This window comes from Mus caroli, unplaced genomic scaffold (genome assembly GCF_978045245.1).
Source record: "Mus caroli unplaced genomic scaffold, Mus_caroli_1 scaffold_15, whole genome shotgun sequence".
Classification (NCBI taxonomy): domain Eukaryota; kingdom Metazoa; phylum Chordata; class Mammalia; order Rodentia; family Muridae; genus Mus; species Mus caroli.
The window spans coordinates 98056373-98128461 of NW_028227270.1; the positions used below are offsets into that span (position 1 = coordinate 98056373).

The 72089-nt window shown below is 40.0% G+C and overlaps 2 protein-coding genes and 1 pseudogene across 3 annotated transcripts; 1 reads left to right on the top strand and 2 right to left on the bottom strand.

The window, feature by feature from the left end:
* Positions 1 to 8835: 8835 nt before the first annotated feature.
* Positions 8836 to 16736, top strand: LOC110308281 (putative vomeronasal receptor-like protein 4; annotated as a pseudogene).
* A 1502-nt stretch (positions 16737 to 18238) lies between these two features.
* On the bottom strand, positions 18239 to 24593 carry LOC110308557 (putative vomeronasal receptor-like protein 4). 2 transcript variants are annotated; one of them, XM_085831237.1, is made up of 4 exons: positions 24518 to 24542; positions 23061 to 23245; positions 22896 to 22959; positions 18239 to 22818 (listed from the first exon to the last, which is right to left on the bottom strand). In XM_085831237.1, exon 4 carries the CDS (start codon positions 22434 to 22436, stop codon positions 21540 to 21542), a length of 897 nt encoding a protein of 298 aa, XP_085687363.1. In that variant the 5' UTR covers positions 22437 to 22818; positions 22896 to 22959; positions 23061 to 23245; positions 24518 to 24542; the 3' UTR covers positions 18239 to 21539. The 2 variants fall into 2 exon arrangements, with proteins under 2 accessions (XP_085687363.1, XP_085687362.1); XM_085831236.1 differs by lacking the exon at positions 23061 to 23245 and having other exon boundaries at positions 24518 to 24593.
* Positions 24594 to 51875: 27282 nt separating this feature from the next.
* LOC110288065 (putative vomeronasal receptor-like protein 4) lies at positions 51876 to 52795 on the bottom strand. The gene has a single exon (XM_021154519.2). It carries the CDS (start codon positions 52776 to 52778, stop codon positions 51876 to 51878), a length of 903 nt encoding a protein of 300 aa, XP_021010178.1. The 5' UTR covers positions 52779 to 52795.
* Between the last annotated feature and the right edge of the window lie 19294 nt (positions 52796 to 72089).

The following is a 72089-nucleotide window of genomic DNA, read 5'->3' on the forward strand; positions in this document are numbered from 1 at the left end:
TTCTGTGCAGCCTTTTGAACAGCATTTGTGATACTTGACTCTGAACCTGCTTTTCCTCTAATCTGTTTGTCAGGCTGGCTGCTTTGTTCTCCATCTGTCCCAGGTGCATCCAGAACTTAGACCTCTGCAGGATGTTATCCTTCATGTTCAGGAGCTCCACTCTCATTTCTTAGGGATTTATTGTAATCTTTGGACACCTTTTCTAAAATAAGAGGAGTCCAGATGCTTCAGTGGTTCCATGGTTTTGTGTGTTCTCAATATTTAGAGTGCATCTGTACCCTGCTCTCCTTACTGCTAAGCTCACAGGATTATTTAAATGTGTATGTCCTATATGACCTTGGTTTTATTTACAGCTTTGGGTCCAGGTGGCCTCCTCACTCTGGAAATGTGAGTCATTGCTTTTCAACTGCTCCTCTGACAAAAAAGTTTCAGTGCTTCCTAGGAATCATAATACCATCTTAAATATCTGCACATAATGAAATATGCTACAAATATTAATACCAAGCCTATCAGCATTCATTAACATATTTAGCATAAAAATTAAGTGTTCACTCAGTGATTGGACTCTGTAAAAATGTCTGCTAGCAATTCACTCCAGATTCTGATGGAAATTATTAACATTGTTCTGTTTGTTTAACGCTTGCTTTCCTGGGGATTCCTACTTTTTTAGTCCTCTCTTCTCCTTTCCAAACTTCAAATCATATTTGAGAGAAGATTCTGAAATTTGAATATGTTAACTGAAGTCAACTGACATAGGAGGGAGAGGTGACTCATCTTCCACATTATCTTGGGAACTGCTATAGGAAATTAATTTAAAAGACAGGATGGACTTCTGTTGATGGACTTCTGTTTAAATGGGTGGATGATCCTTATTTGGGTCTAACCTTTAGGAAGCTGAGGTAGGATACAATCATCCACCCTGGCTTTCTAAAAATGAAGCAAGCAAGCTAACAAAACTAAATGCTTACTGCCTTTTACTACTTAGTGCTGGCATAAAGTTAGGATAAACTGCTTCAGGATGTAATAATTCACAGCCTGGATCCTCACAGCAGGAATTCTCAAGACTGTAATGGCAACTGCAACTCTTAGTGGTTTACAGTTCTTCATTCCAGCCATACATACAATGTGTATAGTTGAGATGAGTGTGTAGGACGTCATGTGATAGAATGGATAGATTTCAAGGATGGATACAGAAGAAAAACCTTCACATTGGGAGTTATAAAGTTATTGTAAAAGAAAACATGCACCAATATTTGAAGACTGGAAATGTGCAAAAGTGAAAAGTATAAACTTTGTAAATACATGTGACACTGTTGAAGTCACAGTGCTGTCAATTCTGGAACTAAACAGTGATTTTGGTTTGTTTTTGTTTTGGCATGTTATTTTTGAGACAGAGACTCCCTATGTAAACCCTTGTAAAACAGTTATGGCCTCAGTCTTTCCACTGCTGATGTTGCAGGAGTGTTTCATTAATGTCTCAAGTTGTTGATAGACATCTGAAAATCTCAGCTATGCCGTGGAGAGTTTTATTAAAGTTGAAGTCTTTCTCTGACAAAATCATGGAGGAATTGAGAGGCTCTGGAGCCTCTATCTCACTGATTCCTTAAAAGCATAAGAAGGTAACCTCAGATAAAAATCCCTCCCCCTCCCAAGTTCTGTTCTGACTCCAGCTAGAGAATGGATAGCAATGACTCAGCATTTCTGTCTTGTTTCTGTATCTCTAGGAACTCATCTCTAATCTTTCTGGAGCTAAGGACCAGCCTTGTCAGGGTCAGAAGGAAAGTGGAGGACACAAGGCTCACAGAGCCTCTCAATTCCTCCTTGATTTTATCAGAGAGAAACTTCAACTTTAATAAAACTCTCCATGGCACAGCTGAGGGGGTGACTATTTACCTCCATGTGCTCACCTGGACCTCTGTGGTGCACTCAGGCTCTGGGGCACCTATGGGAAGGTGACACTTGCCAGGTCATGTTTGTAGTGCCTGGATCTGTGGGGCTCTTGGCTGCCATCAAACTTCAGGTTTCATGTTTTTACAGTGTCAGGAGGAAGGCAGGCCACTGCAGAGCTTCAGTCCCTGAAGCACAGCTTCCCACTTTTGCACAGTCACGACATCTGTTTTGCTCAGAAGTTATTTCCAGTTTAATTATGGTTTATTTTGAGAGGAAGGATATGAGGTGAGAAAATGGACAATTTACCAAGTGTCTGTGTACTGAGTTTCCCACATTTCCTGACTTGTTTTCACTGTCTCAGAGTTCCAAGCTGTGTCCTGCTGGGGACCAGCTACTGACACACAGGCCTTGCTTTCTTCCCTCATAACCCTCATTAAAGAGCAACAAAATAACTGATGCTCAGCACTCAGGGATTCTGCTTCCTGAGCAAACCCCAGATATGCATAAGGACAAGTTTAGCATCCCTTGTCTACTGGTGTCTGTAGGTATTGAAAGTCTTTGCTATAACTGACTGCTTATTTTTAACACTGAATACATTAAATCTCATATGGGACTTGAAATACCATGCCTTTCCAACTTTGGTCTTATTCTACAAACAATCCTTACTTATTATAAAATTTCAACAACACTTCTAAAACTTATGTCTCCTTCCATATATTTTTCATTCATGTGCCGAGGAAGCCCTGTGTATCTTGGATGCAAACTAATGTAAATAAAAGTAGGAGTAGAGCTGAGGTTAGAAATGAAAAGCCAGGGTCTTCTGCAAGAGTTAAAAGTGGATTTTACTCCTGACTCACTTCTCCAGTCCTTCCAGCAGTAGCTTAAAGAAGGTCACATGATAATGTCATTGACTGGAAGGTGACATTATCCATGGCAGGAAGTTAGAGGTAATTACTAACAATGTTCATATTACTCTTATGACAATGTACCCATGAAACTTAGCCCAGAGACAGAAGGAGAGATACTGCGAGGGATTTCCAGTAGGGTTCAAGTTTGCCAGGTACCCTTCTAGATGAACTTCTACTTTCTCTTGAGCTTTGTTGTACTCAGGAGAACATACCTGTTGTGTGTAGTTTTAAAAACATGCTATCGCCTTAACCCAGGAGCTGTGTTCACCTTCCCAACCCTCCCAGCTCAGCTTTGTTCCTTTGGGCTTAGCTCTGAGCACTGACCTGACTTTTCTTTCCTATTTGCCTTTTCTCCTTGAGGGGTCATATTACCAAGACACTACTGTGAGATCCTTGAACCTAAAAGACACACCCTCTGCTACTTTACTTTTAGAACTTGCCTCTATGCACAATTGTTGGGCGCAGACACCTCCTGCCTGGAAATGTATGCCCTTATCAATTTATTGTCTCTGTCTCTCCCTCTGCTCTAATCTTAGTGACTTGCATGAGCTAGCGCATGCCAACAGCACCCCCCCCCCCACACACACACACAACACGTGCCAGAGGCTGCAGACCCTAGCTGCCCAGAGGACTTACATGACTGCTCTTTCTCCTCATTCCAAAGCATGGCATAAATGCTTTACTTCCTTTTCCTCTTGGGACCCAGAAGTCCCACCTGTACCTTCCCTCTAGCAACTGCGTCCCCACCCCCACCTTCTTTATTGACAACTCAAGAACCAATTATGGAACAAAACCTCAGCATAGAACCTCCACTTACACATACCAGAAACACAGATTTCTGTTGTTATAGAAAGATGCATAAAAAACTGATAAATATATTTAGAAGGAAAATACAGTGTCAATACTGTCTATTTAATTCTTTTTCTTATATACATTATCTTAATCCATACATTAAAGTGCAATAAATTATCCACATTCACATTTTATTATGGAGATAATTATTTCTCCTGTAAGTGGTTTTGAAAAAGAGATAAACTAGAAGAAATTTGAGCCAGAGATATTGGATTAAAATTTCACCTCTGTACTTTCTATTTGTGTGTACATGTGTGTGTGTGTGTGTGTGTGTGTGTGTGCATGTGTTTTTCTGACTGTATCTAGTGTACATGTGGTGCTGGGATTAATGCAGAATCTTGCACATGTTAAATGCAGAATTATATATATCTCAATCTCCAAATCATTTAAAAAATCTTTTTAAAGATTTATTTATGTCATGTGTGTGTCTTTGAGGGTGACCACATGTCTTGTTGCATGTGGAAGTCAAAGGATAGTTTTCAGCAGTCAGCTCTCCTTCTACTATGTGGGTCACAGGGATTAAACTCAGGTCCTCAGGCTTGGCAGCAGGTGCCTTTACCCCCAGAGCCATCTTGCTGACCCTCATGTCTCTCCTTATACTTAAAGGATTATTGAAAATTATGTCAGAAACTCCAAGTTGAGGCCAGCTTGATCTACAAAATGAGTTCCAGGACAGCAAGTGCTACCAAGAAAACACTGACTCAGAAAAAAAAAAAGGAAAGAAACAAAAGAAAAGAAATAGATATCAGAGGAAAATAGTCCTTGTTAGATCAGAAAATATAATTTCTAAAATTTCTATCTATCTTGACATATATAATGTACAACTTAGTTTCTCTGCACCTGGATTCCCCTGTTCAATAGAGGGTATAGAGATCCCTGCTTCCTCACAAGCTCTCATTTCTATTCGGGTTCTTTCATGTGTCAACTGGACATCTGTTTGGAGACACCATCAATCAGGACAAAGAGGGAGAACAGTCATTCATCTTTCAAGGAAACCCAGTGTTACTTCTCTTCAAGAACAAAAGAATAATGTCATCACATCAAATCTCATGCACACACATTTATTTACATAATTTTGCATCCAGGTTAGGAAGTTGCCTCCTAGGCACTAGAATGAAAATTGTCTGGAACGACCCCAGTTGGGCACATATAAGTTTCAGAAGTGGCCTCAATTTATTTTAGAGTAAGTAAGCATTGATTGTGGAATAAGGCCAAGGTTGAGAAGGCACTGATAATTCAAGTGCTGCATGGCATTTAGTGTGCAACAATGAAGTAATAAAAAGACCTTTACTACTGAAGTACACAGGTAAACAAGGAACACAAAACCTAAGTTTGGAATTTCCTCAGGAATCAGAACCCCAGGGTGCTGAGCATCATCTATTCTATTCCTAACAAGGGATCTAAGAAAGAGAAGCACTTGGTTTGTATGTGAGAGAAGTTGGTGCTGTACCAGGGAAAGAGGCTGGCACATTGGGAAGGTGAAAATAAGTAAGGAAATTGGGGAAACTCAGTACACAGAAACTTGGTTAGTTGTTCATTTTCTTACCTCACATTCTTCTTCTCAAAATAATTAAACTCTAATTAAGCTGGAAATAACTTGTGAGCAAAACAGATGTAGTAATTGTTTTAGAGAGGGCAGCTGTACTTCAGGGACTGAGGGCCTGCAGTGGCCTTCCTTCTCCTTGACACTGTGACAACATGAAACCTGAAGTCTGCAGTACCTGATGGCAGCCAAGAGCCCCACAGATCCAAACAGTACAAATATGACCTGGCAAGTGTCACCTTCCCAGAGCTGCTCCAGAGCCTGTCTGCACCACAGAAGTCCAGGTGAGTACATGGAGGTAAGATCTTAGATGCCCTCAGCTGTGTCATGGAGAGATTCACTAAAGCTGAAGTCTCGCTCTGATCAAGACAGGGAGTATTTGAGAGGCTCTGTGAGAGACTTGGGTCCTCCACATTCCTTCTGACCTTTACAAGGCTCATTCATGGGTTTAGAAAGATCACAAGATATAGGAATGGGACTGAAATGCTGAGGCATGGCCATACATCCTCAGGCAGAGTCAGGACAGAACTCTAGGTATGTCTTTGAGGTTATCGCCTTACCTTTTAAAAGGATTCAGTAAGACAGAGAAGATTTTCAGTTGTCTATCAAGCCCTGGAGATAACCATAATACACCCCAGTAAGGTCAGCACAAGAGACTGTGAGAAGATCATTGCTCAAGGGTAGCTTAGTTAACATAGGGAAACTCTGTCTCGAAAATAATGGCAAAAGAAAAGAAAAACCCTTGTGATTAGTTTGCCAGTGTTGTGATTTCTACACTGTCACAGGTCTTTGTAAGGTTGTACTTTTCAGTTTTGATGCATTTCCATTTTTGAAATACAGGCATGTTTCTTTTTATAATAACATAACTCCTAAGTCCATGGTTTTCCTTTTATACCTGTCCTCTCAATTATATCACATAATATTATACACATTTACCTTAACGATAGTCATTGTATGCCTGGTAGATAGAGAGAAGTATAATTCACTAACTGTAATAGTTACTATCACCATCTTGAGAACATTGCTATAAAGGATCCAGGCTATAAACTAGTACACCCTGAAAAAGTTCATCTTAATTTTATCCTAGTACTAAGCAGCAAATAGCAATACCTTTCTGTATTGTTTGTTTACTTGCTTGCTTGCTTTTAGAAAAACTCCATGAAAGGTTATAGCCTGCCTAAGGCTTTTGGGGACTCACTCTGTTTATGGTATCATCCATTTATCTAAACATAAGTGTATCCTGACTTTTAAATTAATTTTCTATCGCATTTCTCAAGATAACGTGGAAGATGATTCATCTCTCCTGTCTCTGACAATCCAGTTCAGTAGAAAGGAATCATGTATTGGAATATCAGAATCTCCTCTCAAATACAATTTAAAGTTTGGAAAGGGAAAAAGAGTACTAGAAAATGGGTAATTCCCAGGAAAGCAAGCATTAAATGAGCAGGAGAATGTTAACATTTTCTGTGAGAAGTTAGGATGAATTATTAGAGGGATTTTTAACAGAGTCTACTCTCTTACTAAACACTAAATAACAATTATGTTCATAAATGCTGATGTACTTGGTATTGATACATAAAACAGATTTCATTATGTGCAGATATCTAGGATGGCATTGGGATATCTAGGATGCACCAACACAACTGATAATTACCTCTTTGACAGAGGAGCAATTGAAATGCAATTTAAAGTCATGGACCCAAATATAGCATTATGAGAGTCACACTTTAGATCACCAAGACAGACATAAAAGCAATCCTGTGGAATCTACAGAAAGCAAAACAGGGAACAGAGGCATTCCAAGTACTCAGGAAACATAGGAACCCATAAAGACTATGAAATATCCAGTTTTCTCTTATTTTAGAATAGGTGTCCAAAGGTTAACATAAACTAAGTGATGATAATGGAGCTCCTGAACATGAAGAATAACATCCCAAAGAAGTTTACACCCTGGAGTCAGCTCAGATTCATATAGAATGAAGCAGCCTGCCTGACGCACAGATTGGAAAAGAAACAGGAGGAGAAGTGGGTTGTAAAGCAAACTGACATAACTACTGCTCACAAGGCTCCACAGAGGCAAATGCCACCATGACCTCTCAGATGGGAGAGTCACTGCTCACAACTGTGTGCCCCAAACTAGTGTGCTACATGCAGCCATATTGAGAAACCTTTACTCATAAATTACACTCATCAAATGGCAGCAGCTCACACCTCATGAATCCCCCTCTCCCATTCCCCTCATCAGCCCCAGTTGGTGCATGGCTGCTCCATGCTTCCTTAGGTGCCCTGAGGTGATTCCTTGGGGTCACAGATACCCTGAATCTGTGAGCAAAACAGATATAGTAATTGTTTTAGAGAGGGCAGCTGTACTTCAGGGACTGAGGGCCTGCAGTGGCCTTCCTTCCCATTGACACTGTAACAACATGAAACCTGAAGTCTGCAGTACCTGATGGCAGGTACTGCCACTGGGATCACAGCTCTATGCTAACTATCATCCTAGAGTACCACAGGGTTCTTCTTACCTCCACTCCAGGTGTAATCTGGTAGTTACATAAATTTTTCAACGTTTCTTTTGAGGATTCAGGGCTAACTATATGGCTTTATTTGGAAACGTTAAGCTATTTGACTTGACATTGAGGACTAACTTTAAAATGGGCAGTGACTGGTATATAAAGTGGATAATTAAAATTAATAATAACAATTTCAAAAATTATTTAACATGTAAAAATAATTAGTGAATATTTATATAGAGTGAAATCATAGAATGGTCTGTATATAAACTTTTAAAACATAAGATTTAGAAATTGGGGTTTGAGAGATGGCCTACTAATTAAAAGCACTGATTGTTCTTCCAGAGGTCCGTAGTTCATGTCCCATCTTTGAAATGGTAGCTCAGTACAATCTATAATGGGATCAGAAGCCCCCTTTTGTCATTCAGACATATGCATAAAAGCAGAGCACTCATATACATAAATAAATAAATCTAAAGAAAAGACGTAGAAGTTGAAATTTTGAGGCAAATGTAAATCTAGAAGTTGTTATTCTAATAAAGATGCAAGAAGAAAGAAATATCCAACAAGAGGAGGCACTGTGAAACGTATTACTAAGTCTGACAGATGTTACAGGTGTTGAGCAGCAGGGTTTCCCAGTGTCTGTGTGTGATGTGGGGAAGGAGGACAGGGTCAGCATGAGCTTTGGGAATTGCATAGGGAAATATGATGAAATACAAGGAAAAAGAGAGGAAGAAATTTTGGATGGGGAAATTTGGAGGTCAGTTCAACTATGCTAACAGTTAACAAGGACAATGCATACACACACACAGACACACAGAAACACAAACGCATACACACTCACATTTGAACAAGTCATTTTGCTAGTGTAGAGTTAAAAAATAAAAATCTTCTTTAAAAGTTTAGATTTGAATAGCCATCACCAAACTCACTTGTCAGAGCACACACAGCATCCCAGAGTCCACAGGGAAAGGAGGAGTTTCAGGGACCTCATCTGCAACATTACATGTGTCCATGGCTGCTTCATGAGTTCCACAAAATGCTATTATGCAAAATGTGTTTTTCAGATCCATGTCTGGGATTACTAATACTTTCTTGAAAAAGTGTTTGCATCCCCGAAACAAGTTTTTCTACGTAGGAAGTAAAAATGGTTTTGCAGTTTATTAAGGAAACAATTTTTCTCTTCATGACTATGGTTGGCATTCTGGGGAACATGTCTGTTTCTGTGAATTATATGTTCAGTTGGTGGGGAAGCCCTGAGAAGAAACCCATATACCTTATTCTCACTCACTTGTCTTTTACAAACATTGTACTTCTGCTTGCAAAAGGATTGCAAAAGACAATAACAGTTTTTGGTTTAAGAAACTTCCTGGATGACATAGGCTGTAAGATCATTGTTTACCTGGACAGAGTGGCCCGAGGCCTCTCCATCTGCACCAGCAGTCTCCTCACTGTGGTCCAGGCCATCATCATCAGTCCCAGAGCATCTGGGTGGAGCAGACTAAGGCCAAAGTCTGCATGGCACATCCTTCCATTCTTCTCATTCTTTTGGATACTCAATGGTTTAATAAGTATGAACCTAATCCATTCCATCACAAGTACAGGTCTGAATATGTCACAGCTTAGCAACAGCAACAACTATTGCTATTTTATGCCAGAAAGTCGAGAAATAAAATGGATTGTTCTCCCTCTCATGGTTCTGAGAGATGCAGTTTTTCAGGGTGCCATGGGAGGAGCCAGTGGCCACATGATATTTCTCCTCCACAAACATCACCAGCATGTCCTCTACCTTCAGAACTCCAAGCTTCTCTACAGAACTCCTCCTGAGCTGAAAGCTGCTCAAAGTGTCCTCCTTTTGATGCTCTGTTTTCTTTTCTTCTACTGGACTGATTGTGCTCTTTCCTTGTTTTTAAGTTTGTCACTGGGAGACAGTTCCTTGATGATAAATATTCAAAAGTTTTTGACCCTTGGTTATGCAATCTTTAGTCCCTTTGTGCTGATTCACAGGGATGGGCTTATGCCTGTATGTTGGCATCCTCATTGAAGAGAAGCTAAAAATATTTCTCTCCTTTATTTGTTTAATTAGTATGAAAGAACTCTCAGTTTTCCATTATTGTGGGTAAGCCAAAATCCCACAAGCAGTGTAAGCTTGTGTTTATTCTAAAACAATCTTTCTGGTGACTCAAGCCTTTTACTGAGTGTAATCTTAATAAATTATAATGATATAGAAATTTCATTGTTTATATTGCTACCGTTATAAAAACACTTTATATTTTAAACTTTTCAATATTTGTTTTCACTTGTTGTGTATCAACAGTTTGCATACATGTATGTCTGTGTAGCACATTCATGCCTGGAGCCTGCATCTGCTGGAGAAGATCATCAAATGACTGTGACTGACGGGCATTAAACACACGGCTCTGAAAAACAATGATTGTTAAAAATTGTGCCCGTGCTCTTCCTAAGAACAGCCATTACCCTTAAGTGCTAAGCTTTCTTTTCAGCACCAAGAAAGTAGCTTTAGTGAGGAGTTTTAAATCTGGTTTTATTACTAACATGACTGGAAGCATGCAGGTGAATTTGGTAGATCTTATCAAATTTCATAGTGATCAAATCATGTTTGTCCAATCCTTATCTTGTATCTGACCTTGTCATTGCTAAATATTACTACTATGTGGCTATTTTAGGCTACTTCATCAAGTCTGTAAGTATCAATCCCCAGAATATATTTTACTAGATTGTGAAAGAATGACATATACTGTACATTAAGTCAATAGGAACCCAATGCAGTTATCACAGAACTTCAATGCCCTGAAATATGTTATTGCTGTTACATTCATGAAGGTTCTCTGTAGGAATAAAGACTGCAGATAAGGGATAAACTCGATAGCAAATACACAGTAAAGTTTCATTTTATATCTAACTATAGTTTCTGTTTTGATTTTAAAATGTGGAATTTCCTTTTATAACTGACTGAAGTAGACCAAGGCTTGGCTGCACCTGCTCATTGTTAATGCCCAGGTTGAGCTCCACAGCACCATCCAACTCTTTATCATCAAAGAGGTGCAAAAGGATCTGATTCTGATGATGATGATGATGCTTACATGTGCCAGAAAGAAAGCAAAGATAAAGATTAATGATGTCATTGATATGAGAGAAAATGTTCATCTACCATTGGAGACTCAGAAGATAAGTGTGCATCTACACACTGTGATCCAAAGGCCATTTGGGACCTAGTGTCCTCTCCCTTTCTGGCCTGGGTAAAAAGAGCAGCACTGGTGATAGTGGATCCAGTGCACTGCTACATAGGACTCTTCATTGTCTGAGAAGCAGTGGTTTGGGAGGAGTTGTTGACATTATATTAGAAGTGATTCTCTTACCCTATACTCTGGCATTGCTCATCTATTTATTAAAATTACACTTTATGGATGAGCAGGACTGTTTAACAGTGTATTCCAGCACTTGAGAGGCAGAGGCAAGAGGACTGCAACTTTGAAGCTAGTCAGATCCTACTTGTGAGATTTTGTGTTTTGTGTTTGTTTAAAGGGAAAGATAATAAAATAGCCATGTCTCCTTATAGATAAATAAAACTTCCCTAATTTACTGAAACAGATGCTTATCAAGACCTAAGATTCATAGAGAACAAGAAAATAAATTAAGTACACATTAAAGTAGACAAAATACCAAATGTTCAGATCATAGAAAAGTTAATGAAAGTTGCAAGACAGAAAGACAAAGTTACTTACAAAAACTTATCCAACCAAATAACTGATTTCTCTATGGAGACTTCTATCAGAAAGACTCAAATTAGTGCTATGCAAGTTTTGAAAGAACATAGCTTTCAATCCAGACAACTATACCCAAGCAAACTGTCAATCATAATTTAGTGAGGAAGGAATGCTTTCCATATTAAAAACCAATTCAATTAATTTTTAGCACTAAACCAGCAGAGAATCTGGAAGGAGTCCTTAAGACTAATGGGAAGATTAAATACACTCAAGAGATCCAGAATATTTTATTAAAAGAAGTGTAATGAACCACTGCAAATCAACTAACTGCAGAAATAAGTGCACATTTTTCAATAATAATGATGATTATTTACAGCCCCAATAAAGAGACACAGACTAATAGGTTAGATTAGAACAGTATACATCTTTTTATAGCCTCACAAAACACACCTTGCTATTGGCTATATATCACTTTAGTATAACAGGATGGAAACGTGTTAGAAGAAAATGGATTCAAGAAGCAAGCAGGCACAAGTGTTTTCATATCTGACATTATAGGCTTCAAAACCAAAACTACTCAGAAGAGCTAATTTGAAAGGCACTGCATTCTCATTAAGTGGAATATTGACCAAGAGGATAGTTCATTTGTAAACATTCATGGGCTTAATGTAGGTACCCAAGTTTGTGAAAGAAACTTAAAATCACATATTGGTCATCACAGAGTGACAGTGGATGACTTATTACCACTCTCTCTGTCATCCAGATAAATCTGGAGACTAATAAAGCCATAAACCTAATGGACTTAAGAAATGTTTATAAACCATTCCATCCAACATTAAAGAATGTACTTTCTTCTCAGAAGCACATGGAACTTTCTCCAAAACTACACATTATGACAAAAAGCAACTCTCAACAGATTTTTAGGAGCATTGGATTAAAGCTAGATAGCAATAACAACAGCAGGCATAGAAGTAAGTATACCAACACATGGAAACTGGACAAATCACTATTGAATGGAATGTGGGTTAAGACAGAAACCAAGAATGAGAAAAGAAACATTTTAGAATTGAATGAAAATAAAAATATAACATACCCAAACCTATAGAATCCAATGTAGGTGACTTTTGGGGGTATCAGAATGTGTTTTGTTTTTATTGAAAATAGAATTCTTCTCTCATACACTGCATACAGTACAACATCACAGTATTTCCTCCCTCCTCTCTTCCCGGCTGCCCCCTCCTGAAACCTCCCTTTACCTCAGATCAACTTCACCTCCATTTTCACACAGTCTTGCCTATAGGACACTCTCAGGAATGCATTTTCTCAGTTGAGGTTACTCTTCCCCATGAATCCAGCATTGCTCTAGCAAATGTCCTGCTTATCTTTCTGTGGAAAGAAGGTCATGTGGGTTTTTTAAGTTTGGTGAGCTTCCCTAGGCTTGTGAGTCTCCTTGATCCATCCAGGAGGGAATAATTAAACCTGAAGGAAACAGTTATGCAGCAATGCCCCATGTTGCAATCTGGTGGTGTGAGGTACTTTCATAGAAGTTTTTGCAGAAGTGGTGGCTAGGTTGTGAGTTGAAGTCTCCTCTGGATTATAGCATCCTTTGAAAAAGAAATTTATCCCTTGTACTTCCTGGGACCATCATTAATGGTCTTTAATGCACTTGAAATTGTATTATTAATTCACTTATTCTTATAAGGTTCCCTAGCACTTTAGAAACAGCACCATTAATGACCAGAGGAGACCCCTCTGCTGTTAAGAGTTAGCTGCTCTCACTGGTCAGCTCCACTCTGTCCTGTAAGCTGAACCCAGATGAATGAGGTCCCCTGACATCTTCCTTTAGCATTTTCCCAATGCACATTGTTGCTGGGGAGCATGTGGGCCATACTATAGAAGCATGCTTTACACATTCAATGAATTGAGATAACATTCTCTTTATGTGAACCAGCAGCAGGTATTTAAGAATGCTTTATAGACCCATCTTCAACCCCAATCCACTCCTCACCCCCATCCCTGGACCTGTGGCCTGGGGCCAAGGTGGAAGACACCTAAGTGACACTATGATGGACAAATATGTGATGAATATATTTGACAGAGTACAATGTGGGGAGATGGGAGAGAAAGAGAAACGGAGGAGAACAGTTTGTGCACTGAGAGAGGAGGAACTAGCAACGTGAAGATGCTGAAGAAAAGGCCTATAATGAGGAGCCTGTGCAGTCACCTGGGGATATGATGATTTTTCTGTTTGTGCTGCAGCTGAGGGCCATGTCCGGTAGTTGGAATCTTTTTGATGCCATGGTGTCTGAGAGACATTTAGTAACTCATTTTCTGTGCTTTTGCCTGGGCCATTGGTCCAGGGGCAATTCTGCTCCCTGATAAACTGCTCTCAGTGGTTTGCACTGCCATCTGGGGTCATGGTGACATCCACACCCAGGCTGCCTCCAAGGGTTATGACCACAGGATCTCTATGACTCTGGACAAATACAGGAAAACTGAGAGGAGTCATCTGTGAGGTTCCAGTATTGATGGTATAGCAGACGCCAGAGGTCTTGAGCCAGACCTATGACGCGTTGTTATGAACATTTGGAAGTTAAGATATTTTGGCAAAGGGGTTTACACACCACAGCTCCCAGTACCACTACAATGAACGAATGTGAGATAGAGAGGCAGGAGAGACTGCCGAGCAGAGTGGTATAAGTGAGACAGATCTGGAGATGCTAGGGCAATGACAGGAGAAAAGGCCACAGGCGATAAAGGAACAGGTAACATCCAAAGGTGTTGGGGAAAATTTTAATTTTAACTGATTATTTTCCTTTGGGGGGTGAGGTTACAAGGGGTTGAGGATATAGAATGGTGGGAAATTAGTAGGCTTTGATGCATCATGTGAAACTCCAAATCAATCAATGAAAATTATGTTAAGAATCATTTTCTAGGCTCTTTCTTCTTCACATGCTTGCCTTGTGGGTCTAAGCAACTGTTAGATCTTTGGACTTCTATTCAAAACCATTACTGACCATTGTTGGGTTGTTGGACTACAGACTTACGGCCACCAGGAGCTGATCCTGTGCCACAGCGATCCATATCCCAAAAGCATTGGAAGAGAACTGACCTCCCAGGAATGCAGACACACCTATGAGCACAGGTAAGAACACTACTTCTGCTCAAATTCTTGGCCCAAGAGCGACCCACCCAGAGCCACCAGGACACAGGAACCAAGGAACAGCTGGGGAAAGGATCCTTCTGGTTTCCATCTGCACCCAGAACTGATCCTGGGCCACAACTCTCCATAACCAATTTCTCCAGGGAGAATTGGTCTCTCAGGAGAGAGACACATGCTTGCAGAAGAGATAATCCACAGTCAGAAACATCAAGACTAGCTAACACCAGAAATAACTAGATGGCGAGAGGCAAGGGCAAGAACATAAGAAACAGAAACCAAGGATACTTGGAATCATCAGAACCCAGTTTTCCCAACACAACTAGCCCAGGATACCCAAACACTCCAGAAAAACAAGACTCTGATTTAAGGGCACATCTCCTGATGATAGAGGACCTTAAAAGGACATAAATAACTTCTATAAAGACATACAGATGTGCACAGGTAAACAGGTAGAAGCCCTTAAATAGGAAACACAAAAATCTCTTAAAGAATTATAGTAAAACACAACCAAACAGGTGAAGGAGTTGAACAAAAGCATCCAGGATCTAAAAATGGAAATAGAAACAATAAAGAAATCACAAAGGGAGACAAGTCTGGAGATAGAAATCCTAGGGAAGAGATCAGGAGTCATAGATTTAAACATCTCCAACAGAATACAAGAGATATAAGAGAGAATCTCAGGTTCAGAGGATACCTAGGGAAGAGATCAGGAGTCATAGATTTAAACATCTCCAACAGAATACAAGAGATATAAGAGAGAATCTCAGGTTCAGAGGATACCATAGAAAACATTGACACAACACTCAAAGAAATTGCTCCCAACCAAAAATATTCAGGAAATCCAGGACACAATGAGAAGACCAAATCTAAGTATAATAGGTATATAAGAGAGTGAAGATTCCCAACTTAAAGGGCCTGTAATTATCTTCAACAAAATTATAGAAGAAAACTTCCCTAACCTAAATAAAGAGATGACCATAAACATACAAAAGGCCCACAGAACTCCAAATAGATTGGACCAGAAATGAAATTTCTTAGGTCACATAATAATCAAAACACCAGATGCAAAAAAAGAAAGACTATTAAAAGCAGAAAGGGAGAAAGTCAAGTAACATATAAAGGTAGGCATATCAGAATTACATCAGACTTCTCACCAGAGGCTATGAAAGCTTTAAGATCCTGGGCAGATTTCAGACAGATCCGCAAAGAAAAACAAATGCCAGCCTAGGCTACTATACCCAACAAAAACTCTCAAATACCATACACGGTGAAACAAAGATATTCCATGACAAAAAACAAATTTACAGAATATCTTTCCACAAATCCAGCCCTATAAGATAATAGGTGGCAAACACTAATGCAAAAAGGCAGCTATACCTAGAAAAAGCAAGGAAGTAATCTTCTTTCAACAAACCGAAAGGACCATAACCACAAAACATAAAAATAACATCAAAAATAACAGGAAGCATCAATCCCTATTCCTTAATATTTCTTAACATCAATAGACCCAATTCCCCAGTAAAAAGACAGAGACATACTGCATACATGCTGCATACAGAATATGCACCTCAGTGTCAAAGACAGAATCTACATCAGAGTAAAGGGCTGGAAAACAATTTTCCAAGCAAATGGTCCCAAGAAACAAGCTGGACTAGCCATTCTAATATGAAATAAAATCAACTTTCAACCAAAAATTTTCAAAAAGGATAATGTGGACACTTCATTCTCATCAAAGTTAAAATCTACCAAGAATAACTCATTTCGGAACATCTATGCTCCAAATGCAAGGGCACCAAAGTTTATAAAAGAAACTTTACTAAAGTTCAAAGCACACATTACACTTCACACAAAAAAAGTGGTAGAATTCAACACCACACACTCATCAATATACAGATCACAGAAACACAGACTAAACAGAAACACAGTGAAATTAACAGAAGTTATCAACCAAATGGTTTTAACAGATATCTATAAAACATTTCATCTTAAAACAAAAGACTATACCTTCTACTCAGCACCTCATGGTACCTTCTCCAAAAAGGACCATATAATCAGCCATAAAACAGGCCTCAACAGATATAAGACGATTGAAATATTTCCATGCATTATATCAGATCACCATATACAAGGGTTTAACTTCAATAGAAACAAAAATAACAGAAAGCCCACATACACCTTGAAGCTGAACAATGCCCTACTCAATTATAATTTGGTTAAGGAAGAACAAAAGAAGAAAATTAAAGACATTTTAGAATTTAATGGAAATGAAGGCACAGAATACCCAAATGTATGGGACACAATGAAAGCAATGCTAGGATGAAAACTCAGCTCTGAGTGCCTCCAAAAAAACAAACAAACAAACAAACAAAAAACAAAAATCAAAACAAAACAAAAAAAACCTGAAGAGAGCATACACACAGTTTAACAGCACACCTTAAAGCTCTAGAACAAAAAGAAATAAATACCCCCAAGAGGAGTAGATGGCAGGAAATAATCAAACTTAGGGTTGAAATCAACCAAGTAGAAACAAATAAGATCTATACAAAGAATCAACAAAAGCAGGAGCTGGTTCTTTGATAAAATCAACAGGATAGATAAACCCTTAGCCAGACTAATCAGAGGTCACAGAGACAGTATCCAAATTAATAAAATTGGAAATGAAGTGGGTGATGTAACAACAGAAACTGTGGAAATTAAAAAAGATTATCAGATTCTACTACCTTCAAAGATTTAATACCAATACTCTTCAAACTATTCCACAAAATAGAAACAGAAGAAACACTACCCAGTTCATTCTATGAAGTATTTCCCTTGCAGACAGAATGGTTTCTGTCTAATCAGAAACTTGTCACAATTTTCTTTCATAGAGGAATTCATAAGTATTTTTTCTACTTCTATTTGTTTAATGTTCTAAATAGATTTTTAAATTGTGGTTTAATGCACATTACTTTTAGCTTCAGAAGACATCAAGTATATTTAAGAGGTATTTAACTATTATAAATTATTTTGATGACTTAAAAATGTCAATGCTGAGTTGTATATTTTAAAATAAATCTTATTATTTACTAAAAAAAATAAATAGAATCATTTTTAAAAAGTACCTATCAGTATTACTATTTGTCCCTGTGTCAGTTTTTCACTCAATTTTTGTGATAATAAACTTTGTTCTTATTCTAAGTTGGGAAAGACAAAGAAAGAAAAGTGAAAAGAAAAGTGACTCAAAACGAGAAAGGCAACAGTGGTGTTCTTTAAAAGGCCACAGTGGTTCATGTACTTAATCCCAGCTATCTCAGGAGGCAGAGGTAGATGGATCTCTGATTTCCAGTCCATGTTGTTTTACATAATGAGTATCTACAGATACACAGAATAAGCCTGTCTCAATAATAATGATGACAATGATGATGCTTAGGAGTACCAGAAAGAAACAAAAGATAAAGATTAAAGGTCCCATTGATGTGAGAGGAAATGTTCAGATACTATCAGAGACTGCAGAGAATAAGTGTGTGGGCACGTGTGCACACACACACACACACACACATCATGGTACAAAGGTCTTTTGGGGTCATGTGCCCTGGGGCCAGTGCACTGCTACATAGGACTCTTCATTATAGACATTATAAATTAGCCAAACCTCCCACCCTGCCATTACAATTAATCTCTGAAATAATGAGCACTGCCATGTACAGCATTTTCCTGTTGTAAGTCTCAAACATCAAGTACTTTTGTACAATGATGCTTTAGAAAAGGAAATCTGGGGGAAAGACCCAACAATTTCTCATTTTGATAAGATTTGCCAAATGATTCCTGTACCTTAATACTTGTAAAAACAGATTTCTAGATGGACAATTAAATCACTTCATGAGGGCAGAGTGGAGAATGAGGTGTCCCTGTCACTTTAGGAGACAGTGAAGTTTAGTTCTCCTCAGAGCTTCAGTTTACCAGCATTGTTGTCTGAAAGGCAGTCATCTGCTATGCTACTGGGATGAGATTTGGTTTCAAAGAGAACTCAGAGATCTTTCAAACAGATGTGTTAGGAAAGTGACAAATGAGATTTATCAAAGTCTTCATCTCCCAGAGTGCATGGCAACATTCACCCTGATGTCCAGATCAGTGAATCAGCACAAGAGGCCTGAGAATTGCATGACCAAGGGTCAGAAATATTCAAATGTTTAGCATCAAGGAATTGTTTGCAAAGGAGAAACTTTGTATGCAAAAAATCCAATCTATCCATACAAGAAAAGAAAACAAACCAGGAGGAGGGCAGCAAGCAGCTCTCAGCTCAGGGGGAATTCTATAGAGAAGCTTGGAGGTAGAGGACATGTTGGTAGTACTTGTGGAGAAGAAATATTACATAGCCATTGCTCCCTCCATGGTTCTCTGCAACAGTGTCTCGTAGGATGATGAGACTGAGGAAAGTCTGTTTGACCTTCTGGCTCTCTTTAGAGAGTAGCTGTACTGAGCAATCTTACTCAGCATGACATTTTCATGCTGATTTCCTGGTGGAATGAGAGGCTTTTGAAACCTACAAGCCCACCCCTGGTGACCAGTTCCTCCAACAAGGCCAAAGCTCCTAATTTATGGTAAATTTGTGCACTCACCTCAACTCAGATGGAACAATTTCTTTGCACAATTTTTAACCTAACGTGGGTGAAGAGATATTTTTTTAATGTTATCCTGGGAATAGTGAAATGACAGGGAAAATTTGAAGATGAAAGCTGGCAAGCTCTATATACCCACAGCTTCATATTTCTGATTATATGAGGACCCAGCCACTAGCAGGATTCACAAATGGAGGTAGTTCTTTGAGAACCTAACCTGAAGCTAGAAAGAGGTTGAAGCATGCCTAAAACCCCAGATTTTCTCACCCTGAGAACAATTTTCATCTCATGGGTCAGATGGTAGGTACCCATGTGCTCAGGCATGAGCACTTCAAGTTTCCCAATAGCATACAGCAGCACAGACTTTCCAATTCCATCTAATCTAATGAGGCTATAATGCTGGTCTGAGTTTAATTGTAGTTTGTTTTCACTGAGCAGCTCTTGACCATATAAGATGAGTGAGAGGTTGATAATGTGGATGTTGGTATTGTTGGGGTGTGAGGCCATGATGCCCATGACAGATCGAGAAGCAGCTTTCTTCATCTCAAATCCTCTAGCTCCTTGGTCACCAAATCCAGTTCTCTATTGCCTGTGGTCTCTCTGCCATTGGTCTCCTTATTTTTTTCTCCTCTGCCACCTGAGGTTCTATGACAGAATCACCATTTTCTTCATGTTTCTTACTGGGCTGCAATGGAGCTTTGGCAGCTTCCTTCTTCTTGGCTGCCTTCTTCCTGGCCAGGTCAGAGGGCATGGTGATGAGACACAGTGGTAGTTACCCTTCTTTAAGGCGTGGGGCCTCTCCCCTTGGCCTCTTGAGCCTACCTTTGTAAACAAGAGACAGAATAGCTCTATACAAAGAAAACCTCATTAAACCTAATTTTTTAAAACACATGTATTGGACTGACCAGGTAGCTGCATTTGTGCTTGCTGTTGTCTAACTAATAAAGTTACAGCTAGCCATTAACACCATCAGAAATCTGAGAAGGATAAATTTGGACAAGGATCATAGTCCAAAAGGCCTCTGTACCCATTAAAATGATGGAGACTTACCTAGGTGGTTACCCTAGGTTCCCCCAGAGTGGTCTTTGACACAGGAGAGCATTAAGACTTCTGTCATCACCCAAGGCTTTATTAGCTCTAGCTGCCAGACCCAGAAGATCTGAGAGACTTTCTGTGGATGAAGAACTTGAAAGACTGGCCTATATTCATAAGGCAAAGAGGGGCAGACAATTCTCCAGTGTCCTACTTGTTCATATTTGGGCAGGGTTCTTGTGTTTACATTTAAGTTTACATTTTGTCAAGACTTTAAAAGTAATTAAAAGATATATTGAAGAGCTGCTAACAGGATAACAACCAAAAAATAAAAGCACAACCTCAAATGTGAGGAAAGGGTATGGGAAAGGGTTTTATTTTAAGGTAAAAAACACAAGTAGAGGTCAAGTCTATACATAAACAAGCAATAATTGTCTGTGCTGCTAGTATAAGTGGATAAAGCAACTCAAAACAATATTTGGGTCTCTGCATAAAAGTTACAGAAACAAAAGAAGCAGTTTAGTCATATCATAAGATGTAGAAGGTCATGTCGTACATTTCTGTATTGGGGGGTAAGTGAGTAAAGCCAGCTGAAAACTTATCATTCAGGGACTGGAGTCAGATACATATTGCTAGTGGGTAATAACATGCATGTCCAGCATAAATTAGAGTTTCTTTAGCAATCACAACCACATGCCAATGACTTTCATGTTGTGGAATTCATATACAGTATATATTCTTACCAGTTCTTCAGGGCTTGGAACCCTGTAATGCCAAGCACTTGGTTTATTCAGTGAATTTGCTTTTTTCGCTGGTCAAGTCCTCTTTGTGAGAGACATTTCAGATAAAGTATGCTTCCTGGCATTCCTCTTCACTTGCTCATTGGTTTAGAACAGCCTCTTGCACATAGCGAGTGCTTTGCAAATAAGTAGTGGAGTCAGTGATCATGAAAGAGCAGTAGAAGAAATACAAAGGCAGGAGAAGTTTGTGGGTCCTTATAAGCATAAAATCTAGCATGAAGAACAATAAAATTATAATTGTGGGTGGGTGCATGTCTTCTTGCATTACCCTATGAGGGATACAGCAAGATAAATTACATGTTACAATCAGTGCAATAGTGGGATAGTGAGCATCCCTGCTCACTTCCTAGAGCCTGTACCATTCTTCAGTTACCTAGCATGAGCTACATGGAATGAAAAATCTATTTTCTTAATCAATATAATGTTATGATACATTAGCACAGCAAGGCAAAGCCATTTTGGTGTATATAGCACTAGATCATATAGACGTGATGTGAAAAGAATTTTATTATTTCTCAGGAGACACTGCAGATCTTAGCAATATGGACATCCCAGATAATCAGGATAAAGGGGCTAAGACCAGCATAGCTAAGTACTAACAATGCTTTCATATTTGGTATTGTGATATCATTTTTCACTGTAGAACCTATATATAAGGAGAAAATGAAATCTGCCCAATAAAAGAAAAGGAAACATGCCATGAGAGTGAGAACCCTCTGAGTAGCTCTGATTTCTGGCCTAGAATTATTTGCAGACCTGGAACTGTGAAGATAGAGGACACGGACATGATGTTTGTATAGATGTAGAGCCATTGACCCACTGCTCCATCCCATGAGACTCTGGAAAATGACATCACGAAGAGCCATGAAAGAGAGAAACAGCCACTTAACTGTGTGCTTGGATGGTAGCATATAGCAATATCCAGTAAACATCCCAATTTCAGACCTATTCATGCTACTGCCTGCTGTGATATAGTGCAGCAAATTGGAGCTTATGAGGGAATTAAAGATCCAAAAGAGGAAGAGAAAGGCAAGAACATGCAGTTTGAGTTTTCTCCACAGTGTAGTCCTGGGACTGATGGTGACAGCCTGGACCATGCTGAGGAGACAGGTGGTGCAGATGGAGAGGCCACGAGCAACCCTTTCTAGATAAACTATAGTTTTACAACCAACATCACTTAGGAAGTTTCTGATGTAAAAAATTGTGGCTATGTTTCTGACTCCTATACAGTAAATAATGATTGTGTTTACAAAAGCCAAGTGGATGAAAATCACATCTATATTTTTGTTCTCAGAACCCATAATGAAAGTATATACATGTCTCACAAATAATATGATGTTTCCTAAAACTCCAAATCCAGTAAGTGAAATGAAAATTATTCCCTGGAAGAGATCACTCCAAATTATCTTCATGGTTAAAACTAGGAAAAACTTGAGAAGGCTAAGGAAATAAACATGATATAGTTAATGCCTGTGCATTTTCTGTTTTCTTTAATGAAATGTAGAGTGTATTATGTAAATACAGAATTCTTTGCTACAGATGCCTAATTTTGCTCTTGGACCTTCTGTTCTTGGTTCTACTCACATGGAGACAATGATAATGATGATGATGACAATTGGACATGAGCACCATGCTGATGCCTCTCAGCCTTCACAGAACGCAGTTCTTTATGTCCTTCATCTCTAAATTTTTTTCTATGGGAAACTCGAACAATGGACTCCATCATTCAGTTTCCAAGCCATGATACGTATGCATCGCCTTAGATTCCTCCCTTCCCAGATCCTCTTGGAAGACCTGTAGAGATTTGTCCCTTAAGTAGCACATTGCACTAATGAAAAAATGAAGGTAATCCAAAGAATGGCAATACTTACCCAATTAGGGTTGCTTTCCAGGGAAAATTATGTGAATTTTCTTTGTCTCCAACTCCAAATTGACCTTGGCAATAAGCAACACATAGATTAATTAGATGCTGTTTACCAAATTTATCTCTGAATTACTTTTAACTCCTCCTAAGCCCATGAAATACTGGAACTTACCCTGTGATAGGGTATAAGCATTGTGACAGTGGTACTTGTAATGTTTCTCTGTAATCTGATTTACAGCTAGGATCCTTCATAGTCAGTGCTGCCCAGAGTTCACACTTGTATCGCCTACAATTTCCCTGAGTCTCAGGACTGTGGTGTCTGTTTGTCTGCTTCTATTCACTGTATGCCGAGGAGACCTGACAGATGCGTTAGTACATCAGTTATCTTGTATTTTTAAATTTTTTGAGATATCAATAATACATACTGAAACGAGGAAGTTTGTTTTCTTTCCTGAATAGCCTCACTCCCAGAGTTCAAACATTATACATTTTCATCTATTCTGGAACTGCCAGAGCAAAATTTATATTTTATTTCTTTTTAATGCTGGTCATTCTTTTGTGTATTTATATGCTTCATTTGCATATATGTCTGTGCACTACTTGTGTGCCTGGGGCCTGCAGAGGCCAGAGAGAGGCCTTGGATCCCTGCAACTGAAGTTGCACATGGTTGTTAGCTGCTATATGGGTGCTAGTAATTGAATCTAGGAATTTTGCAAGAGCAGTGAGTGTTCTTACCTCTTGAGCCTTCTCTTCAGTCCACGTATGTACATTTTTAAATAGCTTTCACAAGCTTCTTCCCTCCACTATGCTAGAATAAATAAATTCAGTCTGTGCTCAACCAGTTAAATAATGGTTCTGATGTGGTGAAAGGTCATATATAGTCTAGAAGTTTAGGGAATATTTAGATAGAAATGTCAGGATTCACCAGAACATGCTTTGTGACCAACCACTGTGAATTAAAGTTTTGGATTTCCTGATTCATATTTATCACTTTGAGAGTATTATTTTGGCTTCATTAAAAGCTATTTTTATATAAATTATGTTTCTTACAATATATGTATATTTTAGAGAGTCAATGATCTAGCACACATAATAATTAGAGAAGTGTCAATTTTCTAAAATAGGTTGTTCGAGTTAATAAGTAAGCTCATAGCTGTTTTATCCACAATCATCATGCTCCATGGTTTACATTAGGTGTATAAAAGAAGAAATTCACAATAAATGAAATCATGGTCAAGAAAGAAAGTCTATTCTATCTACAAAGGACTGAAGTCACCATAAGTTGCAAAGTCCAAATCAAAGTCCTCAGTCATTGGAGGCAAATCACACGGATTGTACAGAAGCTAAGGGAGCAAGAGCTTCCTATTCCAGGCTGCACTGTAGGTGCCTCTGCCTCCTACCATTCCCTGTCCTATGTAAGGATCAGATCACTCCCAGTGAAAACATAGAGTGTCCTTATGGATCCTGAGACAATTCTGGATTGCATGTAGGGAATGATTTACCATCTTCTCCATGAATCCTGTCACTGAGTAGACAGGGCATCCACATCCTTCTCCCTGATACATCAGACCTCCACAAATTTCTTTCAGTCTCAAGGAGCCCCATCCACCATGACATGGCAGCACTCACCTGTGCAGTCTGTGCAGGGCTCAGTGTGGGTGTCCTCAAAGTACATCCAAGCCCTGTTTATTAACCTCAAATCCTTGTGCTCAAGCAAGGTGTCAGGATATACCCACTATGATTTGGTTTAATCAGGGGAAAAGGCTCTTCTGTCTTTATCCCTGAGGGCAGCTCTGCCTTTTCCCTGGTGCTCTGTCATTTGCTGTACCTAGAAACACTATGATCCTAATTAAAGTATTTTCAGTAAGGAGAAGGTTGATGAACAGTGCCCAAAGGTTTCTGGCACTTTGGACATAACTCCAGTCTTGCCTTGTTCCCTCCTCGAACTCCCAAATGGAGGACTGCTTTGGTAATCCAAAGTGATCACTGCTTGAATATTTTTAAGCATATTATTTAGTAATAATAAAGTCTCATTCAGTACTACAGCCAAGAACAATCTTCAGTGTCATGTTCAGACACAGTAACTAGGAGACTGTGGATCTGCTCTGCTCTCAGCACTACTTTGAATGGCTGCTACATGCTCTATAGTTGCTCCTAAGTATTTTAGAATTTATATTCTTTTCTTCAATTTTTTGGTAAAATGTATTTTGATAATTTCCTTCTCCCATCACCTTGCATATTTTCCATACACACCTTACTTTATGTTTGCTCTTTTATGTTATGCTCCTTCCCCCCAAGAAAATCTCCAAAGCTTAAAAACCACAAAAAAAGAAAATCAAAGGAACCAAAGAATAAATCAAAGTGGGGGGAGCTCAAACACAACAGAACAAAATACCATGGACCATACCACTCGGGTATGGGGGTTTCTGGAATGAGGGTCTTCGAAGCTAGGTGAATAAGGAATTAGTGGTGACAAACAGAAACAAACACAGAGGCAGTTTGATTCTGACTGTATTTTGCAGCTGTCAAGCAGGGATTTTTATATATTTAAAGAACAAATATCACCACTCTTAGAAGATTTGTTCAGTGAAGCAATCACAAATATCATCATCATCATTTGGCACAGTAAAGCACAAAATTCAAGCAAACATTACAACTCAGAAATGATGTATTCTGTGAATCACAAACAGAACAGGTGACATCATGATTAATAGAAATCATCCAAGTGTAACAACTCTGTAAGGGTGTAGTCATCCAAGGCTAGAGGCATATTTCCAAGAGCAGGTGAATAAATCTTTATGGTCACTAATTGTTTAACATCTAATGCCTGATCTTTTATAAATCTTCAACGTATAAATTTAAACAATTTTAATTCTTTTTATTTAAGGCTTTTTGACCATATGCCAAAGCCCACCTTCAATAACACACAAGTAGCCATATGAAATTTCATTATTGGAAAGTTTTTATCTATCATGATACTGTTATATAATTTTGTAAATGATTTATAAGTGAAGCATTGGTTTACCCAGAGTTAAGATCATATTAGTGACCTCATCTTAAGGAATGGTTTCTTACCCATTATTCTAACTTAAGATCTTGGCCTATGCTACCAGGAACATGTAAATAAGAGAAGGAATAAAAGAAAACAAAACAGATAGATTGTCATGAGAACTACGGCTCAATATTTTGTTCTGGCAAAAAGTTCCAAAACCAGCTCCAGGAGACCTCCTTCTTTTGAAGTCTGACCTTAGTCTGTGGAACTTGTCACACAGATTCTACTGGGGTTGGTGTGGCATCTTCTCCCTTTTTTATTTTTAAATTGAAGTCCATAAATATCTCTTTTGGCTATGGAAATGGAAGAAAAGATTAATTGGCAGATGATTGGAAAAATAAGGAGAAGAAGAATTATTATTCCTATAGCCATGGTGACAACAATGATCCAATATAGCCAACTAATAGGGCTTAATGACCATAAACGAAAGCTAATACACTGAGCCAAATTTCTATATCAGTAAATTTAACATGTGCTTTGCTCATAGTGTAGATTTGGGCTTGTAATAGAGCCATATTATGAGTGATATCATTGTCTTTACAAATTCCTAACAAATGATTTTTAGAAAAATTCCAATTATGTCTTTCATTATAAGGTAATGGCATTACATGTATGTACCGAAAGCTGGCATGGCACTTGGTAGACAGCTGAACTTTAATATTTTCTACTTCTTGTCCTAGTGCCAAAACTACATCCTCTAAAGCATCAAGTTTTACTTCTTATTTGTTATCTATAATTCCTTGCCTTGCAAGTGTTAAAAAGACATTTTTATTTAAGTCATCAACAAAATGTGCAGTCTTTATATCTGAGTCTAAGGTGACTGTTGAGACTATAAGTGAAGTAAGGATGGCTATTAGAGCACTGCAGAACTTAAGCAACAGGGTTCTCAAGCGAAAGGAGCAACAACAATAAATTGGAATCAGGAGACGTGAAAGGAGGAGACAAGACAAGAAAATTCTGTTCAAGTCTCATTTACTCTAGGGAAACAGAGGGCTTATAAAGGTGAAAACCACAAATGGCATTTGCCCAGGTGCATGGGCCAAACCGGCGTTATCACGTAGTTACATATTAACGTAAATCGAATGTCCTCATTGTAAAATGTCTGGAAAGGAATGTCCTCATTGTAAAAGGTCCTGAGTCAATTACAGAAGCAAGATAGTCGAAAAAAGAAAAGAATATTAGTTAATAGATGATGGTCCAGGGACAAGATAGAGCCTGTGTTGCCAGGGGGTCTTCAGCCCCAACAAGTCCCCCCCTTTTTTGTATACAGAAACAAGGCATACTTAGAATGGCAACGTCTAAATTAGCTTGATCCTAAAGACTCCCAGGGGACTGTACCTGTCTTAGTTCAGAGAGGTTCCAAGGACAGTCACACCCAGAATGGTCTAACCTGTAATAGAGGAGACTCCAAAAGCTTAGTGGGGTTTCCTGTCTTAGGTTGCCATTCATATTATGGGCAGCTTCCTCCTCTCAGTTGCCCATCACTGGATAGCCAGTCCATCGCATTGGAAAGGAGAAGGGCCAAGCTTGAGCTGGGTTGTTTCAAGGACCGTTTGCAAGAATTTCATCAAAACCTTCTCCCAGAACTGACATTGACAGCAGATGGTAATAAATCTCCAAGGGTTGGATCTTAATTGCATCTATTTGTCCCTTAACAAAGGCCATAATACTATTAAAAGAAAAGGTCCTAGCAATAGTAGAATTAGTAAGTCAAGCACTGGGTCAAGGAAGGGGAGAAGGTAGGGAAGAATTCCATTCCAGGTGCTCCCCATGGGGTTATTGAAGAGATTTGGAGCCTTAACACATGCTCTAACATTTGTTTGAAATACAAGTCCTGTCCTAATTTTATCTTTTGCTAACATATCATCATAGAGAACTACAGCTAACTTTCAACTGTCTCTAAAAATATTCAGAACCAGCCTTCCAAGTGAAGACTGTTATTTCCAATATTGGATTAATTTCTAGACAAGTCCATGATTGAGTCAGAATAACTGGTCACATTAAAGAAGAGAGAAGAGTCATCATAACTTCTCTTTTTGATCAAGGTTTTGAAGGCAGTTTCCACAGGCTCCATATTCTCTGTCCCACAAGGTCTAAAAGCTTGAAGCAAGGCAGCTTGTCCAATCTGGGATATAGGCAATCAAAAGTGGGTCAGGAACATATGTCCAAAACAGCTTTCCTGTCACTATTGTCAGGGCACTCAGGAAGCTCACAGGTCAGCATCATACTTTGTCCCAGCATCAGCATGAATCACCAGTCACTCTGGCAACTAGCACGTTCGCTCAACATCCTGCAATAAAACAAACAAACAAACAAACAAACAAACAAACAAACAAACAAACACGCTGTCTTTCCCATATTAAAAACCTGATCAGGACCATGACAAATATTTAAATTCTATATCCACATATTTAGAACTCCACATTTGGAAAATCTTATCACTTGAATCCTTGTTTATCCTACAAATTTGTAGCATTGCTGGATAGAACCTAAACTGTATTCTAACTTATTCCTTCCTTTTTATTTTATTTTGTTATATTTCCATCCTGTAATTCCAAATTACAAGGGGCTAAATCAATGCATCTTACCCATATCTTATGTACAGACACTTGGAAATATTTGTGTATTACCCATGTCACGTACACTAATACTCCAGGAACATGTTGCTTCAAGTGTTTTAATATATCAAACATTAGTGGTGTTTCAACTTTTATTATGTCTCTGATATATCTTTAAAATTTCACTCATTTTATGTGCATGTATGTGTATATGTCTGGGCATAAACATTTGCCATGGTGTGCATGTGGAAGCTGAAGGACAATTCCTAGTAATTGGTCCTGACTTTCTACAATATAGTTCCAGGATGGAATTCAAGTTGCCAGGCTAGACAGCTTTCCTTGTAACCCATCTCACTGATTCAGTTTTCCCTACTGTTTTCCCCTTTGGTAAGCAAAATGACTCCTAGGAGTGCCTTTTCTCTTCTAATTTGTGTGTGTTTGTTCCACCACCTTAATATTTCCTGGGTTATATTTGAACCGTAAGCTGATTCTATACTCTAATATTAAATGTCATTTTAGGCTTCAATATTACATTAAACTGCATGTTTTTCCATTTACAGTCCAATAATTAAAGCTGAACCACCCAGAGATGTCTAAAACAGTCTCTTGTTGAAACAAAGTTATCTAGTAGGTGTAGCCTAGAAAGTAGCTTTGAAACATTGGGTTGCACTCAAACAAGAGATCTGAGTTTTGATTCCTGACATCTAAGGGAAGACTGGGTTTGTTCTATATGTGTGGATACTCTATGGTAGATTACACTAAAGAGAACAATTTGCTACTGTGTATTGCAGTGGGATTAGGGAAATCTGTGAACCTGGAATCTTGTAGTAATCTCTTTCAACAAAGTTGATTGTGGACTGAAATGAAATCACTCAGATTCTGTTTGTCATGGATACTGTATTGTTTTAGGAGTTCTGCAGTCACTTCTTTTTTTTTAAATTTTTTTAAAATATTTTTTATTACATATTTTCCTCAATTACATTTCCAATGCTATCCCAAAACTCCCCCATAGCGCCCCCCACTTCCCTACCCACCCATTCCCATTCTTTTGGCCCTGGCATTCCCCTATATTGGGGCATATAAAGTTTGCAAGTCCAATGGGCCTCTCTTTCCAGTGATGGCCGAATAGGCCATCTTTCGATACATATGCAGCTAGAGACAAGAGCTCCGGGGTACTGGTTAGTTCATAACGTTGTTCCAACTATAGGGTTGCAGATCCCTTTAGCTCCTTGGGTACTTTCTCTAGCTTCTCGATTGGGAGCCCTGTGATACATCCAATAGCTGACTGTGAGCATCCACTCCTGTATTTTCTAGGCCCCTGCATAGTCTCACAAGAGACAGCTATATCAGGGTCCTTTCAGCAAAATCTTGCTAGTGTATGCAATGGTGTCCGCGTTTAGAAGCTGATTATGGGATGGATCCCTGGATACGGCAGTCTCTAGATGGTCCATCCTTTCATCACAGCTCCAAGCTTTGTCTCTGTAACTCCTTCCATGGGTGTTTTGTTCACAATTCTAAGAAGGGGCACAGTGTCCACATTTTGGTCTTCATTCTTCTTGAGTTTCATGCGTTTAGCAAATTGTATCTTATATCTTGGATATCCTAAGTTTTGGGCTAATATCCACTTATCAGTGAATACATATTGTGTGAGTTCCTTTGTGATTGTGTTACGTCACTCAAGATGATGCCCTCCAGGTCCATCCATTTGGCTAGGAATTTCATAAATTCATTCTTTTTAATAGCTGAGTAGTACTCCATTGTGTAGATGTACCATAATTTCTGTATCCATTCCTCTGTTGAGGGACATCTGGGTTCTTTCCAGCTTCTGGCTATTATAAATAGGGCTGCTATGAACATAGTGGAGCATGTGTCCTTTTTACCGGTTGGGACATCTTCTGGATATATGCCCAGGAGAGGTATTGCTGGATCCTCCGGTAGTACTATGTCCAATTTTCTGAGGAACTGCCAGACTGATTTCCAGAGTGGTTGTACAAGCTTGCAATCCCACCAACAATGGAGGAGTGTTCCTCTTTCTCCACATCCTCGCCAGCATCTGCTGTCACCTGAATTTTTGATCTTAGCCATTCTGACTGGTGTGAGGTGGAATCTCAGGGTTGTTTTGATTTGCATTTCCCTGATGATTAAGGATGTTGAACATTTTTTCAGGTGCTTCTCTGCCATTTGGTATTCTTCAGGTGAGAATTCTTTGTTCAGTTCTGAGCCCCATTTTTTAATGGGGTTATTTGACTTTCTGGAGTCCACCTTCTTGAGTTCCTTATATATATTGGATATTAGTCCCCTATCTGATTTAGGATAGGTAAAGATCCTTTCCCAATCTGTTGGTGTTTTTTTTGTCTTATTGATGGTGTCTTTTGCCTTGCAGAAGCTTTGCAGTTTCATGTGGTCCCACTTGTCAATTCTCAATCTTACAGCACAAGCCATTGCTGTTCTATTCAAGAATTTTTCCCCTGTGCCCATATCTTCAAGGCTTTTCCCCACTTTCTCCTCTATAAGTTTCAGTGTCTCTGGTTTTATGTGAAGTTCCTTGATCCACTTAGACTTGACCTTAGTACAAGGAGATAGGAATGGATTGATTCGCATTCTTCTACATGAAAACAACCAGTTGTGCCAGCACCATTTGTTGAAAATGCTGTCTTTCTTCCACTGGATGTTTTTAGCTCCCTTGTCGAAGATCAAGTGACCATAGGTGTGTGGGTTCATATCTGGGCCTTCAATTCTATTCCATTGTTCTATTTGTCTGTCACTATACCAGTACCACGCCGTTTTTATCACAATTGCTCTGTAGTAAACCTTTAGGTCCGGCATGGTGATTCCACCAGAGGTTCTTTTATCCTTGAGAAGAGTTTTTGCTATCCTAGGTTTTTTGTTATTCCAGATGAATTTGCAGATTGCACTTTCTAATTCGTTGAAGAATTGATTTGGAATTTTGATGGGGATTGCATTGAATCTGTAGATTGCTTTTGGCAAGATAGCCATTTTTACAATGTTGATCCTGCCAATCCATGAGCATGGGAGATCTTTCCATCTTCTGAGATCTTCTATAATTTCTTTCTTCAGAGACTTGAAGTTTTTATTATACAGATCTTTCACTTCCTTAGTTAGAGTCACGCCAAGATATTTTATATTATTTGTGACTATTGAGAAGGGTGTTGTTTCCCTAATTTCTTTCTCAGCCTGTTTATTCTTTGTGTAGAGAAAGGCCATTGATTTGTTTGAGTTAATTTTATATCCAGCTACTTCACCGAAGCTGTTTATCAGGCTTAGGAGTTCTCTGGTGGAATTTTTAGGGTCACTTATATATACTATCATATCATCTGCAAAAAGTGATATTTTGACTTCATCTTTTCCAATTTGTATCCCTTTGATCTCCTTTTGTTGTCGAATTGCTCTGGCTAGGACTTCAAGTACTATGTTGAATAGGTATGGAGAAAGTGGACAGCCTTGTCTAGTCCCTGATTTTAGAGGGATTGCTTCAAGCTTCTCACCATTTACTTTGATGTTGGCTACTGGTTTGCTGTAGATTGCTTTTATCATGTTTAGGTATGGGCCTTGAATTCCTGATCTTTCCAAGACTTTTATCATGAATGGGTGTTGGATCTTGTCAAATGCTTTTTCCGCATCTAACGAGATGACCATGTGGTTTTTGTCTTTGAGTTTGTTTATATACTGGATTACGTTGATGGATTTCCGTATATTGAACCATCCCTGCATCCCTGGGATGAAACCTACTTGGTCAGGATGGATGATTGTTTTGATGTGTTCTTGGATTCGGTTAGCAAGAACTTTATTGAGGATTTTTGCATCAATATTCATAAGGGATATTGGTCTGAAGTTTTCTATCTTTGTTGGGTCTTTTTGTGGTTTAGGTATCAGAGTAATTGTGGCTTCATAGAATGAGTTGGGTAGAGTACCTTCTGTTTCTATTTTGTGGAATAGTTTGTGAAGAACTGGGATTAGATCTTCTTTGAAGGTCTGATAGAACTCTGCACTAAACCCATCTGGTCCTGGGCTTTTTTTGGTTGGGAGACTATTAATGACTGCTTCTATTTCTTTGGGGGATATAGGGCTGTTTAGATCATTAACCTGATCTTGGTTCAACTTTGGTACCTGGTACCTGTCTAGGAACTTCTCCATGTCATCCAGGTTCTCCAGTTTTGTTGAGTATAGCCTTTGGTAGAAGGTTCTGATGGTGTTTTGGATGTCTTCAGGATCTGTTGTTATGTCTCCTTTTTCATTTCTGATTTTGTTAATTAGAATGCTTTCCCTGTGCTCTCTAGTAAGTCTGGCTAAGGGTTTATCTATCTTGTTGATTTTCTCAAAGAACCAGCTCCTTGATTGGTTGATTCTTTGAATAGTTCTTCTTGTTTCCACTTGGTTGATTTCGCCCCTGAGTTTGATTATTTCCTGCCGTCTACTCCTTTTGGGTGAATTTGCTTCCTTTTGTTCTAGTGCTTTTAGGTGTGTTGTCAAGCTGCTAATGTGTGCTCTTTCTAGTTTTCTTTTGGAGGCACTCAGAGCTATGAGTTTTCCTCTTAGAAATGCTTTCATTGCGTCCCATAAGTTTGGGTATGTTGTGGCTTCATTTTCATTGAACTCTAAAAAGTCCTTAATTTCTTTCTTTATTCCTTCCTTGACCAAGGTATCATTGAGAAGAGTGTTGTTCAGTTTCCACGTGAATGTTGGCTTTCTATTATTTATTTTGTTATTGAAGATCAGCCTTAGTCCATGGTGATCTGATAGGATGCATGGGACAATTTCAATATTTTTGTATCTGTTGAGTCCTGTTTTGTGCCCAATTACGTGGTCAATTTTGGAGAAGGTACCATGAGGTGCTGAGAAGAAGGTATATCCTTTTGTTTTAGGGTAAAATGTTCTGTAGATATCTGCCAGATCCATTTGATCCATAACTTCTGTTAGTTTCACTGTGTCCCTGTTTAGTTTCTGTTTCCATGATCTGTCCATTGGTGAAAGTGGTGTGTTGAAGTCTCCCACTATTATTGTATGAGGTGCAATGTGTGCTTTGAGATTTACTAAAGTTTCTTTAATGAATGAGGCTGCCTTTGTATTTGAAGCATAGATATTCAGGATTGATAGTTCCTCTTGGAGGATTTTACCTTTGATGAGTATGAAGTGCCCCTCCTTGTCTTTTTTGATGACTTTGGGTTAGAAGTCAATCTTATCAGATATTAGAATGGCTACTCCAGCTTGTTTCTTCATACCATTTGCTTGGAAAATTGTTTTCCAGCCTTTCATTCTGAGGTAGTGTCTATCTTTTTCTCTGAGATGAGTTTCCTGTAAGCAGCAAAATGTTGGGTCTTGTTTGTGTAGCCAGTTTGTTAGTCTATGTCTTTTTATCGGGGAGTTGAGACCATTGATATTAAGAGATATTAAGGAAAAGTAATTGTTGTTTCCTGTTATTTTTGTTGTTAAAGTTGGCATTCTGTTCTTGTGGCTGTCTTCTTTTAGGTTTGTTGAGGGATTACCTTCTTCTTGTTTCTAGGGCGTGGTTCCCGTCCTTGTATTGGTTTTTTCCTATTATTATCCTTTGAAGGGCTGGATTCGTGGAGAGATAATGTGTGAATTTGGTTTTGTCGTGGAATACTTTGGTTTCTCCATCTATGTTAATTGAGAGTTTGGCTGGGTATAGTAGCCTGGGCTGGAATTTGTGTTCTTTTAGTGTCTGTATACCATCTGTCCAGGATCTTCTGGCTTTCATAGTCTCTGGTGAAAAATCTGGTGTAATTCTGATAGGCTTGCCTTTATATGTTACTTGGCCTTTTTCTCTTACTGCTTTTAGTATTCTATCTTTATTTAGTGCATTTGTTGTTCTGATTATTATGTGTCGGGAGGTATTTCTTTTCTGGTCCAGCCTATTTGGAGTTCTGTAGGCTTCTTGTATGTTCATGGGCATCTCTTTCTTTAGATTTGGGGAATTTTCTTCTATAATTTTGTTGAAGATGTTTACTGGTCCTTTGAGTTGAAAATCTTCATTCTCATCCACTCCTATTATCCGTAGGTTTGGTCTTCTCATTGTGTCCTGTATTTCCTGGATGTTTTGAGTTAGGATCTTTTTGCATTTTCCATTTTCCTTGATTGTTGTGCTGATGTTCTCTATGCAATCTTCTGCACCTGAGATTCTCTCTTCCATCTCTTGTATTCTGTTACTGATGCTCGCATCTACGGCCCCAGATTTCTTTCCTAGGGTTTCTATCTCCAGTGTTGCCTCATTTTGGGTTTTCTTTATTGTGTCTACTTCCCTTTTTAGGTCTAGTATGGTTTTGTTCATTTCCATCATCTGATTGGATGTGTTTTTCTGTTTCTCTTTAAGGACTTCTACCAGTTTGGTTGTGTTTTCCTGTTTTTCTTTATGGACTTGTAACTCTTTAGCCATGTTCTCCTGTAGTTCTTTAAAGTCCTTCTTGATGTCCTCTATCATCATCATGAGATATGCTTTTAAATCCAGGTCTAGCTTTTCAGGTGTGTTGGGGTGCCCTGGACTGGGCGAAGTGGGAGTGCTGGGTCCTGATGATGGTGAGTGGTCTTGGTTTCTGTTAGTAAGATTCTTACGTTTACCTCTCGCCATCTGGTAATCTCTGGAGTTGTTATAGTTGTCTCTGTTCAGAGGTTGTTCTTCTGGTGATTCTGAGTATCATCTGTCATCAGACCTGGGAGACAGGCTCTCTCCTCTGAGTTTCAGTGGTTAGAGCACTCCCTGCTGATAAGCTTTCCTCTTAAAGGGAAGGTGTACAGATATCTGGCGTTTGGACGGTCTCCTGGCCGAAGAAGAAGGCCGAAAACAGGACCTTTCCCAGATGCTGTGTTGCTTTGGCAGGTCACAGAAGCTGTCAGCTTCTGTGGTGCATACTCTCAGCTGTGCAGACTACGTTCCTAAGTTCAGAGGAGTCCTGGATCCAAGATGTGCTCCCTGCTCCTGAGGCAGAGGGCTCCTGTGCAGGGCAGAATACAGTCTTCCAGCTGCGAGGGTGCCGGATATCTGCAGCCCCAAAAGGGTGCTGCCTCAGTGGCTCTGTGGCTCCCGCCTGTCCCAGAAGCTGTCTGCCTCTGTGGTCCTCACTCTCACCTCTGCAGACTAAGTTCGGCGGAGTCCCAGAGCCAAGATGGCATTCCCTGCAGGGCAGATCACTGTCCTCCGGCTGGGAGGGTGCCGGATGTCTGCGGCCCCAAAAGGGTGCTGCCTCAGCGGCTCTGTGGCTCCCGCCTGTCCCAGAAGCTGTCTGCCTCTGTGGTCCTCACTCTCACCTCTGCAGACTAAGTTCGGTGGAGCCCCGGAGCCAAGATGGCGCTCCCAGCAGGGCGGATCACTGTCCTCCTGCAGTCACTTCTTGAGTTTCCTCAGGCATCACTCATATCTTTAACCTTGTTAATAACTGGGTCATCGGTCTTTGTGAGATTAAATTGATTTTCAAATTCAAGATGGGGCAGGCGTTTGCTGTTATTGTTTCACATTTAAGAGCTCCAATATCAGATCTTTCATACGTACATGTACATGTATGTGTGTATACATGTATATTTACACATATATATGTGTGTATATATGTGTGTGTATACCTGTGTGTGTGTATATATATATATATTAAAGGAAATTTTATTGTGTACCTCGTGGTACTAACGTTTAGCAAGTACAATGTCAGGTACAAGATATGTAATTTCTTAAACTAATGTGACCATATCTCTATGAAATTCTTAATGTTACCCAATTTTTCTGCATGTTTCCAGTCATTGTAGTAGTAAAAACAGTTTTAAAAAACACAATTGTGACCATTTTTTTTTTGTGTTGGAGATATGGCTTCATAATTAAGATAATTAGCTGCTCTTCCCATGGACCCACGTTCAACTCACAGCAACCACATTATGGTTCACGACAATCCCTCTAACTTCAATCAGTCACAGGGTATATGATACTCTCCTTCATCCTGTATAGGCAGAAGGCATTCATGAGCTACACAGGCATAATGCAGGCAAACTATCCAGATATCATAAATGAATGCAAACAATTAAAAAGATTTCAAAATGACTACTTTTTCTCTTTTTTATTAGATAGTTTCTTTACATTTCAAATGTTATCACCTTTCCTGATTTCACCTCCAAAAATCCCCCATCTGCTCTGCCTCCCCACACTCTCCAGCCTACCAACTTCTGCTTCCTGGGCATTGCAGTCCCCTATACTGGAGCATAGAGGCTTCACAGGACCAAGGGCCTCTCCTCCCATTGATGACCAACTAGGTCAACCTCTGCTACATATGCAGCTAGAGCCATGAGGCCCACCATGTGTTTCCTTTGATTGGTGGTTTAGTCTCAGGGAGCTCTGGGGGTACTGGTTAGTTAATAGTGTTGTTCCTCCTATGGGGCTGCAAACCCCATCAGCTCCTTGGGTACTTTCTCTAGCTCCTTCATTGGGGACTCTGTGCTCCATGCAATGGATGACTGTGAGCATCAACTTCTGTATTTGTGAGGCAGTGGCAGAGCCTCTTAGAAGACAGCTATATCAATCTCCTGTCAGCAAGCTCTTGTTGGCATTTGCTATAGTGTCTGTGTTTGTTGGTTGTTTATAAGATGGATCCCCAGGTGGGGCAGAGTCTGGATTGTCATTCCTTCAGTCTCTGCTCTGAACTTTGTCTCTGTAACTCCTTCCATGGGCATTTTGTTCCCCTTTCTAAGAAGGATTGAAGTGTCCACATTTTGGTCTTCCTTCTTCTTGAGTTTCATGTCTTTGGCAAGTTGTATCTTGGGTATTCTGAGCTTCTGGGCTAATATTCACTAATCAGTGAGGGCATATCATGAGTGTTCTTTTGTGATTGGGTTACCTCACTCAGGATGATATCCTCCAGATACATCCATTTGTCTAAAATTTTCATAAATTCATTGTTTTTAATAGCTGCATAATACACTATTGTGTAATGTACCATATTTTCTACATCCATTCCTCTATTCAGGGACATCTGGGTTCTTTCCAGCTTCTGGCTATTATAAATGAGGCTGCCTGACCATAGTGGAGTATGTGTCCTTATTACAAGTTGGTGCATCTTCTGGATATATGCCCAGGAGTTGTATTGCTGGATCTTCCAGTAGTACTATGTCCAATTTTATGAGGAATCACCAAACTGATTTCCAGAGTGGTTGTACAAGCTTGCAATCCCACCAACAATGGAGGAGTGTTCCTCTCTATCCACACCATTGCCAGCATCTGCTGTCACCTGAGGTTTTGATCTTAGCCATTCTGATTGTTGTAAGGTGGAATCTCAGGGTTGATTTGTTTTGCATTTTCCTGATGATTAAGGATGTTGAGCATTTTTTCAGGTGCTCTCAGCCATTCGGAATTCCTCAGTTGAGAATTCTTTGTTTAGCTGTGTACCCCATTTTAATAGGGTTATTTGGTTGTCTGGAGTCCAACTTCTTGAGTTCTTTATATTTATTGGATATTGGTCCCCCTATCAGATTTAGAATTGGTAAAGATCTTTTCCCAATCTGTTGGTTGCCATTTTGTCTATGACAGTGACCTTTGCCTTACAGAAGCTTTGCAATTTTATGAGATCCCATTTGTCAATTGGTGATCTTACATTGCAAGGCATTTCTGTTCTGTTCAGGAAATTTTCCCCTGTGCCCATATCTTCGAGGTTCTTCCCCACTTTCTCCTCTATAAGTTTTAGTGTCTCAAAAAAAAAAGTTTTAGTGTTTCTGGTTTTATGTGTAGTTCCTTCATCCACTTAGACTTGAGATCTGGACAAGGAGATAAGAATGGATCAATTCGCATTCTTCCACATGCTAACCTCCAGTTGAGTCAGCACCATTTGTTGGAAATGCTGTCCTTTTTTCACTGGATGGTTTTAGCTCCCTTGTCAAAGATCAAATGACCATAGGTTTGTGGGTTCTTTTCTGGGTCTTCAATTCTATTCCATTGATCTACCTGTCTGTCATTGTACCAGTACCATGTATTTTTTTTTTATTACAATTGCTCTGCAGTACAGCTTGAGATTAGTGATGGTGATTCTACCAGAGGTTCTTTTATTGTTGAGAATAGTTTTTGCTATCCTAGGTTTTTGTTATTCCAGATGAATTTTCAAATTGCCCTTTCTAACTCTGTGAAGAATTTAGTTGGAATTTTGATGGGGATTACATTGAATCTGTAAATTGGTTCCTTCAAGATAGCCATTTTTTCCAATATTAATCCTGCCAATCCATGAGCATGTGAGATCTTTTCGTCTTCTTTGATTTCTTTCTTCAGAGACTTGAAGTTCTTATTATACAGATCTTTCACTTCCTTAGTTAGAGTCACACCAATGTATTTTAATTATTTGTGACTATTGTGAAGGGTGTTGTTTCCCTAATTACTTTCTCAGGCTGTTTATCCTTTGTGTAGAGAAAGGCCACTGATTTCTTTGAGTTATTTTTATATCCAGCTATGTCACTGAAGTTATCAGGTTTAAGAGATCTCTGGTGGAATTTTTGAGGTCATTTATATATACTATCATATCATCTGCAAATAATGATATTTTTACTTCCTTATTTCCAATTTGTATCTCTTTGATCTCCTTTTGTTGTCTAATTGCTCTGGCAACTACTATATTGAATAGGTAGGGGGAAAGTGGGCCGCCTTGTCTAGTCCCTAATTTTAGTGGGATTGCTTCAAGTTTCTCTCCATTTAAGTTTGATGTTGGCTACTGATTTGCTGTATATTGCTTTTATTATGTTTAGGTATGGGCCTTGAACTCCTGATTTTTCCAAGACTATTATAATGAAGGGGTGTTGGATTTTCTCAAATGTTTTCTCAGCATCTAATGAGGTGATCATGTGGTTTTTGTCTTTGAGTTTGATTATATTGATGGATTTCTGTATAGTGAACCATCCCTGCATCCCTGGAATAAAGCCTACTTGATTATGATGGATCATCATTTTGATGTGTTCTTGGATTTGGTTTGCAAGAATTTTATTGAGTATTTTTCATCAATGTTCATAAGGGAAATTAGTCTGAAGTTCTCTTTCTTTGATGGGCCTTTATGTGGCTTAGGTATCAGAGTATTGTGGCTTCATAGAGTAAATTGGGCAGCATACCTTCTGTTTGTATTTTGTGGAAGAGTTTGAGGAATATTGGAATTAGGTCTTCTTTGAAGGTCTGATAGAACTCTGCAGTAAACCCATCTGGTCCTGGGCTTTTTTTGGTTGGGAGACTATTAATGACTGATTTTTTTTGGGGGGGGAGAGGTGGGAATATGGGACTGTTTAGACCTTTAATCTGATCATGATTTAACTTTGGTTACTAGTATCTGTCTAGAAAATTGTCCATGCCATCCAGGTTTTCCAGTTTTGTTGAGGATCTTTTGTAGTAGGATCTGATTTTTTTTCCCTCTGTTTCTGTTGTTATGACTCTCTTTTAATTTCTGATTTTGCTAATTAGGATACTGTCCCTGTGCCATCTACTTAGTCTGGCTAAGGGTTTAACTATCTTGTTGATTTTCTTAAAGAACTAGCTCCTGGTTTGGTTGATTCTTTGTATAGTTCTTTTTCTTTCCACTTGGTTGATTTTAACCCTGAGTTTGATTATTTCCTACCTTCTACTTCTTTTGGCTGAATTTGCTTCCTTTTGTTCTATAGCATTTAGGTGTGCTGTCAAGCTGCTAATGTGGACTGTCTCTAGTTTCTTTTTGGAGACATTCAGAGCTATGAATTTTCCTCTTATGACTGCTTTCATTATGTCCCATAAATTTGGATATGTTGTGGCTTCATTTTCATTAAACTCTAAAAAGTCTTTAATTTCTTTCTGAATTTCTTCCTCAACCAAGGTATCATTGACTAGAGTGTTGTTCAGCTTCCATGTGTATGTGGGTTTTCTTTTATTTATGTTGCTATTGCAGATCAGCCTTAGCCTGTAGTGATTTCATAGGATGCATGAGATAAATTCAATATTTTTGTATCTGTTGAGGTCTGTTTTGTGACCGATTATATGGTCAGTTTTGGAGAAGGTACCATGAGGTGCTAAAAAGATGGTATATCCCTTAGTTTTAGGATAAAATGTTCTATAGATATCTGTTAAATCTATTTGTTTCATAACTTCTGTTTTGTCTTTGTTTAGTTTCTGTTTCTAGGATCTGTCCATTGATGAGATTGGGGTTTTTAAGTCTCCCATTATTATTGTGTGTGGTGCAATGTGTGCTTTTAGCTTTACTAAAGTTTCTTTAATGAATGTGGATGCCCTTGCATTTGGAGCATAGATATTCAGAACTGAGAGTTCATCTTGGTAGAGTTTACCTTTGATGAGTATGAAGTGTCCCTCCTTGTCTTTTTTTGATAACTTTATGGTGAAAGTCGATTTTATTCGATATTAGAATGTCTACTCCAGCTTGTTTCTTGGCACCATGTGCTATGAAAATTGTTTTCCAGCCTTTTACTCCAAGGTAGTGTCTGTCTTTTTCCTTCAGGTGGGTTTCCTGCATGCAGCAAAATTTTCGGTACTCTTTAACTAACCAGTCTCTTAGTCTATGTCTCTTTATTGGGGAATTGAATTCATTGATATTAAGAGATATTAACGAAAAGTCACTGTTGCTTCCTGTAATTTTTGTTGTTAGAGTTGGGATTCTGTTTTTGTGGCTATCTTTTTGTTGAAAGATTACTTTCTTGGGAGTGGTAGGTTATTTTCTAGGGAGTAATTTCCCTCCTTGTGTTGGCGTTTTCCCTTTATTATCCTTTGAAGGGCTAGATTCATGGAAAGATATTGTGTGAATTTGTTTTTATCATGGAATACTTTGCTTTCTCCATATATGGTAATTGAGGGGTTTGCTGGGTATAGTAGACTGCGATGGTATTTGTGTTCTCTTAGGGTCTGTATAAAATTTCTCCAGGATCTTCTGGGTATCATAATTTCTGGTGAGAAGTCTGGTGTAATTCTAATAAGTCTTCCTTTATATGTTACTTGACATTTTTCCCTTACTGCTTTTAATATTCTATCTTTGTTTAGTGCATTTTGTGTTTAGATTATTATGTGTCAGGAGGAATTTCTTTTCTGGTTCAGTCTATTTTGAGTTCTGTATGCTTCTTGTCCAGAACTCATAGATGCTGTAGTGGCTATTCCTGGTTGTCAACGTGACTATATTTGGAATGAACTACAATCCAGAATTGGAAGGCTCACCAGTGACCCTTATCTGGAGGCTTGGAGATAGAAGTTTCTGATCTGGATCTTGGTATGGAGATCTTGAGGTATAGTGGCTATGGATTCCAGAAGATTAAATCTCTGAGTTCAAGGTAATCCGGGATTAAAGGTGTGGTGGAACAATATAAGGACATTGGAAGAAGGGAGTCTGGCTCTTGCTCCTTCGCCTGCTTGCTGTGTGAGACTGAGTAACTGCTAGATCCTTGGACTTCCATTCACAGCTATTACTGAAGCATTGTTGGGAAGTGGGCTGCAGACTGTAAGGCATCAATAAATTCCTTTACTATATAGAGACTATCCATAAGTTCTGTGACTCTAGAGAACCCTGACTAATACAGAGCCACAGATCCAGACATGTCCCTTGGCAGCAGCATGGGTAGGAAGATCGCCATGGCCTCAGGTGGCAGGACATGCTACTCACATCAGGTTGTTCTTCACCAACGTTATATTTCCAGTTCTTCATCTCTTCATAGTGCACAAACTGTTACTCATCTCCTTCTCTTCTATCTATTTACCACATACTTGTGTATTCTGCCATGAGGCATTGGGCATTCCTCTGAACATGTTGATTATACTTACAATTATGTTCATAGCAATGATCTGTACTTCTCTTTCTTTGTTGAGACTTTATGTGGTTTAGGTGTCAGGGTAACTGTGGCTTCATAAATCACTTGGGCAATGTTCCTTCTCTATCTAATTTTGTAGAACAATTTGAGGAGTGTTAACATTAACTCTAGCCTCAGGTTTTGTTTGTTTGTTTGTTTGTTTGTTGTTTTTTTTGTGGGGGAGGAGGGTAAAGGAGACGTTTGAAGATGGCTTCTATTCTACTAAGCATTATAGGTCTATTTAAATCGTTTACCCAATCTTAATGTAACTTTGGTAACTAGTACCTATCAAGAAGATTATCCATTTCATTAGGATTTCTTAGTTTGGTAGAGTATAGGTTTTAAATGTATGTCCTATGGTTCTCTTGATTTCCTTGCTGTCTCTTATGCCAAACTCTCCATTCATTTTGTTAATTTGACTAGTCTTTCTCCACCTTTTAGTTAGTTTAGTTAAGGGTTTGTTTATTTTGTCAGGTTTCTCAAAACCCAACTCATTTTATTGTTTTTGATTGTTACTTTTTATATTGTTATATTTGTTTCTACTTTGTTGATTTCAGCTCTCAGTTTGATAATTTCTTACCGTTTACTCTTCTTCAGTGTGATTTCTTTATTTATTTTAAAATAAAGATTTCAGGTATGCAGTTAAGTTGCAAGGATAAGAGCTCTCTTAATGTTTAAATTTTTATACTGATCATTCTGTGATTTCACTCTATATACATTTTCAGTAGTTATTTTTTAAAACATACTACTGAGTGTCAAGTCAAATTGATTAACTTTTCTAGCTAGGACCCTGCAGTTAAGTCAGAATCATGAAAAATATGCTGAAGAATTCATATTACCCCTGGTTGCAGCCAGGGTGGATGTCTAGCAGAACCCTGTGGTGTGAGGAGCAGGTGTGGCAGCAGTCCTAAGATGGTGCCCGGGACTGAAGCCAAGTCTTATGACTTGCACCTAACTTCCTCATACACCTGAAAATAAGCCACGACCATTGTGAGAACTGCGCAGGTGCACCAGGATGCAAGATCAGACCATATGACAAGTGATAATTCTGGCCAATGGACTGCTGTTACATGGACTGAGTTGATGGGGCGTGGTTGAAGGGTTATATAAGGGATTGTGATTGGGAGAGAAAAGGATTACTAGAGAGATTGATTTCTGGAGAGAGATTCCTGCATGCATGTTGAAAGGTTCCTGAATAAACTGCTTTGAGAAGAACGTAGTGTCTTTCTGCTGGTCGGAATCGGAGGTGACACTGTGGTGCTTCCTAGGAGAGGGGGTAGCATAGAGTTGTGATCCCCATGGATGACTTCAGGGCATCTGTGACTCCAGTGACTACAGGACAGCTAAGGGAGCAAGGAGCAGTACTGGACCAGGGGACAGTGACAAGGTTAAGAGAATTGGACTAATGAGATGTTATGTGCTGCCATGAGATGAATGAAATTTTGAGTTATGAGTGTTCAGTGCCAGTTGCAGGCAACACAGTAACTTAGACCTTATTGCTGTGAACAGGGATTCCAACATCTAAGGGGCCATCCTGGCATTTGCCTCTGTAGGGCCATTTGAACAGCATTTGTTTTCTTGACTCTGAGTCTGTTTTTCCTCTAATCTGTTTGTTTGTCAGGCTGGCTGCTTTGTTCACCATCTGTCCCAGGTGCATCCAGAACTTAGACCTCTGCAGGATGTTATCCTTCATGTTTGGGAGCTCCACTCTCATTTCTTAGGGATTTATGGTAAGCTTTGGACATTGTTTCTAAAATAAGAGGAGTCCAGATAGTTTAGTGGTTCCATGGTTTTGTGTGTTCTCAATACTTAGAGTGCATCTGTTGCCTGCTCTCCTTACTCCTAAGATCACAGGATTATTTAAATGAGTATGTCTTATATGACCTTAGCTTTGTTTACAGTTTTGGGTCCAGGTGGCCTCCTCACTCTGGAAATATTAGTCATTGCCTTTCAACTGCTCCTCTGACCAAGAAATGATTATTTTCTGTTTAAGTGTTTTCTAGAAATCACAATACCATCCTAAATATCTGCACATAATGAAATATGCTACAGATATTAATACCAAGCCTATCAGCATTCATTAACATATTTAGCAGAAAAATTAAGTGTTCACTCAGTGATTGGACTCTGTAAAAACCCCTGCTATCAATTCACTCCAGATTCTGATGGAAATTATTAATATTGTTCTGTTTGTTTAATGCTTGCTTTCCTAGGGATTCCTACTTTTCTAGTCCTCTCTTCCCCTTTCCAAACTTCAAATCATATTTGAGAGCAGATTCTGATATTTGAATATGTTATTCTTTCAACTGAAGTCGACTGACATAGGAGGGAGAGGTGACTCATCTTTCACATTACCTTGGGAACTCCTCTAGGAAATTAATTTTAAAAACAGGATACACCTCTGTTTAAATGGGTGGATGATCCTTATTTGGGTCTAACCTTTAGGCAGCTGAGGTAGGATACAATTATCCACCCTGGTTTTCTAAAAATGAAGCAAGCAGGCTAACAAAACAAAACACTTACCTTTTGTGGCTTAGTGCTGCGATAAAGTTAAGATGAGCTACTTCAGGATATACTAATTCACAGTGTGTATCCTTACAGCAGAAATTCTCAAGACTGTGATGGCAACTGCAACTCTTAGTGGTTTACAGTTCTTCATTCCAGCCATACATACAATGTGTATAGTTGAGATGAGTGTGTAGGACATCATGTGATAGAATGGATAGATTTCAAGGATGGATACAGAAGGAAAACCTTCACATTGGGAGTTATAAAGTTATTGTAAAAGAAAACATGCACCAATATTTGAAGACTGGAAATGTGCAAAAGTGGAAAGTATAAACTTTGTAAATACATGTGACACTGTTGAAGTCACAGTACTGTCAATTCTGGAACTAAACACCGATTTTGGTTTTGTTTTGTTTTTCTTTTTGTCATGTTTATTTTGAGACAGAGTCTCCCTATGTAAACCCTTGAAAAACAGTTATGGCCTCAATCTTTCCACTGCTGATGTTGCAGGAGTGTTTAATTAATGTCTCAATTTACTGATAGACATCTGAAAATTTTCTCTATCTTACTGATTCCTTAAAAGCATAAGAAGGTAACCTCAGATAAAAATCCCTCCCCCTCCCAAGTTCTGTTCTGACTCCAGCCAGAAGATGGAGAGCAATGCCTCAGCATTTCTGTCTCATTTCTGTATGTCTAGGAACTCATCTCTAATCTTTCTGGAGCTAGGGACCAGCCTTGTCACGGTTAGAAGGAAAGTGGAGGACACAAGGCTCACAGAGCCTCTCAATTCCTCCCTGATTTTGTCAGTGAGAGACATCAACTTTAATAAAACTTTTCATGGTACAGCTGAGGAGATGAAGTTCTTACCTCCATGTACTCACCTGGATCTCTGTGGTGCACTCAGGCTCTGGGGCACTTCTGGGATGGTGACACTTGCCAGGTCATATTTGTAATGTCTGGATCTGTGGGGCTCTTGGCTGCCATCAGGTATTTTAAACTTCAAGTTTCATGTTTTTACAGTGTCGGAGGAAGGCAAGCCACTGCGAGGCCTCAGTCCCTGAAGGACAGCTTCCCTCTATCCCACAGTTACGACATCTGTTTTGCTCAGAAGTTATTTCCAGCTTAATTACTGTTTAATTATTTTGAGAGGAAGGAATTGAGGCAAGAAAATGAACAACTAACCAAGTGTGTGTGTACTAATTTTCCCGCATCTTGTTTTCACTGTCTCAAAGCTCCAATGTGTGTCCTGCCTGGGGACCAGCTTCTGACACAGAGGCCTTGCTTTTCCTTCTCAAATCCCTTATTAGATAGTAGCAAAAATCAGTGTGGCTTAGCACCTTGGGATTCTGCTTTCTGAGCAAATCCCAGATATGCATAAGGGCAAGTTTAGCATTCCTTGTCTACTGGTGTCTATAGGTATTGAAAGTCTTTGCTATAACTGTTTATTTTTAACATTGAATACATTAAATCTCATATGGGACTTGAAATACCATGCCTTTCCAACTCTGGTCTTATTCTAAAAACAATCCTTACTTATAATAAAACTTCAACAACACTTCTAGAACTTGTGTGTCCTTCCATATATTTTTCATTCAGGTGCCGAGGAAGCCCTGCCTGTCCTAGATGCAAACTAATGTAAATAAATGTAGGAGTAGAGATGAGGATAGAAATGAAAAGGCAGGGTCCTCTGCAAGAGTTACAAGTTCACTTTACTCCTGAATCACTTCTCCAGTCCTTCCAGCAATACTTTAAAGAAGGTCACATGATAATGTCATTGACTGGAAGGTGACATTATCCATGGAAGGAAGTTAGAGGTAATTAAACAATGTTCATATTACTCTTATGACAATGTACCCATGAAACTCAGCACAGGGACTGAAGGAGAGATACTGCTAGGGATTTCCAGTAGGGTTCAAGTTTGCCCGGTACCCTTCTAGATGAACTTCTACTTTCTCCTGAGCTTTGGTGTACTCAGGAGAACATACCTGTTGTGTGTAGTTTTATTTATGTCATATTTGTGTGTCTGTGAGTGTGACCACATGTCTAGTTGTATGTGAAGGTCAGAGGATAGTTTTCAGGAGTCAGCTCTCATTCTACTATGTGGGTCCCAGGGATTAAGCTCAGGTCCTCAGGCTTGGCAACAGGTGTCCTTACTACTAGAGCCATCTTACTGACCCTCTGCCGCAGACCCTCTGGGTCCCTGTGTCTGCGTGGAATGGGTCTCTGGACGAAGGTGGGCAAAGAGTGGATGAATGACAAACAGACACACACAGGAGAGGTTGTGTGGAATCTAAGTGTAATTTTTGAATCGAGCATCAGACTTTTTATGTAGAGGACAATAAGGAAGTTCGGTGACATATTCACAAGGTACAATTGAGGTAACCAGAATCTTACATAAAACAGGAATGCAAACACAAAAGGTGTAACGGGAACCACCTGGGATAGAATTCATTGATAACAGCTGGGATCAACAAGGGCTCCACCTAAGATTCACTAATCTTAGAAGCCAGGGTCAAGGGCTTTGCACACTTGCCTTAGTTCTTATTTTAGTCTCTTGTATAGTCCACCTTCCCCTTAGGCCATTGTAAATACGTGTGTATGGGTGTAACTCTGCTATAGTTCTAAGTATCTATTCTGGTTTCTCCTTTGGTCTGAAACTTCCTTCTTCCTTAGTGATGGTAAATTCCTGTGTAAGGGAGTGACTTAGCTTTTACAATCTTACTGAATTCCAAGCCCATGATCTTGCTCAAGGACATTCTAGGACTGTTGGAACACTGGCAAAAGGCTTTAGTCATGTCAGAATTCAAATTTAAAAAGCACTTATAATAGGAAAATACTGAAAGAGAGCACGTGGATCCATACACTAGACTAACTTGGGAATGGAATGCGGGAATGAAAAATTAATGTATGGGTAGAGAACGCTAGACTCCAGGAGGAGAGCTTCCTTGAAACTCTTTTGCCTCATGAGTGACTTTTAAGCCTCTCGGCTTGTCTAGTTGACTCGACTGAAGAGCGTAACAACTCTCATGTCTCTCCTTATACTTAAAGGATTATTGATCCTTTATGTCAGAAACTAATAGTACTCTATTAACCTTAATAAAATATGTTGTTATTATATAAAATGAAAGTCCTTAATTACAAGGTATCCAAAATAAAAATCTTAAACTGAAGTGGATTTTATTTTAAATTATTCTCATTACACCATGGTCAACTTCACAGAAAGACAGAGGAAATATTATTGACCAATGATGATAATTATAAAACTGTCTTTATCCAGTTTGTCTAGTTATAAAGTTTTGCAGCAATTACTGCCCATTGCAAAGAATATTCTGTGACTAAAATGTAACATATCAATTCTAATCAATGGGCATAAATATGTTTTTAGAATTTATTTTATAATTTGATATACACATCATGTCCATTTTGCAAGAGAAAGTTATAGCCTCTTCATTCAGTCTTTAAACATCCCATCTCTGATATAGGCTTCTGATGAGGTTATGGGATCAGATGTGAATTCTGTCCCTCTGTGTTGGTTTTAAATCAAAACAAGAAAGTATCCATTGCCTCCATATCAGTCACGCCTTTATTACAACTGTGGGCATGCCTTATGTGTCAGGTTGTTTGTCTGGCATGCTTGGTCTGTAGATGAGGACAAATGGTGCTGTACAAACTGGATATCTCGTTCTTCTTGGAGAAGAACCAAGCTATGTCTGTATGCCTTGCTCTTCACGAATATAGACTCTTAGTGGGCGAAAGGCCTTAGTGTGAGACAAGGAGCTACAAACTGTTGGAGGAAATGGAGGGAAAAGACCTTCAAGATATAAACATAGGCAAACCTGTTCTCAATAGGACTCCTTAGTTGCTCAGGAAACAAGACACAGGAAACAAGACAATTGATAAATGGGACTTTAGGAAGTTAAAAACCTTTTATAACACACACACACACACACAGAGAGAGAGAGAGAGAGAGAGAGAGAGAGAGAGAGAGAGAGAGAGAATGAGAGAATAGAGTGAAAAGCAGATTACAGAATGGAAAAATATTGGCAGGCTGTGCACCTGACTGCTTCATCCTTTTAGAGGATGTGCTTTTAGAAAGTGCCAAAGAATGAATACTGTCTGGGAGTCAGTCCCACCCTTAAGAAGGAGAAAGCCTCTGTTTCAGCCCAATCCTGCGGGTCTGCATTTCCTGAGATGTTCTTTAAATTTTCCATGTCAGACCATGTCCTTGTCTCACATTAAGGCCTTTTGGCCACTGAGAGTCTATATTTGTGAAGAGCAAGATATACAGACATAGCTTGGTTTTTCTCCATGTGGATACCAATTTGTTTAGCACCATTTGTCCTGATTGTTAGAAGCATCTTTATCCCTTAGATGCTGCTTCTCATCAGCCTTGATCTCTTCTGCTCTCATCTCAGTGTAATCCCTTCATCACATTGCATTGGGCTGGGGAAAGTCTGTTGCTGTTCTCCTGTTTAATGTCTGTTTTATAGCTCTGCTTCATGACATCCTCGTTCATGTCTGTCATCCAAGCCAGAAGACATTCTTCACACTGGGCACCTTAAAGCCATATTATCCTATCCTTATCACTTTTCTTACCATCAAATTTTGCTTCAGTTACAGGACATGCTTCATAAGAACATGTCACCAAGGGGTATTTTTTTCAATAAGTAGATTTTCTCAGCTTTCATGACCCTCTTGACAGCATCATTGGCCTGGATTCTATTCTGGGTTATTACCTTGATGTAGCTGTCTGATGAAGTTCTCACTGGGAAAGTCTGGAGAATACACCTTCTAGGTCTTGCTTATGCTGCATGGCAGCTACAGTCACATGCATCCAAGTATTTAGTAAACAAACTCTTGGGTCTTCAGTGTGTGTGGAATCACCTCATTGTGTTTATTCTTATTGAATTCTTTAGCATGCTGGAAGCAAGCAATGCCAAACAATTTTCACCTTTATATCATAGTATAGAGGGTGTTATGTTCTCTCTGGTCAGCAAGCTAAAGGATATTCAGATAAAGGATATTCCCTTGTTACATGGAGGCACTGAAAAGTCATAAACCCTGGCTGGGGAGATGGCTCAGTGGTTAAAGTGCTTTCCTTGCAAATGTGTGCCACTTACTTAAATGCTGTTGCCTGCAATTCTAGTCCCAGAAACCAGGGTCAGGCTCTCCCTAGAGGAACTTGGTAGTGAGATTAGCCAATTTGTGTGCTCTGTGTTTGACTGAAAGATCCTGGACTCAATAAAGTGGAACATGATGGTGAATTCCTGTTATCAGCATCAGTTTCAGGCCTGCAGGTGAGCACAAATGTACATGTACACAACCCCGTAGACAATTGGGCCCACCCACTCACAAGATGTGTACGTATATTCAAAACACTCAACAATGGAATTTCTAAAAAGAAATAATTCCATTGGCTCATTAAGGAAGTTAAGAAACAAACTGACAAAGCAAATGGATTTATCTATTGTTTGGCTAAACCCAGGAGAGAAAGACTCCTCCCTTCTCCTCCTCTTCTCTGTGTCAGTGTCACAAGTTTATAATAGAAAGAAAATCCAGACAAGGTACAATGTCATTATAGTTGTATGAAGCCACTGTGGAGAGGCAAGTTTGTCGTCTGACAGTGACAGAGCTTCAGGCTTTCTCCTTCTTAGGGGTGGGAATGACTCCCGGACAGTATTCATTCTTTGGGATTATTGTAACAGTACTCTAATAGTGAAAAGTGGGTGGTATCTGTTTCTCTTTAGAATATATGTTGTCCTGGCAGGACAGTTAAGTCCTGATACCTCTTTCCCTGTTGGTCTCATGATCCTGGGAGAGCCCATGACAAATAGGAAGTGCTGAGGTGTTTCCCTGACATGGTAACCATAGAAGCACATAGAGGGGAATATACATGTGGCCAACAGTTATTTGCTCCTTCTTTATTTGCTTTTCTAGTTTCCTGGCAATAGAATCATCCTTGGGATAACTCCAGTGCACTGTCTTGAGGAACTGGGATCAGGATGATTTCTGGTCTCTTGGGGGTCCTCCTGGGCTTGAGACTGTGGAAGTCACAAAGCTCCCAATGTCCTTCCTCTTCTTATGGACATGCTGAGGGTTCCAGCAAGCATATACCCTCTGTACCCTCACAACCTTGGTCTCCTTATCCTTAGTTCATCAAGGTATGTCTGCACAGCATCAGAGAAGATTGGGTCAGGTATGCATGTGGGAAAGGGGGCCTAGCAAACACTGGATGTTCAGTGGAGGCCATATTACATCATTGGGAGTGGAAGATCCAGTGTTTATAATCTATGATCAAGGTTTTAACCCACCAATGAGCTAGTGAGCCTTGGGCTACAGCATGAGTGTAAACAGAACCCAAAAAGCATAATTTCTGAGAGGTCATTTTCCAGAGCTTCTTTTACTAGCACTATAAGTTCTAACACAGTTACAGTTGGGTAGCATCATTGACATGTTATTTTCCATTCTGGAATTTAGCAATGTCACACAGTTGATGACCAAGTCTGCTGTGTTGTGGTGAACTTGCTAGTCTCACTGTCATCTTCACTCTGCCGTATTAGCTCACCTCAGATGAGGGGCATTTCCTCATCTCCACCTAACCTGTTGTTTTACATGCTCTGCCTTTGGGAAAAAAATGCAATAGTAATTTCCAACAGAAGCATTACCTCCAGCATTTCCCTAGTGCAAATGAAAGGGCAAAGTCACGTGACAGGGATGGTAGAATAGGAAAATTATAGGAGTTCACTTTCCACCTCCCTAGAAATCTTCAACAGCTCTTAAGACTGTTCAGTGCCAGACCTCTTAAGAAAAGAAAATTTATTACCATAATATTTAATATTTAATTGTGATAATTATGATATTACAGAAAATGACAGTTTGGTAAGAGAGGAATATTGTAACCCCAACATTTGGGGTGCTTTTACCTCAAGATCAGCTGTGCTGCATACAGACTGCCAGTTCAACCTACACTGAATAGTAAACATTATGTCCCCACATCTACAATTCACTATGGGAAAGCAACATACAATGTATACACCTTTAGCTCATAGAGAATAGATGTAGAATGTACTTTTTACACTTCTTAGTGGGCATGGAAGACACTAGGAGAATGGATATATCTACTGATAAGAACATAGGGACTGAAACTAACATAACCAAGTTCTAAAAACACTTTAATATTTAGTAAAATAGACTCATGTGTCACTGTGAAACCTTGGTAAAAGGAGAGCATGAAATCTACCCAGTAGAAGAAAAGAAAACAGGTCATAAGAATGAGAACACTCCATGTAGCTCTGATTTCTGGAGGGGAGTTGTTCGCAAACCTGGAGCTGTAAAGGTAGAGGATACGCTTGTGGTGCTTATACAGATGGAGAGCCATGGACCCACTGCTCCAGCCCATGAGACCCTGGAAAATTACATCACGAAGAGTCATGAGAGAGAGGAAAAGCCACTTGATGGTGTGTCTTGATTGGAGCATATAACAGTGGCCAATGAATGTTGCAGCAACAGACCTGTTCAAGCTACTGCCTCCTTTGATGTAGGAGAGCAAGTTGGAGCTTATGAGACCATTAAAAATCCAAAAGACAAGAATAAAGGGAATAACTTGGCATGCTGTTTGTGGTTTAAGCTTTGTCCAAAGGGAAGTTCTGGGACTGATGGTGACAGCCTGGACCACACTGAGGAGACAGGTGGTGCAGATGGAGAGGCCCCGTGCCATCCTTGCCAGAAAAACCACAGCTTTACAGCCAATATCACCTAAGAAGTTTCTGAAATAAAACACTGTGGCTATATCTTTGATCCCAGTTGTACAAATAGTGATCATATTAGAAAATGCCAAGTGGGTTATAATAAGGTCGACAGGCTTCTTCTCAGTCCCCAAGGCAGGCATGTATATATGCCTTATAAATATTAGCATATTTCCCACAATTCCAGGTCCAGTAAGAGAAAGAAAGATTATTGTGTGGATAATATTATTCCAATTCATCTTCTGACTTTAAGCACAACACTAGGAAAATATTTTGAGAAACACATGTAAGATTTTCTGTTTATTCTGATGAAAATAATGGTGTTAGTGACATAAATACATGTTTCTTTCTTTGAGGATGCCTGGTCACAGTCTTTGTTTTCCTGGTTGGTTTGTCTTCCATTTCCAGGGCAATGATGATGACTACAATCAGGGAATAAACCTGATGGTTTCCTCCCTTTCACAACGATCCCTCAAGTTCACATGACCATGCTCTTCCCAGACAAAAGCTTCATGCCTGGCATCACTTTGGCACTTTCAAACCAACACAGTCTTGAGCACTTGCCTGGTGGCCTTCTTCCTTTTTCCTTATGTCACCCAGTGTGACCTTGGGCTACTGGATTGTGTTGTACTTCATCCTGATCCTCTTCTCTGTCCCATATGCAACCATCACTCAAATGATGTTAAACTTTAAAAACCTTGCAGCTTCCCAGAAAGTTGTGCTTGGTCAAGTGGACCAGGTTCTCAGCTGAGATGATGTGGTATCTCCTCTTTCCAGGCCCCTTGACCATAAATTGTACACAGGTTAATGACTTAGTCAGGGTATGAAAGACTAGATCACTTCTCTTAATGAGGGACTAAGTGTGGTAAAATTGTCTTCTCAATCTTCATGAGCAGAAACTTACCCATTTTAGTGATCGTGATTTCCTTTTTAGTTATATTAAGCCTGTTTTTACTCTCTCTTCTAGGAATACTTCTTTCCCCCAAAAGATGAGGAAAATTGTTCTTTTAGAGTCTTAAGAAAGGCATGTATTCCAGATTGTTTTAAGGTTGGTTTAGTTTAGTGATGTTCTTAGTTAGAAGTCCCGAAGACTTCCTGCCTTCCCCAATATCTCACACTTGAATGTAATCACTTTATGAATGGTATGGTAGTTTCTCTCTCTTTCTTCTTCTCTCTTTTTTTTTTTACTTTGTTTATTGCATTAAAAAATAAGCTGTTGAAGCTGAAATTTAACCTATTTGTATCACCCCTCACGAAGCACATAGAACTTCACACAGCAACCTTAATTTCTATTTGCCCTCCATAATTTGACATCTCATCCTCTTGAAAATCAGTTCTGAATTACTTTGAAACCCTCCCAAAGACATGTTGACATTGGTGCTTGCATTTCTACAGGAATATGTGCTGTATTATCCAGGGCTGATCTTTGCCCAATCTCTGTGCCTCATGGCACCTGCTTAGTGCTTTTTCACTTAAGCTTTCCGTGCCCTCAAAAGTCTGTGTTGCCTGTGTATATTCTCCCTTCCTTCACTGGGTAGTGAGCAGCCCTCAGAGACAATGGCTTGTATGTTTAAGTAAGTATTATCATAGTGCCTGTTCAAAAGGTCATAGGTTGCTCAAGGAAACTGTTGGTTTAAAACTGCTCTTTAATCACAGATATAAACTGACAAAGTAATTTGCAGAAACATTTGAATTGGGCTCTTCCTGAGGATTGATAAAGCTCAGTGTTCTGGAGAAATCAATTCCCCTTATATGGCATAGTTGGTAAGTATTTAAAACTTCCTCCCTTTTAGAATGCCATGTGATTTCCAGAAATTTACTAAAAAAGCATGGGATATCCTTGAAGTAACTTAACCAACAATGCTTCATTTTCTCTCAAAATCTCTTTATTAATATGCTTACAATTTGATACTTTCTAGTTGTACCTGTGTGGTTTCTGACATGCCAATAGAGAGACTGATAATGACACACATATACATGCACACACACACACACACACACACACACACACACACACACACACACACACACACACACAGCTTTCCCAGGTTAATTGGGAAGAAATATTTATATACATGTTTAATAGGCTTTTTAAACCCTTACTCCTCTAATAGTTAAGAAATAGCACAGAGCAATCTGGGTGAAACTAATCAAGGCAGCATGTTCTTTCAGAACTGGGCCATGGACCTTAGGGGCATAATACAAGGCTCAGATACATTTGAGAAAATCAGTAAATTGGAGAAGGATAAATTATAAAATCGACAAGTTCAAGCTTTGTAACATGTCTGTTACATGTTGTTTTTCTTAATTGTTATATGCTGGTCTTTGAACACTTTTCTTGGCTCCTTTAAGACTCACAAATGTACAGAGGTGCTTTGTACTATTCAAGCACATTGTGAGGATTCAATGGAGCAGAGGCACATAGTGCTTAGGACAGTGTCTGCCCAGTGTTAAACATGCTCTAATAGCCATTGCTCTAGGATTTTTGTGTCACGTCAGTTTTCTGCACAATTGTGTTATATTCTGAGTCAGGAGAGAGAAACTTCAGGAACAATGAAACCACAACAAAGAAAGGCAAAGGATAAAGTCCCCCAATCTGAGAAAGTTAAAGGGTACCTGATTTAAGACACTGTGGAGTAGAACCTCTCACTCCTGTGAGGATAAACACACAAACTGGAGAAACTGCAGAGAGGAAAAGCTTCCTCACATGAAGCTGAAATTTCAGTCCATGTCTCCTGTACCTGCCTGAGCTGTAATGAGCATCTCTGGCTCAGTGCACCACACACAGCTGCACTTGGTTCCCTCATGGTCATGGAAATAATTCTGAATGGCAGGTGGGAAATGAGAGACTTCTTTCTCCCTAGATCTTGCCACCTTCCTCTTTAACAGTGACAAAGGAACCCAGACACTCCAGTCACCTCCCCTAACTATCCCTACCTCACAGTATCTCTGTCAAGGTGAAAGGCAACTTCAGTCCACTCTGACCTGATGGAACACTCACCTGCAGAGTCTGTGCAGGGCTGAGGGTGGGTGTCCCACACAGCACAGCTAGACCTCATTTATAATCCTTGAGCCCTGGGCTCACAAGAACTTTCACTGCTGCTAGGATATCATCATCAGGAGTTTGGCTTCTCCAGAGAACAGGCTCCTTCTGCATATCCCTATCCTAGATGTCAGGTCTGTGTTCTCCCTGGTGCCCTGTCATTGGCTGAAACAGAAAGTTTCTGCTTCTAACTGTAGTACCTCTGTTTCTTGGTTCCTGGGACTTTACTCTCTTAGGAACTGAATTGGGAGAAACTTCTCAGAAACAGAAGCATTGGTTCTTCGAATACGTCAAAGTTCAATAACATTATTCCTGGAGATATGGCTCAGTGGTTATGAGTAATTATTGCTCCTGAAGAGGATCCAGGTTTGATTCCTCACACATGAATCATGTGCTTCAAACATGGTGGCTCAAAAACATGTATGTCCAATTCCAGGGTATCAAATGCCTCCGCATCACCTCCATGAGCATCAAGCACACCACACACACACACACACACACACACACACACAGATAAACACACCTAAGACACAATGAATTCATATAATAAATATAAAGGTTTAAAAGTAAACAAACTAAACCTAGAAATCCCAGAAACACATAGAGTAAAAGATACTCAAGGACCAAAGACAGTGGCTGGTCTTATGGGGTGGTATCCAGGGCAGAGCAGTAATGGGACTTTTTAGAGGTTTTGTATGCTTCTTGCTCTGGGTGCAGACTTTATGCAGCGGAGTCAACTCCTCTCCTGCCTGAATTCTTCATTTCTCCTCTTCTTTGCATCTAGCTCTTTATGATGTTCTCTCTCTTCATCAGATTCTCCAGCTATTGCCCAGATTAATTAGAGCAGGGTTACATGTAATTCACTCTGTGGACCACACATCAGTTCTGGGTCTCTAACACCAGTTTTGGAAAAGAAGTTTTTAGTTCTCACTTGCTGTTAGGCAGCAGAAGAGCTCAAGGGGTAAGCACTGGACTCAGCATCCACACAACCAGCCCTTTAGAGCTCACACTTCTCCACCTCCACCACTCCCCGCCCAGGCCTATGTACTTCCTGGTGTGAAGGAATGCACTGGAATTGTAGTGTTTGAAAACTAATATTCAGTAGACACCTTTTCTCCTCTGCAAGAACATCTGTACTTCCATTGGCTGAGGTGGATCCGTGATGTGGAAGAAAGTGGGATCCTAATCTTGCCCAGAGATACCCTGTGATCTCAGCCCTGGGCCTTTCATCCCCCCCCCCCAAAAGGGAGGCTGTGGTCCCTCTGCAGCATCAGTGTGTGTCTTACTGAAGACTTACTGTCAGCCCCGGCCTGCCTGGTGCTGCTGTACAGGCACATTTTCTTCCTTTATTGTTTTTCAGCCTTAGTGGTAATGTGGCTAAGAGGCTACCTTTAAAGTTACAGGCGTGTGTGTGTGTGTGTGTGTGTGTGTGTGTGTGTGTGTGTGTGTGTGTAAGTCACAATCACATTGTTCGGTGTATACTGAGAATACGTGTAGCTTCCACCTTTGGTGTGTAGGATATAAATTCTCTTAACCAGTGACATCCTAGTTCTTTAATCTTGATAATAAAGAGTTTTTGACTTTTTTCCCCACTCACATTTTGTTCTATGCTAGGCCTCTGGGTTATTTAACCTCTGGTTCCTGGCCATCCAGGCAGTGTCAGATATAGGCTTCCTTTCAAGTTATGGTCTTCAAGTTAGACCAGTCATTGGTTGGCCACTCTCACAAATTTTGTTGAATCATTACCCAGACATATCTTGCAGGCACAAAAAATTGTAGGTCAGAGTTTTTGTGGCTGGTTTGATGTCTCAGTCTACTGCTGGGAGCCTTACCTTGTAAAGAAGATGACTGGTTCAGACTCTATGTATCTGATCACTAGGAGTCTTTATTAGGTTCACCCTCATAGATTCCAGGGAATTTCCAATGTACTAGGTTTCCACATCACCCTGCAAATGCCCCCCAATTCCATTCATCTCTCTTGGTATTTTATCCCTCCATACCCCCACTTGATCTTCCCTTGCCCCCAGTCCACATGTGTGCTTAGTCTTGTTGTAACTAATTATGCCATGTTGGGTTGATCTCCCTGGGAGGCCTGCTCTTTTCTGAAGGGTAACAGATGGGAAGTAGAATCTGGTGACTAGGAAAAATGTGTGCTTGGGTCTGTGTCTTCTTAGTTTGGGTTTTGTTGCTGAGAAAAGACACGATTGGCAAGGCAATTCCTATAAATCAAAATTTAATTGGGCCTGGCTTATAGTTTTAGAGGTTCAGCCCATGATCATCATGGCAGAAAGCATGATAATGTGTAGGCAGACATGGTGCTGGAGGATCAGAGAGTTCAACATCTTGATCTGAAGGCAGCCAGGAAGCGGTTCTTATTTTATACCAGGCAGAGGCTGAGCATAGGACATATCAAAGCCCAAGTACACAGCAATACACCTTGTTGGAAGAAATCAAGAAGTCCACATCTTCTCCAATAAGGCCACACCTCCTAATAGTGCAATTTCTTATGGCCAAGCATTGAAACACATTAATGTCTGAGGGCCCAACTTATTCAAACCACCTTAGACTGAGTGGCTTGGAGGGAGAGGAAACAGTTTTCAGCATGTAATGTGTACTTATTTTTATATTACTGACTCAGTGTAGTGTTTCAAATCAATCCCTTATAGTTTTCACAGCATTTTATTTGATTCAATATTTTTCCATTTCTAGTATTTCTTTTTTTTTTTTTTGATTTTTAATATTTTTATTACATATTTTCCTCAATTACATTTCCAATGCTATCCCAAAAGTCCCCCATAGCACCCCCCACTTCCCTACCCACCCATTCCCATTCTTTTGGCCCTGGCATTCCCCTATATTGGGGCATATAAAGTTTGCAAGTCCAATGGGCCTCCCTTTCCAGTGATGGCCGACTAGGCCATCTTTCGATACATATGCAGCTAGAGACAAGAGCTCCGGGGTTCTGGTTAGTACATCATGTTGTTCCAACAATAGGGTTGCAGATCCCTTTAGCTCCTTGGGTACTTTCTCTAGCTTCTCCATTGGGAGCCCTGTGATACATCCAATAGCTGACTGTGAACATCCACTCCTGTGTTTGCTAGGCCCCGGCATCGTCTCACAAGAGACAGCTATATTTGGGTCCTTTCAGCAAAATCTTGCTAGTGTATGCAATGGTGTCAGCGCTTATGGGATGGATGGGTAAGCTGATTATGGGATGGATCCCTGGATACGGCAGTCTCTAAATGGTCCATACTTTCATCACAGCTACGAACTTTGTCTCTGTAACTCCTTCCCTGGGTGTTTTGTTCCCAATTCTAAGAAGGTGCACAGTGTCCACACTTTGGTCTTCATTCTTCTTGAGTTTCATGCGTTTAGCAAATTGTATCTTATATCTTGGATATCCTAAGTTTTGGGCTAATATCCACTTATCAGTGAATACATATTGTGTGAGTTCCTTTGTGATTGTGTTACCTCACTCAAGATGATGCCCTCCAGGTCCATCCATTTGGCTAGGAATTTCATAAATTCATTCTTTTTAATAGCTGAGTAGTACTCCATTGTGTAGATGTACCATAATTTCTGTATCCATTCCTCTGTTGAGGGACATCTGGGTTCTTTCCAGCTTCTGGCTATTATAAATAGGGCTGCTATGAACATAGTGGAGCATGTGTCCTTTTTACCGGTTGGGACATCTTCTGGATATATGCCCAGGAGAGGTATTGCTGGATCCTCCGGTAGTACTATGTCCAATTTTCTGAGGAACTGCCAGACTGATTTCCAGAGTGGTTGTACAAGCTTGCAATCCCACCAACAATGGAGGAGTGTTCCTCTTTCTCCACATCCTCGCCAGCATCTGCTGTCACCTGAATTTTTGATCTTAGCCATTCTGACTGGTGTGAGGTGGAATCTCAGGGTTGTTTTGATTTGCATTTCCCTGATGATTAAGGATGCTGAACATTTTTTCAGGTGCTTCTCTGCCATTCGGTATTCCTCAGGTGAGAATTCTTTGTTCAGTTCTGAGCCCCATTTTTTAATGGGGTTATTTGACTTTCTGGAGTCCACCTTCTTGAGTTCTTTATATATATTGGATATTAGTCCCTTATCTGATTTAGGATAGGTGAAGATCCTTTCCCAATCTGTTGGTGGTTTTTTTGTCTTACTGATGGTGTCTTTAGCCTTGCAGAAGCTTTGTAGTTTCATGAGGTCCCACTTGTCAATTCTCGATCTTACAGCACAAGCCATTACTGTTCTATTCAGGAATTTTTCCCCTGTGCCCATATCTTCAAGGCTTTTCCCCACTTTCTCCTCTATAAGTTTCAGTGTCTCTGGTTTTATGTGAAGTTCCTTGATCCACTTAGACTTGACCTTAGTACAAGGAGATAGGAATGGATCGATTCGCATTCTTCTACATGTTAACAACCAGTTGTGCCAGCACCATTTGTTGAAAATGCTGTCTTTCTTCCACTGGATGTTTTTAGCTCCCTTGTCGAAGATCAAGTGACCATAGGTGTGTGGGTTCATTTCTGGGTCTTCAATTCTATTCCATTGGTCTATTTGTCTGTCACTATACCAGTACCATGCAGTTTTTATCACAATTGCTCTGTAGTAGAGCTTTAGGTCCGGCATGGTGATTCCACCAGAGGTTCTTTTATCCTTGAGAAGAGTTTTTGCTATCCTAGGTTTTTTGTTATTCCAGATGAATTTGCAGATTGCACTTTCTAATTCGTTGAAGAATTGAGTTGGAATTTTGATGGGGATTGCATTGAATCTGTAGATTGCTTTTGGCAAGATAGCCATTTTTACAATGTTGATCCTGCCAATCCATGAGCATGGGAGATCTTTCCATCTTCTGAGATCTTCTATAATTTCTTTCTTCAGAGACTTGAAGTTTTTATTATACAGATCTTTCACTTCCTTAGTTAGAGTCACGCCAAGATATTTTATATTATTTGTGACTATTGAGAAGGGTGTTGTTTCCCTAATTTCTTTCTCAGCCTGTTTATTCTTTGTGTAGAGAAAGGCCATTGATTTGTTTGAGTTAATTTTATATCCAGCTACTTCACCGAAGCTGTTTATCAGGCTTAGGAGTTCTCTGGTGGAATTTTTAGGGTCACTTATATATACTATCATATCATCTGCAAAGAGTGATATTTTGACTTCATCTTTTCCAATTTGTATCCCTTTGATCTCCTTTTGTTGTCGAATTGCTCTGGCTAGGACTTCAAGTACAATGTTGAATAGGTATGGAGAAAGTGGACAGCCTTGTCTAGTCCCTGATTTTAGAGGGATTGCTTCAAGCTTCTCACCATTTACTTTGATGTTGGCTACTGGTTTGCTGTAGATTGCTTTTATCATGTTTAGGTATGGGCCTTGAATTCCTGATCTTTCCAAGACTTTTATCATGAATGGGTGTTGGATCTTGTCAAATGCTTTTTCCGCATCTAACGAGATGACCATGTGGTTTTTGTCTTTGAGTTTGTTTATATACTGGATTACGTTGATGGATTTCCATATATTGAACCATCCCTGCATCCCTGGGATGAAACCTACTTGGTCAGGATGGATGATTGTTTTGATGTGTTCTTGGATTCGGTTAGCAAGAACTTTATTGAGGATTTTTGCATCAATATTCATAAGGGATATTGGTCTGAAGTTTTCTATCTTTGTTGGGTCTTTTTGTGGTTTAGGTATCAGAGTAATTGTGGCTTCATAGAATGAGTTGGGTAGAGTACCTTCTGTTTCTATTTTGTGGAATAGTTTGTGAAGAACTGGGATTAGATCTTCTTTGAAGGTCTGATAGAACTCTGCACTAAACCCATCTGGTCCTGGGCTTTTTTTAGTTGGGAGACTATTAATGACTGCTTCTATTTCTTTGGGGGATATAGGGCTGTTTAGATCATTAACCTGATCTTGATTCAACTTTGGTACCTGGTATCTGTCTAGGAACTTCTCCATTTCATCCAGGTTCTCCAGTTTTGACGAGTATAGCCTTTGGTAGAAGGATCTGATGGTGTTTTGGATTTCTTCAGGATGTGTTGTTATGTCTCCTTTTTCATTTCTGATTTTGTTAATTAGGATGCTTTCCCTGTGCCCTCTAGTGAGTCTGGCTAAGGGTTTATCTATCTTGTTGATTTTCTCAAAGAACCAGCTCCTTGATTGGTTGATTCTTTGAATAGTTTTTCTTGTTTCCACTTGGTTGATTTCACCCCTGAGTTTGATTATTTCCTGCCGTCTACTCCTCTTGGGTGAATTTGCTTCCTTTTGTTCTAGTGCTTTTAGGTGTGTTGTCAAGCTGCTAATGTGTGCTCTCTCTAGTTTCCTTTTGGAGGCACTCAGAGCTATGAGTTTTCCTCTTAGAAATGCTTTCATTGCGTCCCATAAGTTTGGGTATGTTGTGGCTTCATTTTCATTGAACTCTAAAAAGTCCTTAATTTCTTTCTTTATTCCTTCCTTGACCAAGGTATCATTGAGAAGAGTGTTGTTCAGTTTCCACGTGAAGGTTGGCTTTCTATTATTTATTTTGTTATTGAAGATCAGCCTTAGTCCATGGTGATCTGATAGGAAGCATGGGACAATTTCAATATTTTTGTATCTGTTGAGGCCTGCTTTGTGACCAATTATGTGGTCAATTTTGGAGAAGGTACCATGAGGTGCTGAGAAGAAGGTATATCCTTTTGTTTTAGGATAGAATGTTCTGTAGATATCTGCCAGATCCATTTGATTCATAATTTCTGTTAGTTTCACTGTGTCCCTGTTTAGTTTCTGTTTCCATGATCTGTCCATTGGTGAAAGTGGTGTGTTGAAGTCTCCCGCTATTATTGTATGAGGTGCAATGTGTGCTTTGAGTTTTACTAAAGTTTCTTTAATGAATGTGGCTGCCTTTGTATTTGGAGCATAGATATTCAGGATTGATAGTTCCTCTTGGAGGATTTTACCTTTGATGAGTATGAAGTGTCCCTCCCTGTCTTTTTTAATGACTTTGGGTTGGAAGTCAATCTTATCAGATATTAGAATGGCTACTCCAGCTTGTTTCTTCATGCCATTTGCTTGGAAAATTGTTTTCCATCCTTTCATTCTGAGGTAGTGTCTATCCTTTTCTCTGAGATGAGTTTCCTGTAAGCAGCAAAATGTTGGGTCTTGTTTGTGTAGCCAGTTTGTTAGTCTATGTCTTTTTATCGGGGAGTTGAGTCCATTGATATTAAGAGATATTAAGGAAAAGTAATTGTTGTTTCCTGTTATTATTGTTGTTAAAGTTGGCATTTTGTTCTTGTGGCAGTCTTCTTTTAGGTTTGTTGAGGGATTACCTTCTTGTTGTTTCTAGGGCGTGGTTCCTGTCCTTGTATTGGTTTTTTTCTGTTATTATCCTTTGAAGGGCTGGATTCGTGGAGAGATAATGTGTGAATTTGGTTTTGTAGTGGAATACTTTGGTTTCTCCATCTATGTTAATTGAGAGTTTGGCTGGGTATAGTAGCCTGGGCTGGAATTTGTGTTCTTTTAGTGTCTGTATAACATCCGTCCAGGATCTTCTGGCTTTCATAGTCTCTGGTGAAAAATCTGGTGTAATTCTGATAGGCTTGCCTTTATATGTTACTTGGCCTTTTTCTCTTACTGCTTTTAGTATTCTATCTTTATTTAGAGCATTTGTTGTTCTGATTATTATGTGTCGGGAGGTATTTCTTTTCTGGTCCAGCCTATTTGGAGTTCTGTAGGCTTCTTGTATGTTCATGGGCATCTCTTTCTTTAGATTTGGGAAGTTTTCTTCTATAATTTTGTTGAAGATGTTTGCTGGTCCTTTGAGTTGAAAATCTTCATTCTCATCCACTCCTATTATCCGTAGGTTTGGTCTTCTCATTGCGTCCTGTATTTCTTGGATGTTTTGAGTTAGGATCTTTTTGCATTTTACATTTTCCTTGATTGTTGTGCCGATGTTCTCTATGGAATCTTCTGCACCTGAGATTCTCTCTTCCATCTCTTGTATTCTGTTGCTGATGCTCGTATCTATGGTTCCAGATTTCTTTCCTAGGGTTTCTATCTCCAGTGTTGCCTCATTTTGGGTTTTCTTTATTGTGTCTACTTCCCTTTTTTGGTCTAGTATGGTTTTGTTCATTTCCATCATCTGATTGGATGTGTTTTCCTGTTTCTCTTTAAGGACTTCTACCTGTTTGATTATGTTATCCTGTTTTTCTTTAAGGATTTGTAACTCTTTAGCAGTGTTCTCCTGCAATTCTTTAAGGGATTTTTGTGCTTCCTCTTTATTGTCTTCTGCCTGTTTAGCAGTGTTCTCCTGCATTTCTTTAAGTGTGTTATTAAAGTCCTTCTTGAAGTCCTCTATCATCATCAGGAGATATGCTTTTAAATCCGTGTCTAGCTTTTCCGGTGTGTTGGGGTGCCCTGGACTGGGCGAAGTGGGGGTGCTGGGTTCTGATGATGGTGAGTGGTCTTGGTTTCTGTTAGTAAGATTATTACGTTTACCTTTCGCCATCTGGTAATCTCTGGGGTTAGTTGTTATCGTTGTCACTGTTTAAAGATTGGAGCAGAAGCTGTGTTCCACTCACTGGCAGTCCCAAAATCCTGAGGCGGGGGTCGTGGGTAGCTGGTGGGTGTCAGGCAACCCTGCTCTCCCGCTACCCTGGCGCTGATCCGGCCAGATGAGGCCTGTGGCCCTACTCAGGCCGGTTTCTGCTTCCCTAACTAATGCAGTCTCAGGTCCAGCGCAATTGGATTGGAGCAGAAGCTGTGCTCCACTCACCAGAAGTCTTAAGATCCTGTGGCGGGTGTTGTGGGTAGCTGGCGAGTGTCAGCCGACCCTGCGCCCCAGCTGCCCCGGTGCTTTTCTGACCGGAAGAGGGTTGTGGCCCTATGTAGGCCGGATTTCTCTCTCCCCAACCAGAGCAGTCTCAGGTCCCGCGTGATTGGACTGGAGCAGAAGCTGTGTTCCACTCACCAGCAGTCCCAAAATCCTGCGGCGGGGGTCGTGGGTAGCTGGCGGGTGTCAGGCAACCCTGCGCTCCCGCTACCCTGGCGCTGATCCGGCCGGATGAGGCCTGTGGCCCTACTCAGGCCGGTTTCTGCTTCCCTAACTAATGCAGTCTCAGGTCCCGTGCAATTGGATTGGAGCAGAAGCTGTGCTCCACTCACCAGAAGTCTTAAGATCCTGTGGCGGGTGTTGTGGGTAGCTGGCGAGTGTCAGCGGACCCTGCGCCCCAGATGCCCCGGTGCTTTTCTCCATTTCTAGTATTTCTATTTGTTTCTTTTTTCTTCAAAGTCACAATTTTTTTCTTGCTGAATGTTTAATCTTCCCTGTTGACTTTGTGGTCTACATCCTGAATTTACCTTTCTTTCATTCTGCTTTTCGAATCCTCTTTGAGGTCACTGATCATTTGAAAAACATAGTTTTTTTGTTCTGAATTTTAAATAACACACTATTTTCATGTATAGTATATGTATGAAGCTATGGATATTTATTGTGAAAAATAAAAAAAAAATGAATCCACATTATTGCCAGCAAGGCACTAGTGGGCTGGCCAGCCAAGCACTGGTAGGCAATGGCTGGCCTGTTCTCATCTCGTCGAGACTCTGACTCAGAGCTCCAAAATTTTTCCACCAATCTCCCTAAGATCCCATTGGCGGGTCATTACTACGCCAGCCCCATGCTTCAAAACTCCCACAGCCTTTTGTGGTGTACTTTTGTCAAACCCACGCTTTGCCACTGCACCTTTCTCTCTGGAACCCAGTTGAGCCATCGTGTGAAGGAAAACACTACACAAACTTAGTTCTGAATCAATGGTAACTCAATCCCTGGTCGCATTAGCTAGAATCCTAATCTTGTAAGACATATTAAATCTAAATCTTCTGGTGGTGAATCTTGGCTGATTCGCCCTACAAACCAGGAGACCCTAGTTGTTAGAATTTTGTCCTCTCGCTCTCCCCATCCAAAAGTCCTTATCACTCTCCTCCTTCCTCTCTTCCTTTGTCCAACCCAGAAGTTCTGCCTAATCGCTCAATGATTGTCTCCTTTATTCATTAGGGAAAGGTTAAATATAAACAGCACCAGGGTGTTGCTACCATCTCTGACCAGCAGAAAAGAAGCTATGAAACCGATGTCCTTCTCAAGGCAGTTTATTTAGGAACTTAACAAAGTGCAGGAAAAAGAATGTCCGGACCTCTCTCGGCCATCCCCCTTTATACCCTCTCATCCACTTCCCATCACCCCAGTCCACGTAGGCACAGTTCATTGGCTCAGGACTACATTTGTCACATCATCCGATCTTAAGTCGTGGCGCATCTGTGCAATGCAGCTCAAGGTACGTGGCTATCTTGAGGGATATGAGGAAGTCAGGTGCCAGTCATAAGACTTGGCAGCAGTCCCGGGTGCCATCTTGGGGCTGCAGCCACACCTACTCCTCACACCAGGGCAATCCACAACACTTCCCCCTTTCTGTCCACTTAAGACTTTTTTTTTTTTTTATCTCAGATATAAATTGAGCACAACTATTAGCGTTTTGTAATTTATAAAGTACAAGATAGACCTAACACCCAGTCCATCATTTTTAGGGGGAAGTGTTGTGGATAGTTCTGTTGCTTGTATTTTGATGCTAATTCTGCTTTCCCAGGAGGTGTTGTGGATGAAGAGTGAATCACATACACAGGTGACTTCTTGTGAGCCTTCTCCATACCTTAACTTGTAAAATAAAGGCTAGAGCTGTGACTAGGAGGTAGAAGGGAATGTGGAGCTGAAAAGTTTGGGGGAGACGGAGGAGAGGAGGGAAAGAGGACAGGGAGGAGAAGGAAGATGGAGGAAGAGAAAGATGATCAGGAGTCTGCATGGCTTTAAATAGCCACACATAGCTATGAATAGCCTATAAGGGATGGATAATTACATGACAGTTTGTTTTATCTAGGTGGGCAGTTATGTCAATATCAATTGGCTCTGAGTAAATTGTGTGGACATTGTGTGAGGTGAGAATTATTGATATATAAATCTGACTGATTAATTATAAGCTTCTAGAGTTTTGATTTACTGGGTTAAGGGGATTTGTGAGAACTAGACTCAGGGGGTAGATGGCCAAGTGAGGTGAAACCAAGACCTAGAGTAGCTGGGTGTAGTGCAAAATGGTGCATTTTTTAATATTTCCAGCAACAGATATCCTCAGGGTGAGTTCAGAAAAAGAATATTGTGTTTTAAATCCAATCCACATGGAATGAAGCAATACAATAAAACAATCAGAAGGTGATCCATTGGAGCACAGAAAGTCACCACAATCAGGTGAATAAATTCCTTAAACTACAATGATGCAGCCAGCCTTATGAAGCAGGCCCCAACAGAAGCTGAAGAAAAATGAGTTTTCTAAGAAACTTTGATGAAGTTTCTTGATGAAGCATTGAGATGGCCTCATGCAAAGGCCACCCTGAAACTGTGATGAAAGCAGATCCTGAACACAGTGACAGATGCTCAAGAGTGCTGGTGACATCTGTCAGTGGATTCAGCATTTTGTCCCCAGGTACACACCTTTCCATCTCAGGTAAGGAGGGAAGGTCCTCAGATTCACTTTTCCCAGTTCTATGATCTTCCAAAGAGAGACCAACATTTGTGGTTCTGAGGGACACTGACATGTGCAAGTGAATTAATGAACTACCAGGGCCATTCCCCACAATGGCTGAGCAGCAAACTCTGTCTGAGTTCTTTAAGCTAGTGACATTTGCTTGGCAATATTTATATCTCCAGGGTTTGCATAGCTCTCAGTCACCATAAAATATTAGGGAAACCTCAGTTTCCAAAGTTGTCACCATGTGAGGGAGCAGCAAGCTCTCCATGAATTCTCAGTCCCTGATAAGCAATTTTCTTCTGCACCCTCCACAATTATTTCATTTGACTCACAAGTTATCCTAGACTTAATTATATACTTTTAAAAATTAATTATTTTATTTACTTATAGCCCAAATGTTGCCTCCCCCTTATACTGCATTGTTTTCTTATGTAAGTTTGACATTTATTTACATATATATTTTTGTATTTTGGTTTTAGCTAGATTTTTGGAATGAGGCATAGATATCTGAGCTCTGGCCCTTGTGATTTGGTAGGAGTGCTCTGTGGAGAACACTTTTTTGTCCATGTCTACATCTTGAAGTATTTTCTTTACATTTCTATCCTGTGGTCTCAGAGTTTGGGGCTTCACATAAAGGTCTATGATTTGTTTAGAACTGCCATTTACACAAGACAAGAAATATTCTCCAATGCATTCTTTACATGTTGATTTCTAATTTTCCCAGACATTTGTTCAATGGATTCTTTTCCCCAAAAGCCTTTATACCCACACTTGTAGAGAATCAGATGGCTGAGGGTATGTGTGTTTGCCTTTTCATCCTCTACTTCACCTCAATGGTCTAGATCTCTCTGACTCTGTGACATTTCCACATTGTTATTTCACCATGTGTTTATGTTACAATAAGAAGATGTGCTTTGTGATGTCCCCAGAATTATTCTTTATGCTCTATCTTATTTTGGGCATTTGCAGTCTTTCATGCGTTCCTATGGTTCCTAGTGTTCAATTGTGGTTCCAAGCCCCAAATCTTCAGATGAGAATCCGTAACCTGGTATAACTGTAGAAGTAGGGAAATTAAAAAAAGAAAAGGGCTATGAGCATGCCTAGTAGAGGGGAAGAGGGACACTGAGAGAAGGACAGCATGATATATGTGATCTGAATGAGACAATAGAGGTGTAATTTTGGAGGGAGTGAGGTTAATGTAGAGGTCAATAAGGGTTAGGAGGAATAAGTAACACTAAGGAGGTTTGAAAATCCAGTGTCTAAATTAGTGTCTCTATTGCTGTGATGAGACACCATGGCTGTAGCAACCTTTATAAGGAAAACATTCAAATGGAGTTGGATTTCTGACCCTAGCTATCATTCTTGCCGGTAAGAACACACTCGGACAACCGGATTCTTCTGTGGCAAGCTTTATTGCTTCTTAAGGAGGGAAGACCCAGATCCCGGAAAATGGTGCTGCTTATATAGCCCTCAGCATGGCATTTCAGCACCTGATGTGTCATGTCAGCTCCTGATTTGTTGCTCGCCCATCACCTCATTACTACACCCTGAGATGGGCAGTGACTAGGTGTGAGTTCACTCTCGCACTTGCGCACAAGGCTTGTTTACTAGTTAGGCACAGTGGAAGCCAGCGCCATCTTATAATGGTGATTGCTTGCAGCATGGTTCTCCACATCTCCCCCTTTTTGTTTTATTAAAATGAGGCTGGACTAGGTCTGTGTAATTATGTTCATCTGCTGTGGCTCCTGTCTTAGGTCGTTCCTCTAATGTCACAGCCTTTCCCATCATAGGGTAACCCTATTGCCACCGGGCCCCGTGTCTTAGGTTGATCTGTGCATGAGGAAAGTTGCACGTCCCTGGATACCGCAGTGCTATGTGACAGTAACTACTAAATGACCTAGGGCGAACTCTACAAAAGAGGCCAGCCAAAAAATGGCAAATGCTGACTAATTCTTGAGCATAGAAGCCAAATTTCAGGGGAGGCCCCTTGCTCTATGGCAGCAAGTGCTTGAGCTATTACGGCCTTGTCATATGTTTGTTGGGCTCTGAGCTTGCAAACCAACCAGAGCATGAACACAAGTCCACAGCAGATGACAGTACCAAATAAACCTACCCCTACCCATTCCTTAAAATAAGAAAATGCAGATGAAATCTAGGAGGAGAGGCCCTCTGTCAATGACAGGTCTACTCGCGTTGAGTTGATCCTTAAAACTGCCACCCTCAGGGCCTCAAGGGTCTCATCGAACCCCTCGGACCAATTTCCTGCAAGATATAAGAAGAGTTGTCTAGACAGATTAGCTGCACGAGTAAAATTTTCATATTGGACACTGGTAATACACAAAGCACCCAATTTTCTTTCACAACCCAACTGGGCCAACTGGTATAGGACACCTATCTGTTCCTCAACCAGATCAAGGCACTGATTCAAAATCATCAGCCCTCCCTTTAACTGGGCACTAGCTGAAGTTTGAATATTGATGGCATCAGTCAGATTGACTGAAAGCTGATTTAATTTTGTGCCTGCTTGGACCGTCCTAGCCATAGCATACCCTGCAGCTGTAGCAGCAGCTGCACTGGCTGAAATTGCTATGATCACGGCAGCAGTAATGCCAAAATCTCTTTTTTGTCGAAATAGGGATAAGGTGGAAGGTGTTTCCACCAGAACAAGGATCCAACGTGGGATCTGGGCCACCATGCCGTGGGTGTCCTTTGTTACATCCCAACATTGAGAAATCCAACAAGAGTCATTGGAACAGACTTCAAATGAATCATTTGAAAGGATAAACAAGAAAGGGGGATAAACACAGACTGGGGTAAGTGGATAATTAATCTGGTTTACCAAAGTTTTATTGAACCCAGTGATCTCTACACTGGAATTAGTATATCTGGTATATCCATCAGAGTCCACGGAGGCAGCATTTATTCCCCAATACTGAACAAATCTTGAGATGCCAGGAAAAGAGGCCTTCCCAACTGCTCCTCCCTGGATAAATATCAAAGGATTGAGTTCTGTACAACTGCCATTGACTCCACAGAGCACCCACTTGTGAAAGGGATGCATTCTAAAGTCCTGTAGGAAAAGTGCCTGTCTCATAGCAAATTTCTTCTCTGGGTCAACCATCATGTTGGGAGAAAAGGAAAAGGTTTTACTCTGATCTGCCCAATGAGTGATGGAGGATTGACAATCAGACCAAGGCAGGATCAGCCCTTCATCTTCCAAGCTACAATGGGGGGCTATTCTTGGTTGGTGGGGACGTTCTTTGTTTGAAAAGTTAGGTGGTAGAAATGTACCATTAACCCAAATTGTCTCCTGCCAGAAGGTCCGATTTGTAATGGTTATACCTGCGTTGGAAGTATCTTGGGTTGTGCTCACCCAGCCTCCTCGCTGCTCATTAAACATCCCCAAGGCTCGGGCTGTGAGGTTGATACAATTTCCTGGTCCATTAATTTGAAAACATAAAGAACCCTGTTCTAATAAAAAGCGATTTTCTCCTAATGGTGCTCAGGTAGGATCATAGGTTAGATATGGTAAGTCCACAGTTTTATTAGTAGTAAAGAATTTTGGAAAAACTATAGCATCATGGCGAACTGGCATTGGTTTAGTAAAAGCCGAGAGAATGGTCCATCTCTGTTAGCCCATCATACTAGGAACCTGAGACAAGTTCAGCATTGTCAGCATCAGGAGCAGTCATCGGGAAGTCAGCATCTTCCACACCATCCTTGATTAATATCTTACGGGTGAGTCGTTCCGGCAGCCAAAATGGGTTGTCTTCACTCTGTGGAAAAATACAGACAGCTCCCCTGGATCTTATTAAAATAGGATCCGGGCCTTTCCACAGACCAGATAAGACATCCTTGCATTTCACCATTTCTTTTGGTCTATCAGGGTCTGAGCTATGTTGATCAGCTGCAGAGCGACCTTGCTCGTTAAGATTCAGAAAATTAAGTGTGAAGAGTGCCATGAATACAGCTACTCTTGGCACTGAGGGCAGAGTCTCATCAACTCCCCCTTTTTGTTTTATAAAATAAGACTTGAGTGTACGGTGGGCACGTTTCACAATGCCTTGTCCTTGAGGATTATAAGGAAGGCCAGTCAGGTTAGTGACATCCATTTGATGACAAAATTGTTGAAATTTAGCAGAGGTATATGCTGGCCCATTATCAGTTTTAAGGATTGTGGGCTTGCCCCAAGCACTCCAAGCTTCTAAATAGTGCTGTATAACATGAGAGGCTTTCTAACCTGTTAAAGGTGTAGCAAACATAACACCAGAGCAGGTGTCAATGGAAACATGTAAATATTGATTTTTTTCCAAAGGAGGAAATATGAGTGACATCCATTTGCCAGACCTGTAATGGCCTGATGTCTGGGGGGTTTATCCCTACATGAGGAGTAGGCAAAAATTGACAACAATTTTGACATTGGGTGACAATGTCACGAGTTTCTTTCCTGGTTAAAGTGAAACGGTGGTGTAAAGTTTTAGCCGTTACATGGAAGCGTTTATGAAACTCCCTTGCAGTCTCTGTCTGCGAGGACAGAGCAGTGGCCACGATTCTAGTGGCTTTGTCTGCTAAGTCATTTCCATGAGACATGGGGCCAGGAAGGCCAGAATGATCCCTGATATGAGTAATATAAACAAGATGTCTTTTATGTAACAGGGCTGACTGAATTTGCTGAAAAATGTGAACAAGTTTGCTAGAGGGTCTAATTAAACCAGCAACTTTAAGCGTATTAACTGTATTAACCACATATAAGGAATCAGATACAATATTGAGCAGTCCCAGGAAAGGTTTAAGGACCTCTAGTACCACCAAACACTCTACAACCTGGGGCGATGTCTCATTATATTGTTTAGATGTTACTTGGCCATTTACTACGTATGCACCTATGCCAAATTTGGATCTATCTGTATATACCACCACCCCATCCGCAAGTGTTTGGTTGTCATTACTGGAAAGACTAT

Bases quoted from the DNA above. Each gene is read 5' to 3' on its own strand.
- LOC110288065 (XM_021154519.2), bottom strand. From the start codon at position 52,778: ATGAATTGGAATAATATTATCCACACAATAATCTTTCTTTCTCTTACT.
- LOC110308557 (XM_085831236.1), bottom strand. From the start codon at position 22,436: ATGAAGATAATTTGGAGTGATCTCTTCCAGGGAATAATTTTCATTTCA.